Below are 72,089 nucleotides of genomic sequence, written 5' to 3' on the forward strand. Positions count from 1 at the left end.
TGTTATACCTTGGGCAGTGTCTTGGTTCATCTCTCATTATAAATCGACACAATCTAGACAACCAAAACCATCAAAATCCTCTGAAGTATCACTTGGTTTTCCAACAATGACAGTTATTGTGAATCCTCCCTCTCTTTTGCACCTTGTTTCTACCATCCTACTTCTCTCCAGTCTTACCCTTACTCTTGCTCAAACCACTGGCTTCAGTGTTGAATTGATTCCCCGCGACTCCCCAAAGTCTCCCTTCTACAATCTTATGGAAACCACCTCTGACCGTGTAACCAATGCCTTGCGTCGTTCGTTCAGTAGTGTTGGTCGCTTCAAATCATCTTTTGTCTTGACAGAGTGGGCACAATCCGATATTACTGTCGGTTCGGGTGAGTACCTGATGAATATATCCATCAGCACCCCAGCTTTTGATACTGTTCCTATAGTTGATACAGCAAGCGATCTCATTTGGACTCAATGCAAACCATGTTCACAGTGTTCCCAGCAAGTGGCTCCTCTTTTCGACCCTAATCAATCATCCACTTACCAATTGATTTCTTGCAATGCAAGTCAATGCAAGAATCTTTTTCAAACGACTTGTTCTAGCAATAACTCTTGTCAATATTCAATCAACTATCCAGACGACTCTTATTCGAACGGTGACCTTGCTTTTGACACAATCACTTTGGCTACAACAACCAGTCCCACAGTATCAGTTCTGGAAATAGTCATTGGATGCGGACACAACAATGGTGGACCATCCAAGGAAAGAAACTCAGGCGTCATAGGCCTTGGGGGTGGTGAATTGTCACTTATTTCTCAAATAGGATCTCCCATTGCAGGCAAATTCTCTTATTGCCTGTTGCCAACCTCCGAAAAAAACGAGTCGAGCAAACTGAACTTTGGGTCTAATGCTATAGTTTCAGGAGATGGAGTTGTTTCGACCCCATTGATTAAATTAAGTTCACCCACTTTCTACTTCCTCAACCTGGAAGCTATCAGTGTTGGAAACAAAAGAATAAATTATACAGATGTTTCTCTTGGCAAACCAGGTGAAGGTAACATCATCATTGATTTAGGGACAACACTGATTCTTTTCCCATCAGGTATTTACTGGGAACTGGAATCAGCAGTGGCTACCCAAATTAATGCAACAAGGGTTCAAGGTCCAGAGGGTTTGAGTTTATGCTACGATGCTAAAACTGAGTTTGTTATTCCCAACATTACAATGCATTTCACTGGTGCTAATGTCAAATTGCAGCGTTTGAACGTACTTTGCCTTTGGTTCTTTTCGACAACATTCAGTCTATGGTAACTTGGCACAGATTAATATCTTGATAGGCTATGATATAGAGAAAAAGACGGTCTCGTTTAAGCCAACTGACTTCTCTAAGAATTAGTTTACGTCACTTTATTTACTGCTATTTTTCAGTAGGATTGTATGTTATGTTAAATTTTAATTACTACAGCAACAATTAATATCCTCAAAGTATATCAACTCAATGTTTCAGTAAGATGCTATAATGGGCTGAAATTTTATTTGAATTCTTCAGCTTGTTTTCATTTTTTTACTGCTGTTTTTATGTTGGATTGATATTTTTGGTGAAGTTGGCAAAGAAGGAAGTTTAATAGGTTGGTTATGATTTGTACGCTATTGAGTAATAACTACTTGTAATTAGACCTTGACTTGAAAAATGAGAGGATTTGGATAAAAATATAGGTTTGAAAAATGGATTTGGGCAAAATAATAAGATCTCTTTCCTAAATGGTCCAAATCTCGAGTAAGATTTTTTTGGCCCGAGCTTGACCTAGTCCGAATTTGCTTGAATTTTTTTTTCTGTTGATGTTTATTGCTGTTTTGCTGCCATTGTGCTATTATATTGTTATTGCTTTCATGTTATTGTACAACTCTTGTTTTATTGTTAATTTTGTTATTATTTTAATTGCAACTATCTTAGTATTATTTAAGTATAAATACTTTATTTTTAATGTATTGTCAATTTTTTGAGAAACATTTATTGTAATATTTTTAGTGTATTTAATGTATTATATTTTTTAAATTTGTTTTTATTTAAAAATAATAATATAAGAAAATTTTAATATGGGCAGGCCGAGGTAGGTTTGGATTTAACATTTTTTATATAAGTCAAGCTTAGGCATAATTTTAGACTATTTTTTCGTCTCGAACCTAGAAAACAAGCTTAAAATTTTACACCAGTTTAGTCCAATTTCGATCCGACCCGACCCGACCTGACCTATAATCAAATCTATTTGTAATAATCACATCACCAAGTATTTCTTGATTAATATGGTAATTTGGTAAAAAAGTTTGACAAGAAAATTTGATCTCTTCTATTTTTTTTTACATGCTACCTCTTAAATGCGTGACTTTAAGAAATTATTAATAAATGAATAAACTAATTTTTTTATTTGCCAAGATATCAATTTTTTTATCCACGGCCAAAATATCTATAAATAAGAGTAAATATTTGATAAATTTTAGTAGGAGATATCATATTGGACTCAAATATCAACGGAAACTATGATTTAGCAAAGGAAATGTATCACCATTTTCTCGAGGAAGCCAACAAAAAATCTCTAAGAGATTAAATACTATATACTGTACCAACTGGTACCATATATTTTTGAAAGGGCTAATTATGTCGTGGTTGATGATTCAACCTACATCACGCGCAACTTCATCGGTTAATTATCTGCACGTTCTTCAGGTATGAACTCTATCCACCAAATGAGGTGCTCCTACTCTGTGAACCCTCAAGGCTTTCCGCAGAGTCGGGACACAAAACCTGGGCCTTGGGACAATACCTACTATTGTTGGGAGCCGTATCGACTATCCGATAGGCAACACTTCGAAGACTTCTCTCAAAAGAGTCGATTCCCCTCAATAATAAAAAATCTAGCCAATTGGCACCATGTCTCCTTGAAAAGGCTCGTTATGCCTTGGTTGGTGGTTCAATCCACATCGCTCGCAACTTCTTCGATTAATTATCTACGCGTCCTTCAGGTACATACTCTCTCCACCAACCAAGGCACTCCCACTTCGAGAATCCTCGGGTTCTTTGCAAAATCGAAAGACAAAACCTATGTCCCAGGACAATACTTACGATTGTTGAGGATCGTATTGACTGCTCAGTGGAAGACACTTCGGAGACTTCTCTCGAAGGAGTCGATCCCCCTCAACAATAAAAAATCTAGCCAAGTGGTACCATGTCTCCTTGAAAAGGCTAGTGGTTTGATCCACATCACACACAACTTCATCGATTAATTACCTACGCATCCTTCAGGTACGTACTCATACCACCAATTAAGGCGCTCCCACTCTGTACACCCTCGGGTCTCTTTACAAAGTAGGCAAACAAAACTCGAGTCTTAGGACAATACCTACTATTGTTGGGGGCCGTATTCGGAGACTTCTCCCAAAAGAGTGGATCCCCCTTAATAATTATTATGAAAAATTTAAAACTTAAATACCCCTAATTATATTATATTTTTGTAATTTTAATTTATTTTATATGACATGCAATTGTATATGAAATTCTTGGGTAAAAGTACCACAAAACCCTTTGTATTGTACATTGGATTGCATTTTAGCCCTTCTATTAAAAATGGACAAATTAGCCCTCGTATGTTAGATGATTGAGCAAAATAGCCCCCTATTAAAATTTGGAGTTTATATATGAAAGAATAAATTTAACACTCAACTTTCACACATTTATTCAATTTGACCCGTACATTTTATTTTGGAAGTAAATTAGAAAATTTTAAAACTAATAAAGCTAAAAGGTAAAAAAAAACTTAGGTAACAAAGTTAAAAAAATAAAGCCCTTTTGAAATTTAAAATTATTTAAAAATCATAAAAAATTTATAAAAAAGTTACACAAACTTTAAATTTTAAGATCAAGATATGTTATGAATGAAATATATGTAAGATTTCAATAAGATGTTCACCTTATTCTTTCAATGTATCCACAACATTTCTATCTTTTTCTATATGCTTTTATAGAAATGGATTTATGTTTTGCATTATTTGCTGTAACATATATTGCATTGATGAATGTTGGTGAGATCTTTATGTTTCACTAGAGTTGTCCATGGGTCAGGTCAGCCCGACCGAAAAATGGAAGGATTTGAGAAAAAATATAGGCTTAAATATGAGCTTGGGAAAAAAATAAGGCCTGTTTAGAAATTGGGTCGGGCCTCGGGTAAGGTTTTTTGGCGTGGCTCATTAAATCATAATAAAAACCCTTTTTGTTTTGTTGCTGGTTTTTGATATTTTGTTGTAGTTGTCCCACTTTTTAACATTGTTTTGCTATCATTTTACTATTATGTTTCTACCATTTACCATATATATATATATATATCAGACTCAACCTTAGGTACATGACACTTATCAAAACATAAGAAGACAATACAAATTTTGCTGAGTCGAGTGTCGCGGTTTGGATGCTGGATCACTTGAGTCTTCATATCTACAATTACTTGTGCACAGAATAAACAAACTATAAGCTAAGCGATAAAGCTCGACGGTACTTCCATGATTCAAGTGAATAACATTACCATTAATAAAAACTAGCACAATTCAATTCATGATTTAGTTATGACCATTTCATTACACTTTCTCATGCATCATACATACCACATACATATACTATCTCATTTGACATTCAATATAAACATGTCTTATTCAAATGCATTTCATAACATGCCATTCATTCATTTTGTAATATATCACTTATTTTGTTATCTCAATTCTTTCTCGAATCTTTTAATTTGTTCCATGTCGGCCCTTCGGGCTGGTATAACCCGGTTCGCATGATCTTTCACATGCTATTGATTTTCCAAAATTCACATATGTATGAAATATACCAAACTCAATCACATTATAATCAATTCATGTTTTATCAAGCCTATTAACTCGACATAAACTTAAGATGGATACATAGATCTATTACTCCGACATTCCAGGTTGTCTGGCAACGATGACTATTGGAATATGTACATACTACCACCCCGAGTTGCCTGACAACGATGACTTTCACTATCTGTTTACTTTGTCATCCTTGGTTGCCTGGAAACAATGACTACTAGAATATGTGCATTTTAGCACATTGAGTTACTCGATGACGATGATTTCTAATATTATACCTGACCCTATGATATGTCAATTATATCCAACTCTTCCCGAACAACTAATAGGGTAACCAATGTTTCAATCTCATATTATAAATCGATTCACATGTTATTTCATTAGCAATTCATATCTATATCACATGTCATTTAGTAATTCATATTGTACTAATTTCTATTATGCTCAAACCAATTTACAATCTCGGCATTCAATACTGTCCAATAATTCAATTCAAGACAAGTAATAGTTCTACCTTAATAGCTAATATGAAACAAACATATGTATGTATGTATGTATGTATGTATGTATGTATGTATGTATGTATGTATGTATATAAATGGAATGATCTTGAATCATAATAGTACAAACCAAAGCTTTCATCACTCATCTATGATTCTTGTCTTTCCCTTCTCTTGCGACGACTCGACGTCATTTTTAGCTATGTTTGATAATTCAATAATAGTAACAACATCAGTTTACATCTAATTAACATTCAAATACTTAGCTAGGCATATTTTGTATTTTATTCAATTTAGTCCCTATATTTGGGATACTCGTATTTTTTAATATCTAACGTCGAATCAAGATTCGATTTCACATTCTTTCATTAGGGGCCTTATACTTCCTATTTATGACATGTTTTCATGATAACTTTCAGTTTTTTCAATTTAGTCTCTAATGTTACAAAGTTATCTAGCAAGCGTAATTAGCTTTACAATCTAGTCCTTATCATGATCTAAGCTTATTAACTATCAAATTCAAGCCAAATCATCAATTTTTCTATAATGGTAACTTGCTAAAAACTTAATAATTAAAAAATTGATATATGAACTAGCTAAATCAAGTTCCCATGATCATAAATCTATAAAAATTAAAGAAAAATAACTTAATTACCTTAGTAAAATTGATAGTCTAATGTATTGAACAAAGCTTAAGTTTTTCTTTATTTTTCCTTTAATGGATACAATTTTTGGGAGGGAAGTGACCTAACGTCAAATGTAGTAGTGTAATAGCTCGAATTTGGGCCTAGTCGAAACAGTGGTTTCGGGACCACAAATGTAATATTTTGAAAATTTCTACAGTAATATATTATCCTTGGTATAGTAAAATAAGGAAATAAAGTAACAAAAAGGGAAATTTTGAGTTATGTCAACATTGAGAAGTACATTATGACATATTAATGCAAGGAAGGATTAAATCGTAAAAGTTAGAAAAGTATTGTTGCCCAAGAGTAAATACTCAAAATTTGAGGGGTTAAAGTGTAAATATGAAAAAGTTGAAGGACCAAATGTGTAAATATTTTAAGGGTGGAATAATCTAGAAACTAAGAAAAATGGATGGATTGGGACCAATTTGAAAAAGGTGAAGAAGTTTGAGGGACTAAATCACAATTTTACCAAATTAAGTGATGACTCAAGGATGGAATATTAAAAGATCATGAAGGGCAAAATGGTCAATTAGAAAGAGATAAATCTAGAAGATAATGATGATGTTGGAGATATTTTAGATTAATAAATAAATAAATATTAGTTTATTAATATTTTAATTTGATTTTTTTTAAATGATATTATTTTATTATTATTAATTTATTTAGTATATATATGTGGAAAGAAGGATGAAAAGCATCCATCCCCACCATTTTTGCATGCATTAACGTGAGAAGAAGAGGAGGAGAAAGAAAGCTTTGTTTTCTTTACAATTTGGTCCTTTCACCAAAAATCCACCATTTTCACTTAGAAATCAAAGAAATTTCCATAGCCACCAAGAGAGAAAATTGACAAGGAGACTATGGGGAGCTAGAATATCAAGTTAGATTCAAGAAATAGAGGCTGGAGGAGAGAGAAAATCAAGTTAAAGATTAAAGTCAATTGAGCAAGGTAAGAACATCATGATTTCAATATATTTTTGAGTTTGATATTATTAAAAAAATATGAGATTGATGTTAATGTAGAGTTTTATTATATAAGGTTATATGTTCTTGATATGTTAGTGAAGAGAAAATAAGAGAAAGTGTTGAGAAATAGTGTAGAGAAGGAAAATAAGAGTGTTATAGACTTAATAATCAACATTTTACACTAAAATAGTTTTGAAACAGCAGCAGTAGTCTGACTTTGAAAATCTACCAAAAATTGTATAAATTGAATTAGAGGATGAAAAATATGAAATTAAATATTATTGAGTCTAGTTTCTCATAGAAGAAACGGTGTAAGAAATGGAATTGAAAATTATGAGATATTATAGGTTTTGTGAGATAAGGGCAGAATGATTTCAGGTTCCCTGTTCTGACTTTGGAAAATCATCAAAATTGAAGAAAAATAATTATGAGTTATAATTTATATTAATAGAATCCTTAATGAATCTATTTTCAAATTAAATAAACGGAAACATCATACAAATTCTGTACAATTAGATAATTCATTTTAGTGAAGAATGGTCGGAACTGTTAGACAGAAAAATAGGGAAAATTTAAAGAATAAACTGTACTATTTGGCTGAACCAAAAATTCTTAAAATTTTATGGAAAGAATATATTTGAGTCTAGTTTCAGGAAAATTAACGGATCTTAATTTGGATTTCTTTAGCTCAAGATATAAATGATTTAGTGACTATGACTCAAATGGATAGCTTTGAATAAATTTACAAGAAAATAGTGAAATTATAGATAATGTTACTTATATGCATGTTATGTAAATTAAGGATGTGGAATGGAGAGGAGGAGGAGGAAAATAAATTTATGAATATTATGCTAGCATGGATTTGCATTTCAAATGGTTAATTTGCATGATTTGGGCTCGAGGACTAAATTGAATAAAAGTAAAACTTTAGGGGCAATTTTGGAAAAATGTTAAAAATGACCAAATTGCATGAAATGAATTGTTTTATTATTTAAATTACTAAATTGAATGCAATATTAATTTAGATCAAGATTGGGTGGAAATTCGAGAAAAATAGAAAATTTTCAAAATGTCCTTGAAATTTTGGTATTTCTGCAATTTAGCCTGGTAAGTTCGTATGAACTATATTTTGTATAATTTTATTTGAATTGAATGCTATTTGGTAATGAATATTATATATATGCGTGTTTGGAATTGAATTATTATTGGATGTTTTGAAATGATTATCGGAAGCTCGATTGGGTTGGAAGCTTGTTAGAGATATATCACATTATCCATTGGTTCTATCGGAAATTTTGGATGATTTGATTCTGGTTATTGTATAAGTTAAATTGGTTAATGTTAGCTCATAAATGTTTTGATTTTGATTGGTTATAAATATGAATGCTTGATGAAATGAAATGTCTGAAAATTAATTTGTAAACTCCGGTAATGCTCTATAACCCTATTCTGGGGAAGGATACGGGTTAGGGGTGTTACAAGTAGTCATTTTGATATATTTTCTCATTTAAGGAGCTTGTTTCTGAGCACTTTTATTATTAATTATTACATTTTTAGTAGTTAGTAGTTAGGAAGTAAAATTTAATAAAATAAGTGTTTTTAACACATTTTGTGAGTGTTAGTGACCTATTAGGCCGACAAGGGTCTTAGATAGTTCTAATTTGTTAATTTGAGTGTGCAGGATGCTGAATTTAGGGCCCAATGGACGTAGGAATTTGGGACGAGTGTTGCATAAGCTTTTCGAGCTACTAAAGTACATCACAAACTCAAGGACCCATAATTTTAGAAGAAATAATTAAGGATGAGGTTTATTTGGGTATTATGAAAAATAATTAAGAAAAAAATAAGTTTAGAAGAGAATCGTGCTGATGGCATATTATGAAATATATAACAAAGAGATTAAATAACACAAGAGAAGAGAACATATTTTGTTGATCAAGAGATTTTTTATAATACTTCTCCAAAGTTTATATTATAGGCATAAGAAATATACATGATATAAAACTCTACTTCTAATAAACACTAAAGTTCTAAGTACATCAAACTTATCTTAATCTTAATGGACATCCACTTAATGATAAGATATTCATAACACAAACATGTTTTAAAGTTTTTAATTCATGTTTTAATTAATAATTTTTTATTTAGATAGACAAAATAATACATATGTAAGTAATGAAAACATACTTTTATATATATATATAGTTGTCTTAAATATATTTTATCTTTTAAAAACATCAATTAATTATATATATTTACTAAAAATAATGATATATGAACTAATTAATTGATGTTATATATGGATGACAAAATTTAGTATTATATATTTTTGTATGTATTTGAAATAATTAGTTGAAATAAAAATAATGATTTTGAAATAATAGTTTTATAATAATATAAGTTACCATACTCACAATGCAGGTAAAGATATAATGATATTTGAAGTAACTATTTGAAATATTTCACATATAAAAATAATGATATTTTTAAATAATTATTTGATTTTATGATATTAGAATCTACCATACCCACAATGTAGGTGAAAAATAATGATATTTGAAATGATTATTTGATTTTTCAATATTAGAAGTCACCATACCCAAATATATGTAAAAAAACATTTGACATATAAAATTATATATACATAAGTATATCAAAAATTAGTTAATTGCTTGTTCTCAATGAAAAATTAGTTAATTTTTGTATGTGATAAGAACTAGAAGATTCTTTAATTTAAAAATTCTCATTTGTTACTTGGTCTCAATGAAAATTGCTTATTAGAAACTCACTAGCTAAAGTTGATATTTAATGTCTTGCATTCCTAAAATGAATATGGGTCCATTCATCCACCATATAGATGGTTTTGATATTATATGATTTTGGTATATGCATCTACAAAATACTCTCATATGTGTTATCAATTTGCAACATGTCGTTTGCAAGATTGCTTGTTTAAATAATTAAATTCAAACTATGCAATTAAGACAATTTATCTTGTTAAAGTTGATGAGTTTATATCTCAGTCTTTTATTGATTGAGTTTGAAAAACTTTCGTAAAAGCTTGTCATTTATGCGCATAGTGGTTTAGAGAAATTATTAATTGAACGCCTCTAATTAATATCTAAACCATTACTTATGAGAACTAAACTTACTATTTCAACATGAGATTATGTTAATTTACGTATTGTACGCATCAAGCTAATAAGTTATAAATACTCCACATTACAATTGATTTTTGGTCAAAAGCTAAATATTTCTCATCTTTGAATTTTTTTTTATGTACGTATATGTTCCAGTTGCTCCACCGCAACAAAAGATGAGTGAATACTCAAAGAAAGCTGGGAATATATATTAATTGCGAGTCTCCTTGTATTATTATATGTTTTAAATGTTTTGGAGATTCAATTATGATATGATTTGTGATTACTATTTTGACTTGATAGTTTTCCCGACATTAGGAAGAGAGAAATAATAACTTGTAATGAGTTGGGAGAAAGGTAATTTGAATAAAAAGTTCAACAAGGATAACTCATTACAAGTTCCAAATATGAAAATTCTCAAAAAAGAAGATAATTCTTCTAGGTGGTTATGTAGTGGAAGCGAGAGCTCCAGAAGAGACCCAAAACATAACTAATAAGTAAAACTCAAGAAGAGATTCTGGTACCTAAAACTGAATATTAAAGCAAGGAAAATAAGAAATCTCGATAAGTTATGTCAATTCGAGAAAATGTGGAACCGAATAATAAAAATGGTCGACAATAATTTTGCATGCAATATTATTAATGAAATAAAAGAAGAATCTTGAATAAATCTATTAAGAAATATAAATATGAAATAAATTGGTCAAAATAGAAAGACGCAACTCAAGTACAATTAAATTTGTGAAGTTTTTGGACCAGCAGTCCAAGTATCTAAAGGTATAAAGCTAATGAGGATACAAATGAAGTAGTTTTGCAAAATGAAATAAAAATATGAAGCATTTTGCTATGTCTTGCTTTTTACTACCTGTTTCTTTTTATGCCAAATAATAGGGTGTCATTAGTTGATTTTGGTGGAAGCATCACGATGGTCGGGGTGTTATTCATTGGTGTGCTTGGGTTGAGTTATGTAAGACGAAAGATTCTGGTGGTTTGGGTTTTCGGAACTTGGCAAAATTCATTGTCGCTCTGCTGGCGAAACAAGGCTAGCGTTTGATTAATTATCCTAAATCTTTATTTGTGCGTGTTGTTAAAGAAAAATATTACACGCAGTGGGATTTTCTGCATGCTAATTTAGGGACTTACCATTCTTACCCATGGAAGAGCATTTGGGCTGCGAAGGGCTTGCTTCACTCGGGGGTGAGTTGGCTTGTGGGTATGGGCTATTGTGTTTGAGTGTGGGACGATGTTTGGATTCCAGGCCTGCCAAAGTGCCATTTGCAACACCAAGGGGTTAATCAAACTATTATGCATTTGTTCGAGTGTGAGACGATGTTTGGATTCCAGGCCTGCTTACCGATGTACTAGTGTCACGGGGCTAGACCTTTCGTTTCGCAAACCGTGCGGCCTTAGGCGATCCGTTTGCTCCCAACTCGCCTAAGTCAGCCTTAACTCGAATGAGGATTCCTTAAGAACTCCTCCAAGGCACCAATTGAAGAGCGGAAGCGATTTATGCCAAAAGAAGCTAAGCCAAAGAACAACAGAAAGCCACAGAAAAGAATGCACACAAGGTGTTTGAGTAAATGCTCTCAGAACTCTATTACTCTTAAGAATTCAGAATACAATGTACTGAGTACAAATGAGGGGGAGGCTCTCTATTTATAGTTGAGCTCCCCCAAAACCGACGGTCAAGATATATTTACATCGACGGACGAGATTAACCATATCCCTTAATTTTAGGGATTTACAAGATATGCCATATCAAATCTAATTTAATCTTTACAAGATATGATTCCTTCTTCTAAGATTAGTTACCATATTAGCCTAAGTTGCCATGTCTTCATCATTGGGCCAACTAGGCTTCAATCTGATAGGCTTCTCCAATATTTCTCTGAATCGGGCCAGCTCTCGTGGGCTAAATGTTCCCCATCTTATCGATAGACCTCCATGGGGCGCATCTTGTGCCATGGTCACGGGCTTTGCACTTTGGCCCGTGATATTCTCCCCCACCCATTCTCGCAACGCCCTCGTTGCGACTTCCGAATGGCACTGACTTGATTCAACTTTGAACCTCTCGTTGCCTTGGCTTCTTCCCGACTTGTCTTCCAATCAGGTTGTCCCTTCCTGTGAAACCTTTGCCTTGGCTTCCGTCGCATCTTTACTTGAACCGTTGCACTCGTTGGTACATCTCGTTGGCAAGAAGTCTCCGCACTAACTTGCCCAAATTTTGACTTGCTTCCTTTTGAATCATCTCGATTCTCACACCTTGGCTTCGTATTGCCCACAGTCCTTTGCCCTCCTTGCTCATGAACTTTGAAAGGGCCCCTACGACCTTGCCAAGCCAATAAGTCAGAATTTAAAACACTATCAACGTGTTCGCAATGTACCTTACTCGCAGCATTTACTCGTCCCGACTGTTTTTGCATCGCTCCCTTTTTCTGAATGCCCGATGCACAACCCACCTTTCCCAAAGGTGTCAGCTTTACAGTCGAATCTGCAGGCTTCATATCGAACTCTTGCGCCACTAACACTTCCGAAGGAGCTTTCGTAACTTTCCATTCTATCGAGTCAATGTTCCCCCCATACGAAACATCTTCGACTAGTTGGATTGACGACAACACCTTTGCCCCCACCTTCATATCTCGATGCACCGGCACAACAATTTTTGTTAACGGACCAGCGCAAATATGAATTTGATCGGCGCATGGATACAGAACTATTTTAATCCTATCAAAGAAGTTTAAGCCAAGTACATAATCGTAATCATCTAATTTGATTACCTCAAAGTCTTTCTTGCCCTTCCATTCACCGATTTGTAGTTCCACATTCTGAACTACTCCCAAAGTTGGGGCCTCCTCAGAATTTACTATCTTGATATTCCTATTCGATTTCCTAATCGATAGACCAAGCTTCTTTGCAGCCTTCTCCGATATGAACGAGTCTGATGCTCCCGTATCAATAAGAGCACTCCGCTTCTGACCCGCAATGTTGATGTCTACAAACATCAACCCTTCTTTTCCATTCCTTTCCTTAGGAATGAGCAGCATCGAATTGACCCTCGATGGCTTTCCCTCAATAAGCTTCGCCTCTTCCGGCTCATCATTTCTCTTGATAGCCGAAACTGAAGATACCTTTGGGCAGTCCCTCTTCATGTGCGGTCCCTTGCAAAAGTAGCATCATAACTTTCCCCTCTTTTCTTTCGGGCTATTAGGTCTCCACTTTCCATTTCGTGGTTTCCTATCATCACCATCGCTACTGCTACCGTTACCATCATAGCTTTGTCCCTCTTCATCCTCCTCATGGTACCCACCATTGCCCCTCCTGTTGGGCTTGGAAGATTCAAACCTGTCCCTTCTCGGAGCAAGTTCCACTATAGACTCCGCTACCATCATGGCATTGGTGAGTTCTTTAACTCCTCGACGTTGCAATTCTTGCCTCGCCCATGGTTTCAGCCCATCCGTAAAGGAGAAAAATGCTTCTTTCTCGCTCAAATCAGAGATCTAAAGCATGAGTTCACTGAACTCCCACACATACTCCCTAACCATGCCTCGTTGCGTTAGCCGTCGCAACTTTGCTCGAGCTTCATCCTCGGCATACTCGGGGTAAAACTGTGCTTTAAATTCATCTTGTAACTCCTTCCAAGTCCCAATCTCAGTACCACCACGTCTCACATCAGTGGACCTACGTCTCCACCATAACAAAGCAACGTCAGTGAAATACATAGCAGCAGTGTTTACCTTTGTAACATCATCCTCGATGTTCATCGTACGGAAGTATTGCTCCATGGCCCAAAGAAAGTTGTCCACCTCACTTGCAGACCTTGCCCCTTTGAACGCCTTCGGCTTGGGCACATCCATCGCTTGTGGCTTCGTCTTTGAAGCCAACATTCCATTCCCTATGGCAGCCTTGAAAATCTTGAGCTCCCCCTTAAGCTCGTTGATTTCCTCCTTCAAAGCTATCACCATAGCCTTGAGAGCATCGTTCTTTTCAGCTAGCTTATTCTTTTAGGAACCGATAGTATTCCACACAAATTCCCTGAGCTGTCCTTGCAATGTTCGCAACCCATCATTGTGTCTATCATCGACATCGTCGATCCTCTCCTTGACGTCCCCCATGGACTCTTTGAGAGTGACGACTCGCTCCTCCTAAGCTGAAATTAAGTCCCTTGATCGACTCGCTTTTCTGGCCCTTCCTCGGGTCTCCATTGGCTCATTCTGACCAACAACTTCTTTCGACATCCCAATAGTGCCTTTGAACCAACAACTCTGATATTACTTGGTTCAAACCTTACTCTGATACCACTTGTCACGGGGCTAGACCTTTCGTCTCGCAAACCGTGCGGCCTTAGGCGATCCATTTGCTCCAAACTCGCCTAAGTCAGCCTTTACGCCCAAAAGTGAGGGTTCCTTAGAACTCCTCTAAGGCACCAATTTGTATAGCGGAAGCGATTGTGCCAAAAGAAGCTACAAGAGAACAACAGAAAGAGCGCTCGTAAAGTGTTTGAGTAAATGCTCTCAATTCTTATTCACAAAGAATAATGAAACAATTCAGGAGTGAGTACAAATGAGGGGGAGTCTCTCTATTTATAGTTGAGCTCCCCCAAAACCGACGGTTAAGATACAAATACATCGACGGACGAGATTAACCATATCCCTTTATTTTAGGGATTTACAAGATATGTCATATCAAATCTAATCTAATCTTTACAAGATATGATTCCCTCTATCTTCTAAGATTAGTTACCATATTAGCCTAAGTTGCCATCTCCTCGTTATCGGGCCAACCAGGCTTCAATCTGACAGGCTTCAATCTGACAGGCTTATCAAGTAACTCTTTGAATCGGGCCAGTTCTTGTGGGCCAAATGATCCCCATCTAAGCAACAGACCTCCATTGGATGCATTTGGTGTGCTGGTCACGGGCTTTGAACTGCGGCTTATGACATTCTCCCCCACCCATTCTCGCAACGTCCTCGTTGCGACTTCCGAATGGCACTGACGTGATTCGCCTCAATCTTGTCTCAACGCCTTAGCCTTCCCCTTCCTTCGGGACTTTTACCTCGGCTTACGTCGCTTCTTCACTCGAACCGTCCTACTCGTTTGTACATCTTCACTCGAACCGTCCTACTCGTTTGTACATCTCGATGACAAGAAGCTATGTCGCTCTCTTGCCCACATTCTAACTTTGCTCGAACAGAATCCTCTTGATTCACCACACTTGGCTTCGCTTTGCCCACAGTTTCTCGGCCTCTTTGTTCAAGAACTTCGAAAGGGCCCCTACGTTCTCGCCAAGTCAACAAGTTAGAATGCGAAACACTATTATAGTGTTCGGAATGTACCTTCACATTTACTCTGGTCAACTGTCCCTCATGCATCACTTCTTTTCCTTTGAAGTCTGATGCAACACCCACCTCTCCCATAGGTGGAAGCCTTGTCGATGACTCGGCCAACTCTGACGCTTCACTCAACTTGAGCCTCATTGGTCCCAGCTTCACTGTTTTCATCGCAACTTTTTCCACTAAGTTCGATGACAAACTCACCTCTTCATTGGGTGGAAGCCCCCCGCCGACTCACCAAGCTCAGACGTTGCCTTTCTTTTGACTCCGGCTTGCTTTGGACAGTTCCGCAACTCATGCGGACCACGGCACAAAAAGCACTTTACTCGCTTCTTCTTGCTCCTCCTTGCCCTCTTGGCTTCAGCTTTTCCCTTGCTCGAACCAAGCTTCTTGAGATCCTTGTCTGCTCCATCGTTCCCCTCGATGACAGACTTTCTCGGACACTTCCGCAACCTATGCGGACCATGACACAAGAAGCACTCCACTGGCTTCTTCTCGCTTTTGGCCTCCTTGGCTTCGACCCCCTTGCGCTCGAACCAAGTACCAAGGCCTTACCCACCGACTTCTCTTTAAGCGCGGATTTCCTCGGACATTTCTTCAACATGTGTGGACCGTCGCAGAGAAAGCATTTCAGCTTGTCCCTTTTCCTCTTGGGTTTCTTCTTCCCAACTCGTGGTTTCCCATTACCACTATTGTCGCCGTTGCCATTGCCATTAACTCTATCTTCTTTGTGATCCATTTCACCTACGCCCTTTCCTCGGACTTGGAAGACCCAAGCTTGTCTTTCCCTAGACCAAGCTTGACCACGGCCTCAACTACCGTCATGGCTTCCGACAGCTTTTGGACACCTTTTTGTTCCACCTCCTGTCTGACCCACGACTTCAATCCCTTTTGAAAAGCAAGCAATGCTTCTTCATCGGTCACATCTGAAATTTGGAGTATGAGTTCCTTAAACTCTCGAACATACTCCCCCACTGTGCCCCGTTGCGTTATCCCTTGCAACTTTGCCCGAGCTTCTTCCTCGACAAACTCTGGGTAAAACTGTCCCTTCAATTCGCATTGGAACTCTTGCCACGTCCCAATCTCACCATGCCTTTTATCTGTGGTCCTACCTCGCTATCATAAAAGCGCAATGTCAGTAAGAAACATTAAAGCAGTGTTTACCTTAACCGCATCCTCCATGATGCCTTTGGCACGGAAGTAGTTTTCCATCCTCCACAAGAAATTGTCCACATCACATGCAGACCTTGTCCCCACAAACTCTTTCAGCTTTGGGACATCCTCGTTACTGAGTGCTGCATTTGCCACTCCTTTCCCCATGGCTGCTTGACACAAGGCCAGCTCTCCCTCGAGCTCTTCTATTCTTGTGCTCAAAGCCCTCGTCGTGGCCATTGTTTCCTCCTTCAAAGCCATCATCATGGCCTCGAGAGCATCATTCCTGTCTGACAGCTTATCCCTGTGTGAATTAAACAACTCGTTTACCTTATCCATGGTGGAACCAAGAGACATCTTTACATAGTCTCTGGACTGCTCCTTCCAGTTTGCTATGCGATCCTCGACCTCATCGAGTGCCTCTTTTACATCCTCTATGGATCCCTCGAGTTTTCCCACACGTTCCTCTACTGCCGATAATGTCTCCCTCAAAGACTTCCTCGCCCACCTTTATTCGAACTCTTTTTTTGACATCCCAACGGTGCCTTTGAACCAACAACTCGAATATTACTTGGTTCAAACCTTGGCTCTGATACCACTTGTCACGGGGCTAGACCTTTCGTCTCGCAAACCGTGCGGCCTTAGGTGATCCGTTTGCTCCCAACTCGCCTAAGTCAGCCTTAACTCAAATGAGGATTCCTTAAGAACTCCTCCAAGGCACCAATTGAAGAGCGGAAGCGATTTATGCCAAAAGAAGCTAAGCCAAAGAACAACAGAAAGCCACAGAAAAGAATGCACACAAGGTGTTTGAGTAAATGCTCTCAGAACTCTATTACTCTTAAGAATTCAGAATACAATGGAATGAGTACAAATGATGGGGAGGCTCTCTATTTATAGTTGAGCTCCCCCAAAATCGACGGTCAAGATATATGTACATCGATGGACGAGATTAACCATATCCCTTAATTTTAGGGATTTACAAGATATGCCATATCAAATCTAATCTAATCTTTACAAGATATGATTCTCTCTATCTTCTAAGATTAGTTACCATATTAGCCTAAGTTGCCATGTCTTCATCATTGGGCCAACTAGGCTTCAATTTGATAGGCTTCTCCAATATTTCTCTGAATCGGGCCAGCTCTCGTGGGCTAAATGTTCCCCATCTTATCGATAGACCTCCATGGGGCGCATCTTGTGCCATGGTCACGGGCTTTGCACTTTGGCCCGTGACACTAGGATCCATTGTTGCGAATATGGTTCTCTGCATTCCCCTGGCCTGGGAAGCTCATGATGATTTGTTGGTGTGGGGGGAGGAAGGCTCGGGGGTGTACTCGGTAAGGAGTGGATACCGTCTTCTTCAGGCTTCGGACTCTACTATTACAACCGACTCTTATAGGCTTGTTTACAACAAGTTATGGAAACTACAACTACTAGGAAAAATAAAAAGTGCAGCCTGGTGTATTTTCGATTATTACATCCTTAATTACTACAATTTATACAACCAACATTTACAACCTTTTGTTTTATGTCCCAGATGCCTCGTTTTGCTTGAAACAACAGAGCACATCTTCCGTGATTGCCCTTCAGTTGCTGGGGTTTGGGACGACCTGCAAATCACATGGCCAATTGATTTCGTTGGAATATCATTCCAACACTGGTTTTTTTTCTTTTGGTTGTTTCTAAGCCTACTGTTTTTAGGCAAATTATGTGTGCACTTTGGTATATTTGGCATGCTCGAAATCAGCATGTACATCCAATGCTATTGTTCAAGTGCAGGATATTGTTTTGGTTGTCTCTAAGCCTACTGTTTTTAGGCAAATTGTGTGTGCACTTTGGTATATTTGGCATGCTCGAAATCAGCATGTACATCCAAATGCTATTGTTCAAGTGCAGGATATTGTTCGCAAGGTCATATGCTATCTTAGGAAACTGGATGTGGTGCAAGAGAGGTTACCTGGTCGCCTTATTGGGGTTGAGCGTTGGCGGCCCCTGGAAGGCACTATGCTAAAAGTGATTTTTGATGCTGCCTTCAGTACGAATTCCATGTTGTCATGCACAGGAATAGTTATTAGGGACAAATTGGGCAGAGTTCTCGGATCCCATTTAGTGCTTACCGCGTATGTTCCTGTGGCTTTTGCTACGGAGGCTTTGACATGTTCTCATGTCGTTCGTTTAGCTGTAGATCTCAGCCTGCATAAGGTGACTTTTGAGGGGGATTCACTTAGTGTTATTCGCAAGGCCTGCTTTCCTCTACACAACGTCTCAGCCATCGAGGCTTCCATTTGGGATGTGAAAGCGATGGTTTCTTCCTTTCACCATTGTTTGTTTGCTCATATTCCTCGCGAGGGTAATACCATAGTTCATTTGCTGGCTATGACAAGGCTGGTGGTTCTTCTTTTCTGAGCGGTGTCATCCCTAGTTTTGCTTCTCTCGCGGTGGAATGGGATCGACGGATATCGATTTGAACGAGAATGACGACTAAGGCGGTTTGTACATATCTTGTTCTTTAGATGGGTCTTTGGCAAGGGGATGCTAATGGGGTTCACTGTTTCGGTTGGCTTCCGGGGGATCTGTCGATCTAGGCATCGTGGGGGTTGTCCGTGATTAGCCGTTGTTGACGTTGGTCACCTCTTGTTCTCTACTCTAGCTATTTGGCGAGCTTGGCGCCGTTTCACATGGCTTTGGTTGCTAAGGGCCATAGCTTGTTTTGTTGACAACTCCTTCGGGATTTGGAATGCCTTTCTTTTTTTGGCTGGGAGCTGCTCAAACTGGGTTTTTCTGTTTTGTTTTCTTTGTTTTGGGCTTGGCCCGTGTGTTTTGTTTGGGTTTGTTGTTTCGACTTTGTTTGCTTTGTTTGTTGATAAAAGGCCTAGTTTGAATTAAAAAAAAGTTATTAAAGAAAAACGTGTTTAGTATAAAATGCGATTAAAAATATTGAATTGTTAAAGAAAAACACATTTGATGTAAAGTGTTTATGACATACTTTTAATGGCCTATTAAAAAAATCGCATTTTCCACTAATTTTGCCTTTTCCATATATATATATGTTTATATACATATAATCTTCTTAATTTCAAGTAAAATTTCCGACTTAAATTTGTTGCCAGAAATGATTCTGTGTTCAATGGTCAATCGTAGAGACGGAGGACATTCATAGGTAGAGGACAGCCTCCCCATATATTACAATGGTTAAATTCTTCTATTGGTACCTATACATTGTGTAGGTTTTAGATTTAGTCCCTGCATTTTAATTTGGTCATCTTTAGTTCTTGTACTTCTCAAATTTTAAAATTTCAATCCTCATCAAACAATAACTATTAAATTCATTCAGTTAAGTTATACTATTTCCAAATTTTGATGTGACAAATATATTATTATGTGCAACGTCATGTCAGCTTATTATTTCCACATATTACTTACTAAAAGTTCCGTTAATGGATTAACAATTATTATTTGGGTTAAGATTGAAATTTTAAAATTTAAAAGTATAAAATCCAATTAAAAATCTAGACTAAATTTATAATTATACACATAGTACATAACTAGTAATTAAACTTAACCAAATCGATTTAACACAAACTAGTAATTAAACCGAACCAAATCGATTTAACTATATGTTTTGGATCAGGACTAAAATTTCAAAATTTTAAAAATATAAAAACTAAAATTGATCAATTTTTTAAAAAATCACAAAAGCTAAAATTGATAAAATTAAAGAACAAAAATTAAATCTACAATTTTTACAAAATACAAGTAGTAATAATAACATGATGTAACCATTGTAATATATATTCATTTTGTTTCAAGCATCAAATGGACTCTCATTATCTTCCTCTGGCGGTTTCAATAACCATCGGTTGAGACGTTCAGATGCTTTTCTTACCTGCCACAACAACTCTATTTCCTTTAACATTAACCCAACATTTTATTTTAAAAATAAAATCAAACAATGGGGTGTTTTTTCTTTATTATTATTATTATTTAACTGTACCTGCTCATCCCAATCTGTTTTCCATACAAACCAACCAAGAATAAGCGATTGCATTACCACCCCACTCATTAATCCAATCCACAGTCCCTACATCAAATTACCAAATTAAATATGACCAAAATAAAACAAAATTTTTATTTGAAGCCCAAACCAGTTTTAGTTTGGATAACTCAATCCATATCAACAGATCACACCCTATGTGGGATTTACTTCTATTACCTTAACTTGAAGGTCTGCTATATATCCAACCAAAATTCCCATTGGTATTCCTATTATATAATAGCATCCCAAGTTCACATATGCTACTATGCTTTGCAAACCAGCCCCTGTGGCGATACCTGTATACAGTATATACCTTAATATTTAAACATTCATGTACAATTAATTTACATAAAATGAATATAAGCATATACCTGAGAGTACAGGCTGAACACTGTTGAGTAAAATTGCGAAAGCAAAAAAAATTGAGAGACTTGACACTGTTTCTGCAACTTCTTCATCACTGGAAAACAAGTATGATATTTGATTTCTGAATACCATACATAATATCCACAGCACAATGCCTATACTTGTTGACGTTCCAAGAATTGTTTTTATTGCAAATTTCACTGCCTTTGCATTTCCTCTCCCCAGTTCATTCGACACTCGAACACTAGCCGGAAAAAAATCGAATTTAATTTAATTGGTTCATAGAATCACCTTTTAAGAGATTGCTTTAGAAAAAAAAAATGAGATTATGATTTGTATACAATACCATGCTGCAACTAGGAAGCCTAGGCAGACCATAAATTCCCATGCATTGATATTCAGGCTGCGGTAGATGTAAAGCAAGTAATTTTAGTAAATTGGTGTACACAAATAGAGCAAAGATTGTGAATTAATTGCTTTAAAAAAGGGAAATTGAGCTGATCTTAATTACCAGATGGAGAAAGCAGCAATGGCGACGGTGGCATTTTTCATGTATCCAGCCATTAAGACGAGGATGGAATAATACCATAGTTCCAAGCTATTCCAAGTGGATTTAAATGAATTACAATAATGATGCATGTAAATTTATTAATTATAATAGCTATGGAAATTAATGTAGAGTCTAAAATAGATAAAAAGCAAGCAATTTAGGAATCTATTACCAAATCATGACACCAGAGGATATGGAGAGCTTCACAACAGGCAATAGATCAAAGAAAGCAGCTTTAGAGAATCCTCTCCATGTATTAGGACACCATCCACCAAACACATAGACCAGTTGCCCCATAACCATTATCCAACCTGACATATTCATGGCTGCCATTGCGCCATTCACGCCCCACTTGAACTTGTTCACGAATATCCACGACAAAGACACATGAACCACGAATGCTGCCATCGATAGCCATCCCACGATCAAATTCTTGAGCTGTGCTTGTAAGAACATTGAGATAGTCATGGAGACCACGAAGCTATAGATCATTGGAATGAACCATAGAGAGATTGGCCCCGCTGCAACCGCGAGCTCCTCCTCCTGGCCGAGAAGCCGAAGGATTGGTGTTGCGAAAATGAAGACAGGTGCCAATATTGTTGCTGTAATGCCGTCAACGATCCATGACCGTTGCAGGTAAATCCCCATCATGTGGTGATGCCCTGCCCCGAACGCTTGTCCACATAGAGTTTCGGTTGCACTCGACATGCCAATCTTCCATTCATGGATAATAATTATAATCATAAATGCTAGGTTTGGTGGAAATATTATTATTTTAGTAATAAACTAATTTTATTTGGTAATCTTTAGTAAGATAGAAAGAATTTTAAAGAATTTTTTTTTTACATTCCACGTATCCTTTTAACAACGTGATCTCTCAAGGTTCGAACTTACGTTCACTCTTTTTACCATTCTACCCAACACTTATAGGTGTAGATATATTATTTTTACTAAAATTATCATCTTTCAAATTTCAAGTATAAATTTATATTATTCTTTTATGTTATGAAAAATATTTTAATAATTATGTAATAATTAAACTTTTATTTGTATTTATATACTAGATAACCAAACAAAACAAAAGAGAATAAATAAAGAGGATTAATATTGATCTTGGTGAATATTTATAATTTGTTTACATAAATTGATTTCAATTAATTCTAGAGTTTAGTGTCCAAATATGTTATTTAATTTGACCATACTTATGTTATTTGAACTCGGGTGAGTGTCATATTTAATATAAATATAGTCATTTAAAAAAAAGCATATATTTAGAGGATCATATGTCACAACATATCCCTATTTAAACATCATGCCTATGAAAATTTTAAAGAAAAACTATAATTTATTTTTGTAAGCAAATACTTTATCCATGTTCAATTTAATGAAAGTTAATGGTCCTAGTTCTTACTTAATATTAGGAAACACAAGCTAAACATAAAATGAAGAAATAAAAGGAAATGTTACCAGTATCCCATACATGAACCTGACAAGAATGCTTTGTATGAGTGCATATGTGGCAAGCTCAACCTCACCAATGTGACCAAGAAATGACTGTGTGACCACCACCATTCCAAATGAAGTTACCCTTGACAATATTGATGGGAATGCGATTCTCCATATCGTCTTTGATTCAACCCAAACTCTTGTTTTCAAATCATCATCTTTTTTTGCGACAAACCTCTCCTCCACCTCCTTGTCATCCATAAATATCTATGCCTTTCTGCAAAATGACAACAAAACCAATTCAGCACTTTGGTTAAAGGTTGTCTATGAAAATGAGAAACATTCATCGTAAATTATAATGGAGTAATTTGATAAACAGGTAATATCAACATGTATATATGTAGCTGTGACCAAAAAAGCAAGCAAGAGACAGATTGAATTATGTCTTCCTAAAACACAATACATATTCAGTCTTATTACCCTCAAAATATGCAAGCTATACGAGTAAATACATGAACTAAAATAGAGGGAGGGAAGCTTTCTTTTAGCCAAGGCAGCAGTTGAATTGTAGAAGCTGTTAGCCTAGAGTTGCAGAGTTGATAAATGGAAAGGAAGGGAGTTCATTGGGGATAGCAGTAGCAGTATAAGATTTTGAGACCATATAAAATTGGAGCAAGGAGCTACATTCTCTAGTAGGTAGAGGGTGACCAAATTTTAATATGAGAAACAAGATAGTGTAGGTAGAGGGAATCCATCCGGGACCAGTGAAGGAAAGGAATACAAGAATAAGGTAATATGTCCAAATATTTGCAACACCTTCATTTGTATAATTAATGCATGTACGAAATGTTAAACAAAGTAATTGTTTTATTTTCTCTTTCATTGTTGGGTTGTAATATATATTAATGATTTGTACGATCTGTAACTAATTAGAATATTCCAAATACCAGCAGGGGACCAACTTGGGTTCTTCATCAAGTACTGTCAACTCCACCATGTAGTCTGCTGTAAAGTTTCACTCACGGTTAGTATGTGTTATCTAAATCTGTCATTGCTGTTGCATTAATCCACCCATGTTTCTTACCAAAGACATATTGCTGTAAGAATTCATGTATTAGATATTGGTATATATTATTTAATTATTTAATAATTTATTTAAAGTTAAATCCAATTGATTAATTTTTTTGAATTGTGAATAATTAAGACTCTTCAAAAAGATATATTATGAAAAAGTATGTTGATGAAAAAAAAACACTTATCAAACTCTCTATCGCATTACAAAATCTCAGTAAAACAGGTTTTTAGCGGCGTTTGGACAAAAAACGCAGCTAAAAATCGAGCATTAGCGGCGCTTTATGGAAAACACCGCTAAAGATCTAGCATTTGCGGCGATTTTTAGAACACGCCGCTGAAAATAAGCATTAGCGCCGTTTTTCTAAAAAAATTACCGCAAAAGACCTAAGCTAGTCGTTACCTTTTGGGGCTTTAGCAGCGTTTTTAGAAAAGCGCCTCTAATACTCGGGGATTTAGCGGCGTTTTTGAAAAGCCACCGCTAATGCTTTAGCGGCGTTTTTGAAAAAGCGCCGCAAAAAATATTTTATCTGTCTATTTATTATTTAATTGGTTTATTTATATTATTTAAAATTCAATTTATTTTTAATTGAATATTTAAAATCTTCGAAAAAATAATGACATGTAGAAATAATTTGAAATAAAAATATAGAAAATATTTGTTAAAAATGAAAAATTAAAATACTATTATTTAAAATAATTTTAAAGTTTTTGGGTACATTCTTGATTGTTTTTAATTTATATATTAAATAATTTATTATATAATCGTAAAAGAGATAGTATTAATTTTAAAATATTGAATTAATTATCATTATAGTTTAAGATTTAAGGTTTAGGAGTTCTTATCTTAAGGTTTATGGATTATGAGTTTAGGGATTATGGTTTATGGTTTAAGAGATAATATTAATTTTATTATATTAACATTATGATTATAGTTTAAATTATTTAAGAGATAATAGATAAACTTTATATATATTAAATGGTTTAGGATTTAAGGTTTACTTGAGATTTGTTAAATGATGAAATTTTATACAATCAATTAATGCTTTTATATTTAAAAATATTTAATCTAAACCATTTGATATATTTAAATATTAGATTATAAAAAATATTGATAAATAAATAAAAAAAATAATGATTGATATGGATAAGTAACTATCTATTTTGGATAGGACCAAATTATAACAAATAAAAATGAAATACAAAAACTAAAAATTATAATTTTATCTATTTCTTTTAAATATTACTTAAAATTTAAAAAATTATTTATTTAAAATTTATATGAAAGATACAATAATTTAATATAAAAATTGTAAAAAAGTACAGCGTTAGCGGCGTTTATGAAAAAACGCAGCAAAAGGTAAGAAATAACGGCGTTTTTGTTCCAAACGCCACTAATATTTTTGCAAAATGACGTCGTTTTGTGTTTATATTTTTTTTATCCCAAAATTTCAAATGAAATATTCTTTTTTTTCCCCCTTCTTTTTCCCAAAATCGATTCCCCCTATCCCCAGAAATCTCTTCTTCTTTTTTCCCCATTTTATTTATCCCAAACCATTTCTCCCCTACCTCGATTCCCTTTATTTTTCCCCCAAATTTCCCCAAATCGGCAGCCCTCTGCATCTCCTCAAAAGGTACAGATTCATGGAGACCTTACGGATATCCCACGCCACCACAATCTGCATCCCCTCAAAAGGTACAAATTCATTTTCGATTATCTTTGCAAATATTTTTTGTTTGAACGAATAATCTTCAGAAAATGGATTTTAACGCGGCGGAGGAAGAGAAATTTGGATTCTCAAGAAACTATTTCTTAGCAAAAGAAATGGGCAGTGCTGAGAAGAAATCTGCTCGTAAACTCAGTGATATCAACGTCATTAACGAACAGGTATTTTGCCTCATTGAATCCCCATCTCGAAAAAAGCTTTTGTTTTTTATCCTTTTAAATTTTGTTGTTTTAAAATTGCAGAACTTAGAGAAACTTCACTAATATTGAACCAAAGCATCAAAGACGTTGCGCTTTTAATAAATAGTTACAAAGTTTATACCCAAAATGGGTTTTGATCTCGGTAATTTAAAACTCTTATTTACTTAATGGCGTAATTTTGAATTTCATTGGAAACTTTAATTTGTTTGGTTTTGGTGAATATATGAACTTGAATTGTTAATTTGTGCTAATTTGTTGCATTTAAAATGTTATAAAATTGACATGTTGGTCCGGTTTTTGGTAAATACATTATACATGAACTTGAACTGTTAATTTTTGCTATTTTTTTGCATGTAAATTGTTGAAATGATGATTTTTTATATCTCCTTACATATTAAATATTGAAATGTTCTACTAATGTTACCCAAAATGGGGTTTTGATCTGAGGTTGTTTAGAACTCTCATTTACTTAATGGTCTAATTCTGAATTTCATTGGAAACTTTAATTTGTTAGAATTTGAACTCTTACTTTACGAAAGTTAAAAAATTGGTCCGGTTTTTGGTGAATACATGCACCTGAACAGTTGATTTTTGCTAATTTGTTGCATATAATTTGTTGCAAATGAAAAGTGCGGGAAGTTGGTCTCTTGCTTTAATTTGTTAGAATTTGATCCTTCTACTTTATAAAATTTGAAAATTTGGTCTGGCTGTTAGTGAATGCATGAACTTGAACTGTTGATTTTTTCTAATTTGTTGCACATAAGTTGTTATAAAAATTGAAAATTTAGTCTGGTTATTGGTAAATGCATGAACTTGAACCATTTATTTTTGCTAATTTGTTGCATATAAGTTGTTATAAATATTGAAAAATTAGTCTGATTTTTCATAAATACATGAACTTGAACCATTGATTTTTGCTAATTTGTTGCATATAAATCATTATAGAAATTGAAGATTTAGCCCTATTGCCGGTAAATATATGAACTATGAATAGTTGATTTTTGCTAATTTGTTTCACATAAACTGTTGTAAGATTGATTTTGTTAATTTCTTGCATATAAATTATTGAAATGTTGATTTTGATAATTCCTTACATATTAAATATTGAAGTGTTGATATTCAAGCTAGTAATTTAACGATGAGGTTTACTAATGTTATCCAATTGGTCTAACTTATCAGGTTTTGTAAATTAAGGGGAAAAATTCATAATTAGACCTTTACTTATTTATTTTTATTCCAAAGAGTTACCTTGAAAGTTAGTATTGGCTTAATTTTCCAGTACTTATTGTGTGTATGTTTTGCTTTTATTTATTTGCAGATGTGGTTTTGGTATTCTAATGTATGGATTTGGATCAAAGAAATCATTGATTGAAGATTTTGCTTCAATCGCTTTGCCAGAGCATTCTGTTGTTGTAATTAATGGTTACCTTCAATAAATCAATATAAAATAGGTGTTGTTTTCATCACATAACATTTAAGGGACCAAGTTAGTTCCTATCGTATTAAAAAGAATCAAAATATGGCCAAATTGGAAAATGGACTATTTGATTCTTTTTATAGGATAGGGACTGAATTGATCTATTTAATTGGATGCATCATTGCTTTCACATGGTGGACCAATAATATCCAAATCTCATGATTTGCCTGGCCATTGTGAAACATTAGCGTGTGTTATTAAAAAGAATCAAAATATGGCCAAATTGGAAAATGGACTATTTGATTCTTTTTATAGGATAGGGACTGAATTGATCTATTTAATTGGATGCATCATTGCTTTCACATGGTGGACCAATAATATCCAAATCTCATGATTTGCCTGGCCATTGTGAAACATTAGCGTGTGTTCCGCAGACGCCCTCATGGTCTTCTTCCAAGATTTTCTTAGCCTCAACAACGTCCACACATATTAATAGTACTTGATCATTCCTTCTTTTGTATAGGATCTTCCCCTCCAAGACATAGTCACTGGCCAGTCTTCTCAACGTCCTCTTATCATTCTCAGTTGCTTGGTCTGGATATTCGCGATTTCTCACATATCGTAATATATCGTGATACCAAGGGTGATAATCTTTTTCCTCATCTTTTTTGATGTTGTAAAAATGGGCTGGAGCCTCATAAATGCTAATTTGGATAGGCTTCACATCCTCTTGTTTATTTACTCTGATCATAGAAGCTAATGTAGCCAAGGCGTCGACCATCTGGTTCTCATCTCGCGGGAGGTAACAAAAGGTGATGTCATCAAACTCCTTAATTAATTCCAGAACTAGTTTTCGGTAATTGATCAATTTGGGATCTCTTGTCTCCCATTTTCCTTTGAGCTGATAAATTACTAATGCAAAATCCCCATATACCTCTAGCACTTTGATTTTGCGTTCAATGGCTGCACGGATACCCATGATGCATGCTTCGTACTCCACCATGTTATTTGTGCAGTCAAAATCTAATTTACTAGTGAATCGATAATGATCTCCTTTTGGGGATACTAGGACTGCCCCGGTTCTATTGCCCACAGTGTTTAAGGCTCCATCGAAGTTTAGTTTCCAAGGATGACCTTCTCGAGAGTCTCATTCAGTGGTTGCCACATACATTAGATCTTCATTTAAGAAATCAAAGTTCAGTGGCTCATAATCTTCTAGAGCTCTACTGGCAAAAAAATCTACTATTGCACTCCCTTTTACCGCCTTCTGGCTTACTAGACTATACCAAACTCAGAAAGTAGAATTTGTCATCGGGCTATTCTTCTATTCAAAACAGTCAATTCTGTCATGTACTTTAGAGGGTCCAATTTCGAGATGAGCCAAGTTGTGTGGTACAACTGTATTACCTCAATCTTCGAGTAGTCCATATTAAGGTACAACACAGCTTTTCAATCGGCGAATATCTTGTCTCGCATTCAGTAAACTTCTTACTGCGGTAATATATCGCTCTTTCTTTTCTTATTGACTCATCATGTTGGCCAAGCACACATCCCATGGAATTTTCAAATACTCCCAAGTACAATATTAGTGGCTTGTCTGGGCAAGGTGGCATCAGTACTGGGGCATTGGACAAGTAATGCTTAATCTTGTCAAAAGTTTTCTGGCACTCCTCATCCCATACACTTGGATTGTGTTTTTTAAGGAGACAAAAAATAGGGTCACATTTCTCAGTTAGATGTGAAATGAACCAGGCAATGTAATTTAGTCTCCTTAGAAAACCTTGAACGTATTTTTGAGTACGTGGCAGAGGTAATTCTTGTATCGTATTGACTTTGTTCGGGTCAATATCAATCCCCCTTTTCACTGACTATGAATCCTAGCAGCTTTCTTGACCTTGCCCCGAAGGTGCATTTTGCTAGATTGAGCTTTAGCTGGAACTTTCTTAACCTCAAGAACAATTTTCTCAGGACTTGCACATGCTCTTTTTCTGTTCTGGACTTTGCAATCATGTCGTCGACATAAACTTCAATTTCTTTATGCATCATATCATGGACAGGGTTACCATGGCTCTCTGATACATTGCTTCCGTATTTTTTAATCTAAATGGCATCACTTTATAAAAAAATGTCCCCCAAACGGTTACGAATGTGGTCTTCTCTATATCTTCATGATGCATCTTAATTTGGTTATATCTCGAGAAGCCATCCATGAAGGAGAAAAGTGAGTAACCTGCCATGTTATCTACTAAGGTATCAATATGAGGCAACGGGAAGTTATCTTTTGGGCTGGCTTTATTCAAATCCCTGTAGTCCATGCACATTCGTACTTTCCCATCTTTCTTAGGGACGGGGACTATACTGGCTACCCATTCTGAGTATTTGACCACTTGTAAGAAATTGGCATCGAACTGCTTTCTGACCACCTCTTTTATTTTCAACAAAACGTTGGGCCTCATTCTTCGGAGCTTCTGTTGAACTGATTTACATTCTTCTTTTATGGGAAGTCGATGTAGCACGATATCAGTACTTAACCCAGGATTGTCTTGATAGGACTACCTGAAGACATTCTTGAATTCTTGGAGAAACTCAATGAGGTCTCTCTTCGTCTCTACGGCAATGCAAGCTCTAAATTTCACCTCTTTTCTCTCTCCTAAGCTCACAACTTCCACTGACTCTTTATAAGGTAGGATCTGTTTCTCCTATTGTTCCACCATCCTTAACAAATCATGAGATAAGCTACAGTTTTGATCATCTACAAAATCCTGAGAATCTTCCATATTCATGTCTTGCTCAAAAGGAGACTTCGAGTCAGTAGCAACGTCGCTCATATGATTAATATCTGGAGACCTGTTATTTTGGTGAAGGAAGATCCAAAGAAAAAAAATCTAAGAATAATTATATGCATAGTATGACTATGAATGGAATAGAAAGAATAAAAGAATATTTGCTCAAAATGAGACAGAAAGATGTATTTTTATTGAAATGAAATATTGGACATATATGCCTTTTTACAAAAGATTCTTATTGCTCCTAGGCTTAGAGCAACAAGTGTATTTTGAACATTACTCTGAATTGGCTCTAAAAGTTACAGGAATCTCTTCCCTAGTCTAATTGTTCAGAACACTTCCAGGCTCTTAAGGGAAAATGCCTGATAAATTTTCTTCTCTAATTCCTTCTTCAGATATGGCGTTGATGCTAAGACTACCTAACATCTCTTCTGCAGTTTCTTTTCTTGACATCTTCCATTTAGGGTGAATAGTTCTCCCTGACACGAATGTTCTAGATATGTGGGGGAAGGTCATGGGTTCCCATTTGGTTTCCTCTCCGCTCAAACGTGCTCTCCTCCTTTTCTATTTCTTCTCTAACTCATTCCTCCTTTGCTTCACATCTAGCTTATATCCCAAGCCAGAGTGGTCTCGTTTATCCATTAACATGGGTACCTCAACCCTCCCTTAGAGGTATCTTCCGAGTCCTTTTCCAGGCAAGGCTCCTTTCTCAACTGTCATCTGTAGGCCCATCCTTGTAGTTTTAGATATTTTGGGCATCGGGATCTTATTCCCTCTGAAAATGAAGGTTGCATTTACAAATTCCAAAAATTGAAATGAACATTCGATCGCTTCATCGTCTGCCCCTAAATATGGTGCGTCACTGGTTACAAATGCAATGATGTCTTCTTCTACGTTTATCGTTACCAGTCGACCCTCCGTTACCAATTTCAACTTTTGGTACAGTGATGAAGGTACTGCCCCCGCTGAATGAATCCAAGGCCTCCCCAACAAGTAATTGTAAGAAGGCTTAATGTCCATCACCAGAAAGTCTACCTCGTACCTGTTTGGGCCAATCAAAAGGGGAATTTCAATACTTCCCATTACCCTCCTTTCGGTACCATCGAATGCCCTCACTATGTTTTGGCATGTTTTCATGTACGAGCTATCCACGAGTAGCCTATTCAGTATGGATAGGGGTAAGACATTCAGAGTCGATCCATTATCAATTAACACCCTTGGCAATGTGTATCCTTTACAGTGAGTGGTAATGTGCAGGGCTTTTGTAGATCCCATGCCTCCTGGCAGTATTTCATTATCATTAAAGAAGATGAAGTTGTCAGCACTTATACCGTTAACTAGGTAGTCCAGCTTGTTTAAAAAGGTATCGTTAGTGACGTAAGTTTTGTTTAGTACTTTCATCAACGCATTACGATGTGTCTCCAAACTTAAGAGTAAAGCCAACACTGAGATGTGAGCCAGTTGCTTATGTAGCTATTCTACAACGCTGTACTCACTGTGCTTTAAGAATTTCAGGAATTCCCTAGCCTCATTCTCAGTTACCGACTCGTTGATAGGTGATTCAAGTCTAGCTGCATTTTCTTTCTTTTGTTCAACTTCCAGGGCTTTTCCTTTCACGGGTTCCGCTCTTGAATTCGCTGGATTGTAGTATTTCCCACTACGCATATAGAAGCCTCTGTTGATCCCTCATCTGAGGCATAAACCTCATCTTTTTTCTGGTCCTTTGATTTGAGTATTTTGTTAAGTGATTTTAGAAAGATTTTTGAATTAGGTTAAGTGGTTCTGAAAACGTGGTCTCCAGCGAGGATTCTGGTTCCTCCGGTAGGGTATCTTGTTATCGGAGTTGGGACGATGAGCTACCTTGATAGAATAGTGAATGTAGAGGTGTTTGCATCACCAACAGTGACAGTGTTTGAAACCCATACGGTGGTAGGGATTGGTAAAAAGAATAGCTCCCCGACGGCCCCTCTTGCGATCCATCGTACCCCGCTGGCCTATACATCAGCAGTCCACTCGGCGTTACAGAAAATGGAGCTGAACCGGGCCATTGGCTCCAACCTTCCATAGGACTTGGAAAAGGAAACATATAAGGGTTAGGATACATAAAAGGAAAGATTTTTGAATTAGCTCATCGTTCGAGACCACGTTTTCAGAACCACTTAACCTAATAAATTCTTTTAAAACTCAAATCACTAATTCAAAAATCTTTCTAAAATCACACTTAACTCGTAAATAATAAATAATAAAATTTTTGAACTCACTCATCGAATTTAGTGGTCTCGAACCACTATTTCTGACACCACTAAAAATTGAGCTGTTACATTTTCTCAATTTAATTATTCAACCTATTATTAATATATTTTTATACTAACTTTATAAATCCTTCCATTCATGATCTCACTGACTTGATTTACAGAATTGAATTTTGAAATCACATTTTCTAACGCCGCCTAAAATCGAGTCATTACAAAAATACTCATAGCATATTATCTAAAAATATTTATAAATATATATACGATTTCTTATTTTACTTTGTTTATATATGTTTTAAATTATCTAAAGTTAACTAAATTATCAAATTTGAAAATAAATTTTATTTATCTTTTATATATATTATCAAAGTTTAAAATAAAATAAAACAATACAATTTTTAATTATATCACATAAAAATGTTGGGTTGTGTTATAAAAATTAAATACAAAAAAAATCCTACATAGCGCAACTTATAAATTGTCATTTGTCATGATAATAATCTATCACATATAACTATTGACTATATTAAAAATAATAATTAAAGAGAATTCCTTATAAAAATATAGGGACAAGTTCAGAATAAAATTTTTCATATGCTGTGTTAATATTTCTAGTATCTTCATTGTATAATAAAAGTATTAGACTATATTTATATAAAATTGATTATGAGATTAGTTTTTTTCCAAATTAAAATTAAAATTCATTTTTGCTAAATATAAAATCTAAAATAGAAATTATATAATTTTAATAATTATAATAGTATGAGATAACAGAATATTAACCATACATGTTACTTACTTTAAAAAATACATGTGCTTATATTTAATTCATTAGTTAATTTTAAAAAAACATTTATATTTACTTTTACAATATTGATGCATTTATAATTATTTTATTTTCAATATATTATTATATGTTATATTTTTGTTGAATAAAATCAATAATTTTTATATGAACTATATATAAATGTAATTTATTTTTACATCAATATTTTCGTGTGATATTTGACTTAAATAATATGTTCTCTAAATGTTGGTATATCAAAATGATAGCAAGATAAATTCGTATTTTAATGGATTTATTTTTGGCTAATTATCAGATAAAATGCTATTAAATTTGGATATTTCTTATCAAGAATGAAGTTGATGTGATGAATTCAAACTCTTACAAAAACGGGCTAAATTGGAACAAAAAGCAAAGAGGAGGGCTTGATTGAAAGGTTGAAGATACAAAGATGACTGGATAAAGATTGAAGGGTTTTTGATATTGTTACAACTCTGTAATTAGTTTAAATTTAATCTCTAGTTTAAATTTGATTTTTAAGTTTTGAATTATTTAGTGATAATATTTAGAATTATTTAAGAAAAATCTAGCTAAATTTTAGCACTAAAAATATATATAAATATCTAGTGGCTACAACCAATTGAACACACTTTTACCTTTAGCATTTAATAAAATTCTTTATTTTTTTCTCTTTCCTGCGTCATACTCAATCTTGTTTCATTCTTTTTTTTTCCTTTGTTTTCAGTTTAATTACCTTCTAAGCCTTTTGCCTTTCCACTTTCCAAAATTCCATTTAAACCATTTATTTTCAAGTATGATTCTTTCCATGATTAACTAAACCATTTTTAGCTTTAGCCCGAAAATTACTCCAAAAAAACAATGGTGAGATACGAACCCGCTCAAAAATACCTCTCAATTCGGTATTTGCTATCTCTTCGGTATGTGGGATAGTACAAATTCGTCCCTCAAAGTTGATTCAATTTCAATTCAAAAAGCGCGCGTTGGGTTGGAATCGTTTAGCGTACAATTGGGATGTTGAGTCGGCGGTGCTATATTCAAAATCCCGTGAAAAAATTAACGTGTTCAATTGGAAAGAGCTAGTTGGATTCCGTCAAGGGAGATAGTGATCGGATTTAAACGACTCATACGGTTGAAGCCGTTAATTCGAGTTGGGTTTTTCAGATCATAAGGCTGTCGAAGTCCAAAATTACGGGTACGTGCCACATGGTTGGAAATTCGGCAAGGGTCAATTTGCAGGTGATACTGGGATCGACTACGAGAGGAAGAGTTGGCAGTTTAAGGGATACTCGATTGCTATAACCAGCTTATTGCTTGGAAGGGAAAATTTGTTTCAAGAATCGATTCAAGATTGGAGTACACCGAGGCTAAGGTTAAGCTTAAAAAATATTTTATTTTCTTAAATTTATTTTTGCATTTTCAAATATATTTTTATTTTATTTTATTTTTTTATTTCCTTATTTTATTATCTTAATTAATTTAAAACTCTCATTTTTATTTTCCAGCATTACAACGCACTGGTCGTGGGCACGACTATTACCGCAACAGCGATTCTAGTCACGAGAAAAGGCGAAATTAGACAACCAGTCCCTGTGGACTCGACCCTACTACTCAATATTTCAATTTACTGTTATTTTGTTGTAGGAAATTATATTTGGTGGTTTTGACACCCATCAAATTTTGGCGTCGTTGTTGGGGATTGGTAAAAGTTTCTAATTTTTTTTTTGTTTTCTTTATGACTGGGTCAAAATTAGGGACTCTAGCATTTGAACTAGAAAAAGAAATAGAAAAGTTGGCTCGAACACTTCGAAGAGAAGCTATTCAGCATAGTAAACAACCAAAACTCGACTTTAAATAAGGATCTTACATCGAAGATATTTACTCATCTGAAGATTCAGACGACATGACAGATCAAACTATACGCCAATTTGCAGCTGCACCAGATGAATAACAACTGCTATGCATAACTTATCCAACGGGCAAAACATAGTTCGAGTTAAAGTAGGTATTAATACATGTATTGCCTACTTTCCGCGGTTTGAAAAATGAGAACCCCCATACTCATCTGAAAAAGTTCCACATGGTTTGTCTGAGCGTGAAACCAGAAGAAGTAACTGAGGATCAAACATAACTACTAGCTTTTCATTTTTCATTAGCTGACTCTGTTAGAGAATGGTTGTTTTATTTACCTTCGGGATCTGTTAATACTTGGACTGATATGTCTCAATTTGTAACACCCCTAACCCATATCCGTCGTTGAAACAAAGTTACAGAGCATTAACGAATTTTACAGATCAAATACAAATATTTCATATCATTTAACATTCATATCAGAAGTTGGTCATATTCAATCATATTGTCCCTTATATGGGCCCTCGAGGCCCAAAATATTAGTTGGAAACAAGTCGGGACTAAACCGAGTACTTAGAGAATTTTTCGCAAAACTTTCAAATTTTTCTTAGGTGCAGGGGACACACGCCCGAGTGGCTAGGCTGCGTGGCTCACACGGTCAAGAGACACGCCCGTGTCTCAAGCCGTGTAGTCATTCGAAATAGGGACACACAACCGTGTTCAGCCCGTGCCTATACTGTGTAACTCTCTGACTTGGGTCACACGGCCAAGCCACACGCTCGTGTGCTAAGCTGTGTGAGCTTACTAAATTGCATTGAATAGGTGCAGGGGTCTCACGGCCAAGTCACACGCCCGTGTGAAAAATTATGAGTATTCTGTTTTGAAATTTTAAAGATACAAGGGACACACGACCAACCACATGCCCATGTGCTGCATCCAACCATAACGAGTTTTAGATAGAATTATCATATTTTATTGCTCATAGATATATCTTTCACAATCAAATATTTTGCTTCCAACCACTTAATGGGGATGATGAGAAAAGAAGATCACAAATATTATAAAATAAATATAAATTAATTACCCAATCCTCTCTTTTCATCCATTCAAAATAAATATTTATAAAATAGTGATTCATAAGAAATCAATATAAGATCCATTATAAATATATTTTAAAATCAATGGATTAACCATCAAAAGTTCTTAATATATTAGCTCTTCTAGAGCTTTCGACTAATTTTGTACTATCAAATATTGGAATAATATTTGTTTGTTTTAGTACCAAATACGATAAATACTTTCTATCTATAATGATAGAATTTATTACTACATTCTCATATCCTTCTTCAAGGAATATTAATGAAACAAAATATTTAGGCATATGTCACATATGTGGGCAATAATCTTTTATATCTTTACCCTTTGAAGAGTTATCTTGAGAACTCTCATTATTCTCTTATTTATTACTATGTTCCCACTTTTAGTGGTCAATGATTATAAATTTTATTTTGTATATGTTTGCATTCACTTGAGGAATGCAATAAATCTAGTAGGATAGACTTTTAAATGTCTCCATTGATTCTTTATTTCATAATCACCATCGCAAAATATGTGTGGATTTCAAATCAAAATCTATCTATTCATGTTGTTATGATTAGTCTCCAATCACATCCTTAATTACAATAACAATCATGATCTCTATATTTTTATTTTCATAATTGTTATGTACGCTACATTCACTTAAGGAAATGAAGCAAAACTAGTGGGAATAATTTCATAGTCTTTCATTAGTAATTTATTATTTTCTTAGCCACTAGAAGGTATGAGATCATTCAAAATACTATTAATGTCATTTTCACAATATTGCTACTGCAGGAGCACATTAGATATTTCAATCATATAGTGTAATGTATTCCTTCGGGAATATATAGAATACAAATACATAAGTATCTCATATTATTTATATATATGGTTTTAATGTAAAACACATGAAGGTTTTATTCAACATATATCTTCTTGATCTAAAAAAATATATTTTATAAAATTTTACATCACAATGAGCTAAAATATAAGCTCTTAAAGAGCTTTTTACGCTTTGATGCAATATTAGCTCTTCAAGAGCATATAATCATTTTATTGTATAACCTTAATGAATGCTTAATTTATGTTAAATAAAATTTTATTTATTCATATAAAATAAAATGAATAGGTATAAATAAAACATATATTAAACATAACAAATAATAAATTCATTCACTAATAAATCATTGTGGTTAGATAATATATATTTTATATATCATAACACAACAAAATACAAAATATTATAATGTCAAATTAAAATAACTTTACACTATAAAAGTTTAAACATAAACATTTTCTAACCTCCACCTCTTATGACATAATTTCATCTCAAATTTTACAATGACATGAAATTATCACGAGACAAAGTGAATATCCCAAAGTTCATGACAAGTAAGTATTTTTACTCACATTCCGTAATAATCATATATCTTAATCAAAATCAAAATTAAACCAATCAGTTCTATTAAAATGAAAAAATATTTATCTCCACATAAAATTTCTAATAACTAAATGCGTAAAGGGTTTTATAAATTCATAGAGATATAAATAGTGAATTATATAAATTGAACTTTTAATAGAAATCAAATCAAATTTCAAAAAAGTTGATTGGATTGACTTACATTACCATGGATGAGAAGTAGTGATTATAAACATCCTTTGTAATAAAGAAAAAGAGATCATCCCCAAGCAAATATCAAAAAGCAAACTTGGAGAGTGAATCTTACTTCTCGATTTCATATAGATAACGGAAGGATAAATTTGATCGTCGATAAAAGGAACTATCACTTTGAGCAAGATCGTGCTGATAACGTATTATAAAATAAAGAGAGATGGAGAGAATAAAGAACAAAGAAAATATGAAAGCAATAGAGAATGTACTTTATTGATAAAATGGATAATTACAATGCTTCATTAGAGTATCTATTTATAGACATAAGAAGTATAAAAGAAGTATAAAAGAAGTAGAAATCTCATTCTAATAACTATAAATTTTAAAGTATCAAAATTTTATCTTGATCATGATTGATATCTACCTAATAAGATATTCATAAAAAATATATTTTTAAGTAAAAACATATTTTAATAACATTTACTAAAGTAAATTTATATTTTTTAAAAATATCATTAATTAATTTAAATAAAAATATAAAAATTTATAATATTAATACATAAAATCAAACTAATTATATTATATGTGTGTGAGAGTGAGATGAGATTAAGACTTAGAAATACTTTTTTTTAATTTAATATTTATTTTGTTAAACAACATACAATATAATTATATTCAATATTTATATTATTAATTTATTAAATGATTTTTAAATATAAAATCAGAAATTTGTGTCTAGGGAGATTTTGTAAACCTGTTTTCTACGTGAATCCAACTCCCAAACCAGAATATGCTTGAGCTTCATGAAAACTACAACAAAGTTTAGCACTTTACATGAAGCTACAAATCAATTTCTTTACTCTTCACTCTCTAAATCCTTATCATCAGCATCAACCACTAAACAACTTCACAGAATCCACTCGATAATTATTACTCTAGGACTTGAAAAATCGTCCTTCTTCTCTGGTAAACTCATAAGCAAATATGCACAGTTCAAGGACCCAAAATCTTCATTCTCAGTTTTCCACCAAGTTTCACCTACAGCTAATGTTTACCAATGGAATTCAATCATTAGAGCTCTTACCCACAATGGGTTATTCACTAAAGCACTAGGGTTTTATGGCAAAATGCGAAAATTGGATGTTTTACCTGATAAATGTACTTTTCCTTCAGTTATCAACTCGTGTGCGGCTTTGGTTGATATTGAGATGGGACAAGTTGTTCATGAGAATGTTTTGAAGATGGGTTTAGGCTCAGATTTGTATATCGGGAATGCTTTGGTTGATATGTACGCGAGATTTGGTTGTATGGACGAAGCTTTAAAGATGTTTGATGGAATGCCTGAAAGGGATGTTGTGTCTTGGAATAGTTTGATTTCGGGGTATAGTGCTAATGGGTATTGGGTAGAAGCATTGGAATTTTATAATATGTCAAGAATGGAGGGAATTATGCCGGACTCTTTTACCGTTTCGAGTGTTTTGCCTGCATGTGGAGGTTTGGTTAATGTTAAAGAAGGTGAGCTACTTCATTGTTTGGTTGAGAAGATTGGGCTTCACGGCGACGTTGTGGTAAGTAATGGACTTCTTTCTATGTACTTCAAGTTTAATAGGCTCGTGGAGGCACGAAGGATTTTTGATGAGATGGTAATTAGAGATACCGTTAGTTGGAACACGCTGATATGCGGGTATTCTCAGATGGAGTTATTTAAGGAGTCGATCGAGTTGTTTATGCTTATGGTGAATAGGTTTAAACCTGATTTACTGACCATTACTTCTGTTCTTCGTGCTTGTGGTCATTTACGTGACTTGGAATTTGGAAAATTCGTTCATGAGTACATGAAGAAAGGTGGGTTTCAAAGTGATGTTACTGCTGATAATATTCTTATTGATATGTATGCGAAATGCGATGACTTGCTAGCTTCGCGTGAAGTATTTGACAGAATGATGTGCAAGGATTCTGTCTCATGGAACTCGATGATTAATTGTTATATTCAGCATCTTAATTATGATGAAGTGTTGAAACTTGCTATGATTATGAAGGTTGATATGAAAGTTGATTCTGTCACTTGTGTGATGCTCCTCTCTGTTTCTACTCAGTTAGCAGACAAGGAGCTGGGGAAAGAAATTCACTGTGATATAATTAAATTGGGATTTGATTCAGATGTTATTGTCAATAATTCTATGGTTGATATGTACGCTAAATGTGGACTAATAAAAGACTCGCTGAAAGTATTTGAAAACATGAAAACTCATGATAGGGTAACATGGAACACAATTGTAGCAGCATGTGTTCAATCTGGGGATTTCACTTTAGGTTTGAGAATGATTAATCAAATGAGGACTGAAGGAGTGATGCCTGATGCGGCCACTGTCTTAGGCATCTTGCCTATGTGCTCTTTTTTTGCTTCCAAACGGCGAGGGAAAGAGATCCATGGTTGTATTTTCAGATTTGGATTTGAAACAGATGTTCCAACTGGGAATGCAGTAATTGAAATGTACTCTAAATGTGGTAGTTTGAAAAATTCTATTCAGGTATTTGACCGTATGAAAGTGAGAGATGTGGTGACATGGACCGCAATGATATCTGCCTATGGGATGTATGGAGAAGGCGGCAAAGCATTGAGAGCTTTTGAAGATATGAAAGCAACGGGTGTTGTTCCTGACCATGTTACCTTTGTTGCCATCATCTATGCTTGTAGCCATTCAGGTTTGGTTGAAGAGGGTTTGGCTTGTTTCGACCAGATGCAGAAAGATTACAACTTGGAGCCTAGAAATGAACATTATGCTTGTGTGGTCGATCTTCTTTCTCGTTCTGGATTGATAACTAAAGCAGAGGACTTTATAAACTCAATGCCACTGAAACCAGATGCAAGTATTTGGGGATCGCTACTTAGTGCTTGCCGATCAAGTGGGAACATATTGGTTGCAGAACGCGTTGCTGAGCGAATCCTTGAACAGAAGTCGAATGATACTGGCTATTATGTTTTAGCATCAAATGTATATGCCATTTTAGGGAAGTGGGATCAAGTGAGAATGATACGAAAATCCATAAGAGCTAGAGGGCTCAAAAAGGATCCTGGATGTAGCTGGATAGAAATTAAAAGAAGATTGTACGTGTTTGGAACTGGGGATAAGTTCTTTGAGCAGTTTGAAGAGGTTAATAAGTTACTAGGGATAATTTCTGGTTTAATGGCTAAGGAAGGTTATGTTGCTGATCTGAGATATGTTTTGCATGATGTTGAAGAGGATGAAAAAAGAGACATGCTTTGTGGGCACAGTGAAAGGCTTGCCATAGCATTTGGATTATTGAACACAGAGCTCGGGACTCCATTGCAGATTATGAAAAACCTTCGGGTTTGTGGGGATTGTCACACTGTGACCAAGTATATATCAATGATTATGCAAAGAGAAATATTAGTGAGAGATGCTAATCGCTTTCATCTTTTCAAGGATGGAACCTGTAGTTGTGGAGATCATTGGTGATGATGGGTCTCGTGATCATATTTTTTAACAAGAGAACAAACCCTCTTCGTCAAAAAGAAAATGAAAAAGAACAGAGACTCCTGCTAATGTGGTGGGCAAATATCTGCTTACATGTTGACACGTTAGAATTTGAGTACATTATTTCTCCCTGGATGATCTCATTATTTTCCAAATAATTTTATACCATGAAGAACCAATCATTATACTTTTCTGATTTTTGTCTTATCATTGTTCTGAAAAAATTCTGCTCTTCGGTAGTTAAATTATTCTCCTCTCAATTTCCAAGATCAGAGAATCTGATTATTTGATTATTTGACAGCATTGAACAGCTAATCTTTAGAGATTATAGTTGATTTTTAGAGATTTTAAATTAGAGATATTCTTTTATTATATGGTTCAATTCTTCATGTATATATATTTGTACATATTTTTAAGAAATATATAGTTTTGAACAAGTTTTTTTTAATATATTAGAATATTTATCTCTAATTTCATCATGGTATCAAATTTTTTATCTGATTTTTTGGGATAAATTTTTTTGTTCAAAGTTTGTTCCAAAAACCCTATAAATACAAAACTGCTACTTTCCACCCTAGTCTTATTTTTTTCTCTCACTGCTCCTACTATTGAAGTTAGCATCCACTCGCCGGCGAAACCCTAGAATTCGATGACTAGAAGACCCACATGTGGGCCCCACGAGCCGTCACAAGCTCCTACATCTTTGTTTCACATGCCGCGCGTGGCCTTCACCTACTGTCGTCGTGTTTTTCTAACGTTGTTGCAGTGCTCTCTGCTCCCTTCCGGTCATTCTCCTCTAATTGGTGGTGTACTATGGCTAAATTTTTTGTGGGATCTCTTTTGTGTTGTTTTTTATTTTAATTTTCCAAGTAGATTGTTTTAAGGGTATTAGTTGTTTTTTTCAACATTATGTCAATGGATGACAAGTTCGTGATTCCGATCGATAATTCATCGTTGCAATTAGTCCTATAAAGCTTGATAGACATAATTACCTTGCTTGGTCAAGGTCTTGCTTGTTGTTTATCAAGGCTCATGGCTTGCAGGGATACATCACCAGTACCATGTCAAAACCTAAACTCACTGATTCAACATTTAGTCAGTGGGATTCAACAAACTCTCTTGTTATGCCATGGTTTATCAACTCTATGCAATCCCATATTTTCAAAACTTATTTGTTACTTGATACTGCAGAAAAGATTTGGAATGTTGCTGCTATCACCTACTCCCGTGTCGGGAATGATACGAAAATTTTTGAGATTCGTAATAAGGTCCATGATATAAAACAAGAAGAGCTAATGATTTCTTAATATTTTGCCAAGTTAAGTGGCTTGTGGCAGAAACTTATTTATTATCAAGATATTCAAACAACTTGTACCAGTGATGCTGAAAAATTTCAGAAGATGGTGAAAAAGGAACACGATTTTGATTTCTTGGATCAATGATAGCTTTTCTCCAATCCTCGCGAAGCCCATATGTAGACAGTATTACAAATCTTGTTCTATTTGAAGTCTACACTGGCTAAAGGTATTCTCTTCTCCAAAAATAGTCCTGTCAAGATAGAAATATTTACAGATACAGATTGAGCTAGCTCTCTTGATGACAGAAGGTCTACAACGAATTATTGTACTCTTGTGGGAGAAAACTCAGTCATTTTGGAGAGGCAAGAAACAAAGTGTTGTGGCTCGATCAAATGCAGAGGTTGAATATAGGGCTATGACTCAAGGTGTTTGTGAGCTTTTATGGCTACAAAAGGTACTAGAAGAGCTAATGTTGTTGAGAGAAAATGGATCAACCTTGTACTGTGGCAACAAAGCGGCCATCAGCATAGCTCAAAATCCAGTGCAGCGCAATAGGACCAAGCACATCAAAATTGATCACTATTTTATCAAGGAAAAAGTAGCCAGTGGTGTTTTAAGTCTATCTTATCTAGCATCCGAAAAGCAGTTGGTTGATGTTTTCACTAAGGGGCTCAGCAGTAAGATTTATCATAATGTTCTTTGAAAGTTGGGCATATGAGACATCTATGTACTGACTTGAGGAGGAGTGTTGAGAGTCTTTGATTATTTGACAACATTGAATGGCTAACCTTTAGCGTTTATAGCTGATTTTTAGAGATTCTAAATTAGAGACCTTATTTCCTTATATGATTCAATAAATGCTTCGTGTATATATATATTTATATATTTCTAAAAAATATATAGTTTTGAGTGAATTTTTCCTCAACATATTAGAGTATTCATCCCTAATTTCATTATTATCTACTTCCATTGTGGTGAATTAGTATGAATGGATGTGGAAACTAGAAAGTGTGACTTTTTTTAACACTTTTTTTTTCTCATTTTCCTTTGAAGTTAATTTTTGCTGCTCAGTAGTTGGATTCTTTTAATACTTGCAGTTCTCAGCCCTGTGTTCCTGACTATACATTTTGAAGCCAAGGATTTTGATAAGAAAGATAAATCAGTCCTGCATGTAAATATTCACCTTATTGCTGTCTTGGACCTGCTTCGCTTAATGAAAATTTCAGTGTGCTTATGAAGGCATAATAATTAAGCTTTATCATGTTACTATTATTTTCCACTTACAATCCTTTTGATTAAGCAGTTTCTTTGCATTAGCTAGCTACCATTGGATAAGAAGTGAAAAAAAACCAGCAACAACTGATAAAATTCACGAGGCAATCTGGTTCAACAATTACAACTTCAGTTTCTTGACAGATTACAAAGGAAAATCCCTCATTTATGGTAAATAAGCTCCAAGGCCTTGTCCACACACATAGTTTTGAACTTATTGCAGCAATATGATGCCTAAACTTTTAATGTAAACTATCAATGGAAAAACCTCAGGAACAGGTCATTCTGCAGGATGGTATTTGTCATAAAGTGCTTGGTACTTGATGATCATCTTGTCACGAGGAGGCCAGGTATCTTTAATCACAGGGAGTTCTGAAAATTCTTGCATCCAGGCCGATAACAATGGATATCCCTCACCAACTATGTTGAAGCCAGTTACCGCTTCAAAAATAGAGATCAAGTTAGCAAGCCAACCGAAAACAAGATCTACCAGGCCTATCTTCTCTCCACTGAAGAATTTCTTTCCTTTCAGCTCTTCTTCTACGAATTTCAGGTTCTCCATCGTTGCAGCCATAGCTTCCTCTCGGTCTTTCCCTTCTTTGGTGAAAGCACCCCATACTGATGGTAGTAGCTGCGCCAACAACAAGAACAGAGATACGCTTATGTTTTCTCAAAGGGATACAGAAACAGAAGATACTTACCTTTTCATCATTAAATTTGGCCCAGAACCGTTCCCTGGCTCTGTGTAGAGGATCTTGGGGCAATATGGGATTTTGCTTCCATGTCTCATCAATATATTCAAGAATCACAAGGGATTCAGAGATGGGGTTCCCATTGTGAACAAGAACTGGGATTTTCTTGTGGACAGGGTTATACTGAAGAAGCAAAGCGCTCTTGTTGGACAGATCTTCATCTATTGCTTCATATGGTATACCTTTGAGCTTCAACGCCCAAACAACCCTTAATCCAAAAGCGCTTGACCAGGTCTTCAAAAGCTTCACTTCTTCTGCCATCTTATTTTGCTTTCCTCATTCTTCATAGTTTAACAGCATATATACTACTTTAATTTTCAGTGGCTCTATTTTAACTATATTTTTGGTAAAAAAAACCTCTCCAATCCCTCTCAGTTTTAAAATTGAGCAAATTAGTCCTTTTCGAAAAAATTAGAGCAATTTAATCCTCGGTAATTCTGGAAGCGAACAAGTAAGGACAATTAAGCATAATATTAATGTCTTCCGTCAAATGTACATAATTTTGATTGGTATAGTAACAAATTTAGCCTTTGATGTTTATATATTTTGTTATTTTGACTTTAATTCTAATAAGTTCAACAAATTCAACCTCAACATTTACACATTTATTCAAATGTTATGGGATAAATTTATTAAATTAGAACTTAATCAATAGAATGTGTAAAGTATAAGGGCTAATTTAATTATTATACCAATTAAAATTATGCTTTAATTGAGAAAGAATAAAGTGATTTTTAAAAATATATTTTCTTTCTTATCGGGAGAATCATATTAAAACCAATTATTAAGCGGCAAACACTAGGCTGTAGGTCTTTGAGTACTCACACCCTTGTAATATGTGTTTTGTTTGTATTTATATTTATTAATTCTTTTTACACTTCAATTGTAGGTGAATAAATATATTATTTTATAAATAAATAATTATTATATTTAATGTAAATAATATTTAAAATAACTATGAAACAAAATACTTTTATGAAATGTAGAAGTTTTTAACAATGGTATAAAAAGTAAATGATAATTCAAGTTTATTGTAAACATTAATAACTCTATCGAAAGATTTTTCGTATCTTTGAATTAATGCATAACATTATTAAAAGAATATAGAAATTTAGAACTACATTAAAAAGTAAATTGTAATAAGAAATAAATGAAATAACATGTATACTCATTATAAGTATAAAAGATATTTATATTAAATTGATTTAATATGAAAAATATTTACATTAAATTAATAAAAACATTTAATAATGATTATAAAATAATTTTAGAATTTTTGTTTACCTTTTAATTTTCTTGACTTTATTTTATTACATATGAAAGTGTTACTAAATAATTATACAACTCATACACTTTGCAAAATAATCTTTGTATGAAAAAAAGAAAGGCTATTACAACCCCATTTTTCTATATGTATAAAAACAGAAGAAAAAACCAAAAAGGAGAAGTAAATATGAAGTTTTTCTTTGGAAAAGTTTGGACACATTGCGCTAATCTGTCACATGGGCGGCTCTTAGGATTTCATAACCAACAAAAAATCAAATAAGTTTGGGCAAATATGGAAACAAAATTGAAATATATTAGTTTTTATTCCAATTATATTGTTAAATTAATATTAAAAATAGTCTATTGAGTCTTAGTTCAATTGGCATCAGAATTGTTGTCAAAGTAGGAGGACATAAATTCGAGTATGCTGAAACACATTATCCTCCTATTTATGATTTGGAGAGAGACTATAGGTAGTTCTAGAGATTTTATAAAAAAGAACAGATACGATCAGAACTTATAATGAGATTATTAAAAAAATTAATATTTAAAAATAATAAAATGATATTAATTATACAAAATATAATCTATGAATATTGAAATAAATTGCGTATTTATATTGAAATAGATGTATTAGGATCAAACAACTTTTTATAAAAGAAATTTATTTATTTATTTGATATGTTGAGATTTTATTATTTGATTTTGACGCTTTTATTATTTGATATTTAATATTACTTTACACAATTATTAATAAATTTAATTTTTTAAATATTAGGTTTATTAACTAATAATTATTTATATTAATGCAAATTAAGTGGATAATTTCTTTTAGATAACATAAGTGGAGAATATTAAGATTAAAAGAATACACTATTAAAGTAATAAATCTGTGAGGAAATATTGAATCGATGAGAATGACTTACGAAGAGATGGAAGAACATGTTAATCAATGATAGTAATATTATCATATTAATATTTTATATTTAATACTAATTCTTTTTATATTTTAATTATTTTGAAATAAAATATATTATTAAATAAATAATATGAAATTTATAATTAATTAAATCTGTAAATACACACGCAATACATCACATAATAAACTAGGGATGGTATAATCCATATATATGCAAGTCTTTTAAATATTTAAATTTATTAAAATTAATTTGTATTAAATTTATGCCAGGAAAATATTTAGCATATTTTTTCTAAAATTATATTAGTATAAAATATATTATTTTATGGTTGTTAGCTTTGATGTACCATGTTTCGATATAACAACATTTAAAATAAATTTTTATTAATATTTCCAAAATCATTTGGTGAAAATAATTATTGAAAATTTTGTTAATCATTTTCAAAGCATTTCTAAAACTTATAAAAGTACTCAAAATATATTTTAAATGTATTTTAATTTATCTAAATATTTTTGAGCCAATCCAAAATGATTTTGGTGTTTTAAACTCATTTTATACAAGTATGGGAAGTTATATAACATATTTTAAATGTATTTTAATTTATCTAAATATTTTTGAGTCAATCTAAAATGTTTTTAAGTGTTTTAAACTCGTTTTATACAAGTTTGGGATGTTGTATCGATATTTGGAGGAAGTTCTACCGATAAAAGTAAGTCAAAGAGCACTTCAAGCATACTTAGAGGGACTTCTATCGATACAAGAAAGTCAGTAAGCAATTTTTGAATTCCCTTGCACCTTCTACCGATACAATTATCTGTAACACCTCATACCCAACCCGATTGTCGGGTCCGAATTACAAGGTGTCACATTTGTTGCCGAAGCAACTACGATCAATTCACAATTCAATTTATAACATAAAACATCCTGATATAAGTTAAACAGGTATATAAAACATTTCGTGTTCATTTCTGGGTCTTATACGAGCTTACGAAAGCTCTATTGCTAGCCTGAGGTTGAATTAGAACCAAATTGTAAGAATTTCAAAACATCGGTTTGACATCACGATGTCAGGGGTTCCTCATCGTGACACAATATATTGTGTAGGTCTCGTCAATACCTTGAATACACCTTGTCACAAAGTTGAGGATATGTCATCGCGATGTGACATACTGTTTCCATAAAAATCAACATGGTACAAGTTTGCATTCAAGATAAAATATCCCAAAATGATACTTCAGAACAACATCAAGCGACCAAGTTTTAAATTCAACTATTTTCGATACAAAACTGACTTAAACCCTAGGTACATGTCATATACTAATCAAAATAGAACTTTACAAACTTTGCTAAGTCGGGGATCGCTTGCAGGACACTGGATCAATTGCTCGAACTATCTGGAATCTACTATACTTGCACATAGAGAAAGCAAATCGTATGCTGAGCAATTATGCTCAGTGGTAATTTCCATATTTCAAGTTACAAAAAAAGCATGACCAATATAAGAATTCAATTCAAATATACTATAATTCAACTAAAACAAGAATTCTATTCTCCTACAACATTCCACTTGATAATCAAACGAACCTTTTTATCATCCATTCTATTAACAAAGATGTAACAAATCTAATTCAATTACTTACATATACATTTATGTACCAATATGATGTTTAATCTCATTTTCATTCATACTTTATATGACTTAATCAATTCACATTATCGTCTATAGGAACATCTTCTTATTCATTTACTATGATCAACATTTCATATCACATTTCTATCATTTCTGAGCTTATAAGCTCTTTTAACACAATCGGTCCTCAGGACACGTTTTTAGCCATTTCGTATGATCTTTCACACGCTATCGAATATCAAATTTCATTTCAATCAACCATATAGCCAAATCATATTTATATTGTAACACCCCTTACCCGGTCCGGTCGTCGGACCCGAGCTACGGAGAGCTACAGTCAAAGCTAGAACAAAACACATTCAATGCAGATCGATTTTTTCAAATAACCATAGAAATACTTCATAAATACACAAATAACATTCAAATTACACATGGATCATACAATCAGAATCAATTCAATGCATAACCACCAAACACGATTTTGGTTGGACCTTATACGAGCTTAAGTATGCTCTAGTATCAACCTAGAATTTAACCAGTACTAATTTGCAACATTTCCAAAATTATAGATCAATTACATCATAAATAAATTCTTCAAATAATCAATGATATCATAAACATTCAAAATTATAATATAAAATTAAATTTGAGTCTTGATCGTGCTTACGAAAGCTCTCAAACCAATCCGAGAACAAATAGGGACTTAATTGAAAACTTAACAAAAAGTATGAAAATTTTAGCAAAAAAGGGTCACATGGTCGTGTAACTAACTAAAGCTGTGCGGACTTGGATGTAAAATTTCAACTTAAAGTCACGTGGTCGTGTACCAGGACCGTGTGAAAAATTTAATGACCATATGAACAATTCCATATGGGCATGTGGCCAGCCCGTGTGACATTATGTAACCATGTGGTCTACATGCTATCTAAATTATAAGGAGCACATAACTATATGTCAAATCGTGTATAGTAACTTTCAAACATTATAAGGGGACTCAAAATAAACATTTTCCACCAATCTAAACATGTTCAAAACCTACACATTTCATACCAATTCATCACTTAATAAATCTTCCTAATTACCTAACAAATATGCCACAATTGACACCACATGTCAATAGAGTTAATTCAAAATATTTACTTTCACTAACCTAACATCAATACCTATACATTCACCACATCATCATCAATTCAAAATGCCAAAAACTCATCATATAAGATATATAACATTAACCAAGTCACATATGTAACTCATGTTGCAAACCAACCAAAACAACATTTGTAACACCCCTAACCCGTCTCCATTATCGGATTAAGGTTACAAAGTCTTAAAACACATAAGGAATCAAATAACAACACTAAACCTGTAACAGCCCGTTTTCAATAAAATCGAAACAGTGGTTTCAGGACCACAAATCCAAAGTTGAAAAAAAATATTTTATTATTATTTTATGGTCTATCACATGATAGTATTATCGTATAAAAATTTCGTTAAGAAATTTTACCGTTTACATGTTCAATTTTATAAAAAAGTACTAAATCGCGTAAGGTGCAAAAGTTGAATTCTAATAGCTAAAGGTATTAAATAGCCATAGAACTTTAAAGTGGAGGTTATTATATGGTAATTATTCCATAAATGAGTTAGTGGAAGATATTGGCTTGAAAATTTTGAAATTTGGTTTAATTTTAAAGGTTAATTATGTAATTAAGAAATTAAAGTCATAATAAATAAAACCAAACAAATTGTCATCTTCTTCCATTATTTTTCAACCGAATATCAAAGAAAGAAAAGCCATTTTTGGAAGCTATGGGTTGGCAACTTTGAATGCTCAATTGGTAAGTGATTTTTGTCCTGTTTTTAATGATTTCTATGTTTCTGGGATCGTTGTAGCTTAATCTAGCTAGCCCGCGGACTAATTTGTGAAATTGTTAAATTGTTAGGGTTTTACCATTGATGAACATACTTGAGTTTTGAAGTTTTATGTTAGAAAATGAATGGTTGTTGTTAGTAAACAACTTTTGTAAATAAATTTTTGATGAAATTATCAATTAGAGGTTAAATTGAAAAATAGAAATTTTACATGGTATAATTTGTGAATTTATCAAATATATGGGCTACTATAAGTATGTATAATAATCGGCTAGGCTTGGGTAAGGATAAAATTGCATGAATTTTATTTTTCGAGCCTAGGGACTAAATTATAAAGAATTAAAAGTATAGGGGAAATGGTAATTTTTCCAAAAATGTGTTGGACTAAGTTGAATATGAAATATATTGAATTGGGTTAATTTTATCCGTGTAGATTCAGTCAGACCTCGTACGAAGTTAGATCGAGGCAAAGAGAAAATCTGAGATTAATCACCTCAGTATCTACGTATACTTGTTGAGGTAAGTTCGTGTAATTAAATTTTATATTTATATGTTTTAATGGAATTATGTGTATGTGAATTGTATAATTTCCATGTATAAATACCGATCACGTATCCGATGACGTTCGATAATTAACGAGTCCTGTTTGAACCTTAGGAATTCGTAGGATACAAATGACATGTCATTAGGGATTATTGATTTCAGCTCGTGAGAGTGTACCTATTCTTAGCTCGTATGAGCTTACTGGTTTATAGCTCGTATGAGCATACATGTATAGGAATTGACAGATTACAGTTTAACACACTATGTGTGAGCTATCCTGAGTATCCAACGATATTCTAAATGGTTCAATGGACAATATTTTGTTATGAGATAATATGAGTTCGTTACGAACTATTACAAATATTTACATGAAGTACATGAAAATGATTTTACATGATATATAGATGCATGATATGGATGTTACATGCATATAGAAACTTGATTAATTGTTGAGCTCATCAATAATTATTGATTCATATATGAATTTACATGACTAATGTGGTTGGTGTATATGTGCTTAGGCTTATGGCCAAGTTGTGTTGGATTATGCTTTGTTACTTACCTATTATTTGATTAAATGGTAAGTTAAATTCTATGTTATACAAACTTACTAAGCTTAAATGCTTACTCTGTGTTATTTTCTGTGTTTTATAGTGAATCGAAAACTCGTTCAGGTTGGAAGCTTGCCGAAGCTATATCACACTATCCATCGGCTCTTTTGGTATTTTTGGATGTTTGATTTTGGTTATAATGGCATGTATAGGTTATTTTGGCTAATGTTGGCCTATATGTGTTGTTGTGATTGTGGCCACATGATTTGGCTTGTATCTTGGTATATTTTGGTATGTATATAGGTAGCTTTATCATGTTGATGTGTGGCTTGTTATGGTAGAATGATGGAAGGTAAAATAGTGGTTTGAATATGCATTTTGTTTAAGCTTTGAATCTTGATAGAATTTTTGTGAATTGGTACTTGTTTGAATGGATTATTTGGTGTTTTTAGTGTACAAGTTATATGTAAATTATATGACCATTTGATGCTAGCGATTAAGTGGTATAATTGGTACCAAATGGTATGTTTTGATAATTGATCTACATGGTAAGTTTTGGTACAAATATGCATATATGTTAGTTGATCAATTGGTTATATTGAACATATGGTTGGTTATGTTTATAAATTTTCATTTGAGGTGCCTAAGGACATATTGGTTGTATGTGATCATACCATTTGTATATGGCTAGAAAATGCATGGTTTTGGTACCTTATTATGGCTTGTTTATATGCATAATGATGGGTGTAGGTTTATGCAAATTGGTTGGGAAATATGACTTGTAAAATGACCTATTTTCATCCACACGAGTAGAGACAGGCGTGTGTCTCAGTCGTGTGTAACACATGGCCATATGACACGGCCGTGTGTCCCCTGTAGCTTTCAAAGGGTTACAAGTTAGGCTGTTACGTGGCCTAGAACATGGCCTGGAACACGGTGTGTGAGGTTACTTCGAAGGGTACACGACCTAGCATACGGGCATGTGGCTTGGCTGTATGGCCCAAGTTAGTGAGTTACACGGGTTGGGACACGGTCGTGTGTCCTTATTTTGAACACCTACACAGCCTGAGACACAGGCGTGTCTCTTGACCGTGTGAGTCACACGGCCTGGCCACATAGCCATGTGACCTCTGCAGCTTTAAAAATTTTCAATGTTTTCTGAAACATTCTATGAGTTTCTAATTTAGTCTCGACTTGTTTCTAACGCGTATTTAGGGCCTCGATGGATCGTATAAGGGACAATATGTATGATTTTGATTGGTTTTATTATGAAAATTGATATGTTATGAAATATTTTAAAATTTCTGTCTATTTGATTCATAATCTCTGGTAATGCTTCGTAACCCTGTTCCGATGACAGATTCGGGTTAGAGGTGTTACAAAATCATCCAATTATTAATTTAAATATCAAATATTCATAACCAATCCTATGTATACAGTTACGGGCCTTATATCTAGCTTATGAAACCTAAAAATCAGTTAAAAAATCAGGGACTTTTTTGAAACAAAATAGAAAAATGTAAGAAAATAAAAAAATAAGGGTCATACGGCAATGTCACAGATCGTGTGCCAAACCGTGTGTGATTTGAAATAGGGTCACATAGCCGTGTCACAGATCGTGTGACAAACTGTGTGCAATTCGAAATCGGGTCACAAGGCCATGTAACAACCTGTGACTATGTGAGACAACCTGTACAAAAAATTTAATAGGTCACATGGCCGTGTGCTATGGCCGTGTATGGCACACGACCGTATGACAGCTCGTCTCCTAGGCTGTCTGCACGTAAAATCACTTTTACTTGCTCACTTATTTATTAGGTAACAAGCCACCCATATCCAATCACTTTTACTTGTTCAAAACACATTAAAACATGCTCAAATCATACAAAATTTGTAACAACCTATTTTTCAGTGGTATCGAAAATATTATTTTCGGGACCACAATTTCAATATTTCAATCCATAAATATTAATATAATTAATATTTACGAGGTCATTAATATTGTATTAAAATGTGATGAAGAAAATTTGATGTTTAGATTGTTGATTAAGTAAATAGAACTAAATAGTAAAAGTTGAAAAAGTTAGTATTACTAGTTAATTGTAGTAAATAGTTAGGAAATGTGAGTGGATGGAGTTGAATGGTAATTAAACCATATAATATGTTAATGGACAAATATGGTCTCAATTTGGTTAGTTGTTAAGTTAATATAACAAGGGTAAATTAGTAATTAAAAATTAAAAATAACATAAAGTAAAAACAAAACAAAGTTTATCATCTTTCTTTTTTCTATGTCGAAAGTTGAAGAAGAGAAAAGCTATGGTTTAAGCTTGAGTATTTGGCACTTAATATCTTTGCAGTAAGTCCATTTCCACCCGTTTTTCATGAATTTTGTGTTTCTGGGATCATTTTAGCTTAACCTAGCTAGCCTGGGGTTTAATTTGTAAAATTGTTAAGTTTGTATAGTTCAATTTGTATAAAATTAAATGTTATATTATTTGAGAAGTGACTTTGTTGAATATCTTGAAGTTAATGAATTGGAGTAAGTAAATATGATTTGAGAAATTAGTTGATTTGAGTGTTGTTACTCCTAAATTAATTGAGTCGATGAACATATGATAGGATACAATTAGCATGCCAATAGGTTGTTTCACGCGCTATACGGGATTTATTAGTGTTGGGATGATGATTTCTGATTTATTCTTGTTTACTAAATATACCGAAGTTCAACATTTGTTGCGGACTATCGTGTTCTATAAAAGTTATTCAGGTGTGTTTCCGGGGCGAATGTAAAGCCTTTGGGCTTGGCACTCAGTGCCGAGGTGTGTTTCAGAGGGATGTTAGCCTACGGCCTTGACACTTAGTACCCAGGTGTGTTTTCAGATGGATAGTTCGTTTGATCATTTTGGTGTGTTCTAGATGGTTAAACCTGTATCCAATTTCGTTTATATCGTTTATCGGGTAGGTTTCTAAAGATTATTGTCTTGTTATTAAGTATTATAAATGTTTACTTGATATTTTGAAAGTATGAAGTGAGTTTATATTGAATGATTTGGTATGATTGATCAAGTTATATAATATGTGAATAAACTTATGGACTCACATGTTAAGTAATTGTGGATTACAAGATTATCGTATATTAACCATTATTATAATGAACTTTTTTATATAGTAAGTTTATTGCTTTAACCGTTGTACTTACTAACCTCTAGTGAAGCTTACTTTTGTTCTTTCTTGTTCCTTGTAGATTACATTTTGTGGAGTCCGACGATTGGATCAACTTTAAGATCACACTATCAAGACACATTTTGGTAATTTTTTATACGTTTATTTTGGGTTATATGGCATATAATAGGTGTGTTTGTATATGTTTAGATACTTAATACAAATTTTATGTTTTAAGCTTGGGGTAAGGATGTTTTAGTTGGTTGTATATATATGTGTGTATGGTTTTGGTATGTATATATTTTTGGAATTGTTTGTTATATTTGGTATAATTCTTATGAAAGTGTTTGAATGTGGCAATTTGAATTATGGATTGAAAGAAATGGTGCTTTTGGTATTAGCTATTTAAGGTGTTTGAGAACTTTGAATGCATTTACTTTGGTTTGAGATGTGATTTTGGTTTGGTAATTGAATTGTGGTGTCAATGAGAACACATTGGTTAGGCACTTAGGATAATTGTTTTGGCATTTTTTAGGCTTGTTAAATGTATTTTTAAGATATGGAATTAGTTGGTTTTGATTTTGGATTGGTACTTAAGTTTTGGATGTAAATGTTCTTTGTTTTGCAAACTTTTTAAGGTACACACGGACTGTCACATGGTCGTGTGACTTATTTGTTTTCAATGTAGGTCGCTCCACTGGAAACATGCAAATATACACACTTTTTCATACATTTTTAACTCAAATTCATGCAGTTTCAGTGAATTTTTTAAAAAAAATATATAATAATTATAAAATAATTAAATTGCACTTAAATTTTTAACATGTTAAATTTTAATTTAATTTATATTAAATTTTGATTTATTTTCGACAAATTTGCACAAAGGGCGAAAAATGGCTTGACAGACACTGCTAGAAGCGCAAAACCGAGAAGTAATTTTGAAGCATTGAGGCGAATTAATTTTTCAACCTAAGACAATCCAAATTATGGATATTAATTCATAATGTAATTAATTTTAATTTTAATCCAAATTATTTTGGGTTAAATAATTATTATTAATTAATTATGAAAAGAGGCCCAGTTGAGCTGAACCGAGAAAACCGATCCAACCGAGCATTGGGCTACCCAAAACCATTCCACATGCTAACCCAATCAGCTTGTTTGGTTCATTATTTGGCTTGCAAAACAGCCCTTGAAGACTCATTGAATTTGCATTCAAACCCCTCCACTTATCATGACTTTCTAGATTTGCCCTTACCTTAAAATAACAAGTTTGAAACCTTTAAACTTGTCACATGTGTGGCCGGCCATCGGGGTGTCTATGGCTTCTGATTTTTTCTATTTTTAGTAGCAATCTAAACTTATAAATACCCCATTGGCTTCTCATTTCAAACACACCTCAAAACCTCTCATCCTTTCACTTCTCTCTCACTTTCTCTCTTCAAAACCCTTGCTTTGTTCTTTATTTTCCTTCCCATTCCCTTGCCGATTTCACCTCTTGGAAAAGAGTCCTTCAACTACCATTTGAAGCAACATTCAAGTTTCCATGGAAGCCTCGGTTCAACAAGAACAAGCAGAAAAGGAGAAGCAGAGCTAGTCAAACCTAGGAGAAACACTGGATTTGATTTTTGTTCTTTATCCTTTTAAATTTTATTGTTGTTGTTATGAACATGTCTATGAATACTTGTGATTTTGATATGTTTAATTTAATTAATATGACTTCAATTTAATTCGTGTTAGGTTGATTACATTTCGTCCACTTGAGTTACTAAAATTATGTTTGTGTTGTTATATGTCTTGGTAAAATGTTTGATTAAGTAAAACCATGACTAAGCTATTATTACATTATAATTGTAAGGCGACTAATGAATTAATTATTTAAACGTGTTGAAATTGTAATTAATTGACACAATATGTAATCAGTGCATGTTTAATCTTCTAAGGTAGCTAAGGGTTAAATTAGTGACGGTATTGGACAATACATTAGCCTTGCATAACTTGCAAGATTATTGTGATTAAACTATTTCAAGATAAGAATACATTGTTACCTCACTTAATCTTCTATGTGCTTATGAAGATTGATTTATTGTTTGAATTGGCATTGGCAAATGTTCAAGAGATTAGTTAATTTAATAAGTATGCATGAGCAATAGTTAGCAAATTACGAATTTGCCATGAATTTATTCGTAACAACATGAACATGAGTTTAATAATTCTAAGTTAAGAAATGTATTTAATCTAACACAATTATGTCATCTTGATTAAAATCATCATTTGAAATTGTGCATTGGAACTTTTATTTATTTTTTATTTTACTTTTTAAAATTTTTGTTTTTAATCACTTCTTCAAAATCAAAATATTTTTCTTTACCAAAGTGTTTTTAATTGCATTTATAAATAATTCTTTTCACAATCCTTCTGGGTACAATAACTCGACATTTACTTGTCACTTTATTACTTGTTGCGATTGTGTACACTTTCACATTTTTGTCGTTCCAAGTTTTTGGCGCCATTGCCGGGGACTGTTCTAAAAGTCATTATTTGTGAATTTGTAATTTTACATCTGGTTTATTTTTCTGTTCAATCTTAACTTAGTTAATTTTTCTCTTTTTTTTTTCAGGTGTTTATGAGTATTGATCGAATTATTGATTTACTCCCTGTAGACCCTGAGATTGAAAGAACTTTTCGACAACGAAGGAGACAAGCATTTCAAAGAAGGACCAAAGAGATGAACTACGAAAATCTGAATCAAGGAAACGAAGCAAACCATGCTCAAAATCCTATCCTTATTGCTAATGATAGGGATAGAGCTCCAATACAGTATGTTGTGCCAGTGTTTCATGATCTTAATTCGGGTATGAGGAGAACAAAATCGTGGCACAACAATTTGAGCTGAAGCGAGTCATGTTTCAGATGCTTCAGATAGTGGGTCAATTCAGTGGAATACCTACCGAAGATCCTCACATTCACTTAAGACTATTTATGGAGGTGAGCGATTCTTTCAAGTTAGCCAGAGTACCCGGAGATGCACTATGATTAAAGCTATTCCTATATCCGCTAAGGGAAAAAGCTCGAGCTTGGTTGAACTCATTGCCACCAAATTTCATTACCACATGGTAAGAGTTAGCAGAAAGATTCCTCATTAAGTATTTCCTGCCTAGCAAGAAGTTGAGGAAAGCTTTCAAACAAATGGATGATGAGTCCTTGTATGAGGCATGAGAAAGGTACAAAGAATTATTATGAAAGTGCCCTCATCATGGAATTCCTCATTGCATCCAACTTGAGATGTTTTATAATGGTTTCAATGCTCACATAAGGATGGTAGTAGATGCTTCTGCTAACAGTGCTTTTCTTTCTAAATCTTATAACGAGGCTTATGAAATCATTGAGAGGATTGCTAGCAACAATTATTAATGGCCAACCAATCGAGCAACATCAAGAAGTTGAGTTTCTGGAGTACATGAAGTGGATGCTCTCACTTCACTTGCATCTTAAGTATCTTCAATTTTCTTAATGCTTAAAAAATTTACCACTAATGGGTTTAATAGTTTGGCAGTTCAGCCACCCAATTAATTTGAAAATATATCCTATGTTTATTGTGGGGAAGGACATTTGTTCGAAGAATGTCCATCAAACCCAGAATCCATGTATTACATGGGTAACCAGAACTAAAACCTAGGAAGGCAAGGACTGCAATCCAATTTCTAAAACCCATCGTGGCGAAACCACCTGAATTTTTCCTGGAGTAACCAAGAGGCTGGACCCAGGAACACATACGCCCAACCTAGACTGACCTAGCCACCTATTTTTTTCTCAACAAGTTCAGAAGCAACCTCAAGTTGAATCTTCCAATGGCTTAGAGAACTTGTTAAAGGCATACATCGCAAAAAATGATGCCTTAATCCAAAGCCAAGCAGCCACATTAAAAAACCTGGAAAACCAAGTGGGCCAGCTTGCCACTGAACTCAGAAACCATCCACAAGGTGCTTTGCCTAGTGATACAGAAAAATCTGAGAAATCTGGGGAAGGAGCATTGTAAAGCATTTACATTGAAGAGTAGAAAGACATTAGAGCCCAATGCTGTCGAAGTTGAAGAAGAGCCAGCTGATGCTCTAGATTCAGTGGAAGTTCAACCGTGTGTTGAAATTCCAGTTTCACCAGAACTAGAATCTACAAAATCTGATAAGGTAACTACTGAACTAGTGAATTCTGATAAACTAACAACTTCGTTAGATGCAGAATTACCACAGAAGATGAATCAACTAGTTCTAGTAAATGATCCTCTACCACCTTACCCTCAAAGACTTCAAAAGTAGAAACATGAAGTTCAGTTCAAGAAGTTTCTAGACGTACTCAAGCAACTTCATATCAACATTTCGTTGGTAGAAACACTTAAACAAATGTCGAATTGAGTCAAATTCATGGAAGAGATCCTATCCAAGAAACAGAGACTTGGAGAATTTGAGATGGTAGCCTTAACGAAGGGATGCAGTCCATATCTTCAAGACAAACTACCCCCAAAGTTGAAGGATCTTGGATGTTTTACTATACTTTGCAACATTGGAGCAACGTATTGTGGTAAGGCACTATGTGATTTCGGTGCAAGCATTAACTTGATACCCATGTCAATATTTAGAAAATTAGGGATAGGTGAAGTTAGACCTACTACAGTTACACTTCAATTAGCAGATCGATCTTTAGTACATCTAGAAGGAAAAGTAAAAGATGTATTGATACATGTAGATAAATTTATTTTTCCTATTGACTTTATTATTCTAGACTTTGAAGCAGATAAAGAGGTGCCAATCATCTTAGGAAAGCCTTTCCTAACAACTGGAAGTATCTTTATCGATGTGCAAAAGGGCGAGCTTATTATGAATGTTCAGGACGATTAGGTAACATTTAATGTTTTCAAGTCTATGCGATATCTTGACACAATTGCTGATTATTCTGCATTATCTGATTTAAAGGAATTAGTCATGGAAAGGGAACTCAACTACGTTGAGGACCTGTTGGAGAAAATTTTGACATCAGACCCTCCAAGTGATGAAGTGAGAGAGGAATACTTAGCTTTGCTAGAAGCTAATCAAAGGGGATTTAATCTGCAATCCTGCTTTGAATCTTTGGAGTTAGAAATTAGAGATTACATCCAGCCGAAAGCGTCAATTGAGGAGCCACCTAAATTAGAATTGAAGGTACTTTCCTCACATTTAAAATATGTTTATTTAGGCAACAATTCTACTTTGCATGTGATTGTTTCAGCGAAAATGACCGAAAAGAAAGAAGAAAAACTCATCTTAGTGTTGAAATAATTCAAGAAGGCTATCGGTTGGACCATAGTCAATATTCATGGCATTATTTCATCTATATGCATCCATAAGATCATCCTAAAAGATGGCGAGAAAGGAGCGATTGATGGACAACGAAGACTGAACCCCATCATGAATGACGTGGTAAAGAAAGAAATCATTAAGTGGTTAGATGCGGGTATAATTTACCCCATCTCAGACAGTTCGTGGGTAAGTCTGATCCATTGTGTGCTAAAGAAATGAGGTATTATGGTATACTTTGCATCGATTATCGGAAGCTGAGCAAGGCGACTAGGAAAGATCACTTTCCTTTACCATTCTTGGACCAGATGCTGGATAGACTCACAGGGCGAGACTATTACTGTTTTCTCAATGGATACTCAAGGTATAATCAGATTACAGCAGCACTGGAGGATCAACACAAAATAACGTTCACCTGCCCGTATGGTACATTTGAATTTAGACACATGCCATTTGGTTTATGTAATGCACCTGCTACATTTCAAAGATATATGATGTCTAGTTTTACTGACATGGTTTAGAAGTATTGATAAGTCTTTATGGATGATTTTTATGTGTTTGGAGACACTTATGATGATTGCTTATCCAATCTAGCCAAGGTAGTAAGGCGATGAGAAGAAACAAACCTCGTATTCAATTGGGAAAAGTGCCATTTCATGGTATGAGAAGGTATTGTTCTAGGGCATTGGATAACGAGACATGAAATCACGGTAGATAAAGCAAAAGTAAATGTTATTGAGAAACTCCCACCTTCAACATTTTTAAAGGGTGTTAGAAGCTTTGTGGGCCACTTCGGTTTCTATTGAAGATTTATTAAGGACTTCTCCAAAATTGCTAAACCTTTATGTAAATTGTTGGAGAAGGACACAATGTTCAAATTTGATGAAGAGTGCTTAAGAGCTTTCAATGATTTGAAGAATCGGCTAATTTTGGCACCCATCATCGTCACACCGGACTGGGATTTTCCCTTTGAACTGATGTGTGACGCAAGTGACTTCGTAATATGAGTTGATGGGCCAGTGAAGGAACAAAGGTTTTTAGCCCATCTACTATGCAAGTCCGACTCTAAGAGGAGCTCAATTGTATTATACAATAACAGAGAAATATTTACTTGCTATTGTGTTTGCTTTTGACAAGTTTTGATCTTATCTTGTAGGTACCAAAGTGACTATCTATACGGACCATTCGACAATTAGGTATTTACTTACCAAGAAAGATGCTAAGATGAGATTGGTCTGATAGGTACTTTTACTCCAAGAGTTCGATCTAGAAATTCAAGATCGAAAAAGAGTAGAAAAACAAGTACTAGACCACTTGTCCAGATTAGAGTCGCAAGAAGGGAATTTTCCACTTATACCCATTCAAGAGACATTCCCAGATGAACACATACTGAAGGTAAATCATGTCCATAATACCCCTTGGTTTGCTGATATTGCTAACTATTTAGCTTATGGTTTGATGCCGATTGATAAGACGTATCATCAAAAAAAAAGTTTCTTCACGATGTGAAGTACTATTTCTGGGAAGAGCCATATTTGTTTAAAAAGTGTACAAATCAAATGATCAGGAGATGCGTGGCAGGATATGAACTTCATAAGATTCTATATCATTTTCGCATAGCTCCGAGTGGGGGACATTTCGGAGGTACACGTACTGCGACCAAAGTACTGCAAGCCAGATTCTTTTGGCCAACGCTATTCAAAGATGCGTATGCTTATGTAAAGAGTTGTGATCGATGCCAAAGGGTTGGAAACTTCACCAACAGAAATGAGATTCCCTGGAAAAACATCATTGAGGTAGAATTATTCGATGTTTGGGGTATTGACTTTCTCAGTCCTTTCCCTCCGTCTTTTGGTCACAAGTGCATATTGGTAGTAGTAGACTACGTGGCTACATAGGTTGAGGTTGAGGCATATTCGACGAACAATGCAAAGGTTGTGATGAAATTTTTGCAGAAGCAAGTGTTCACAAGGTTTGGAACCCTGAGAGCTATCATCAGTGATGAAGGGTCCTATTTTGTGAATAAATGGTTGAAATGGTTACTCGACAAACATGGAGTGAAGCAAGGTTGCCACAGCTTACCATCTGTAGACGAATGGGCAAGTTGAATTGGCAAACAAAGAAATAAAAGAATACTCGATAAGGTAGTTTGCCCGAACCGACGAGATTGGTCCAAAAGTCTGGATGATGCTTTATGGGCCTACAGAACAACATACAAGACACCTTTAGGGATGTCACCCCATAGGTTGGTCTTTGGGAAAGCCTGTTATCTGCCCTTGGAGTTAGAACACAGTGCTTACTGGGCTCTCTAATGACTCAACTTGGATATTAAGCTTGCTAAAGAGAAACGGATGCTTAAACTCAATGAGTTAGAAGAATTCCAAATGTTCTCATACGAGAATGCCAAACTATTCAAGGAAAGACTTAAAAGATGACATGGCGGCACATTCGAGTTCGCGAACTTGAAGCGCAAGTCTTGTTATTCAATTCCAGATTAAGGTTCTTTCTAGGTAAGTTGAAATCACATTGGTCCGATTCATTTACGATTCACCAAGTTTTCCCATATGGAGTTGTCGAGCTTCAAGGTAAGGGAGGTAATTTTCAAGTCAATGCTCAGCGCTTAAAACATTACTGGGGGGATAAGATTGAGTGGGATCAAATCTCGTTCATTTTATTAGATATTTAATTTCTCTTGTTTTTATTTTTAAATAAATGATTTAGGGTATAATTTCGGGATTAGTATGTTTAAATAAATTCTATTTAGGAGATTGAAACTTAAGCGAGACCGCTTGTGACTCCTCCAATCTTTCCTAGGAATTGATTTTAACATAATCTTTCGAGAAATTATTTCCTAAATGGAAAAATAAATTTTTAGTTTTTCAAATAAAATGGTCAATTTTTATCCAAGTTTTGATTGCAACTCAATTTTCAATTTTTCTTCAAGTCTAGGTACTTAATTAAACTCTTTTCAAAATTTGGTTGCTCTTTATGTAAATATTAAAAATTAGATGTCTCTTTTGTAAATATTTTCAAAGGCATCTAAAATAAACGTTTTTAATTTATTTTTAATAAATAAGATGATAATAACTATTATATAGTTATATTTATTATAATATATATTAATTATTATCAACATTGCATAGAATTAGGATTAATTTAAATTTGATCATATTTTATTTAATAGTTTTTATTTCAATAAATTAATAGCAAACAATATTTTAATATGCATTATATTAATTATTAATTGTTATTAACTTTGTGTAGAATTAGAACTTAGAATATTTTAACTATTAAATTGTTCTAAGAATTCTTATTAGACTCCTACCCTCTTCCCTATAAATTCCACCAACCTTCTCCATCAGTCATCACTTATCAAACCAACCTCTATTCACCTGTTCCACCATAGATCCTAGCATCCAAAAACCACCATGTGTCGCAGCTCCTAACCACTAGCAATAGCATCACCCAGCAGCCCTATTTGGCCAGCAGCTCACCCCGCATGCACTTCGCCCAATTGGCTAGCAGCTCACCTCGCACACACCTACCTCCATCGCGCAGTGCTGCTGCCTTGCACATCCTGCACTGCGTGCATCGTGCCATTCCCAACTCCAGCTCACGCGTGCCAACGCTACTACTCGCTCAACATTGCTACTTACTGCCTACGTAACTACTCACACCAAGCCCTACTGCTCCCTCACACATCTGCCCGCAAGCCTAGCAGCTTCCCAGCATCCACACGGCATACCAGGCTTGCTACTCGTACCAACACCCCACACTTAGCCGGTAACCCTTCCAACCATCCTGTAATTACAATCTTTTGCTTCTAATTTTATTTGAGTTCTTAATTTTTATATACTAGGTGGTAAGAAAGTTTTCTTCAAAATTTTAATTTGTTTTAATTATTTAACTCTTCAATTTATTTTGAATTGTTAATATATTATTTTTACTAATTAAATTTTTGAGAAAATATTTTTTGTATCTTATGCTCAGGTTAATCATGCCTCGTAAGAGAACTTATGCCTCTGTCCAAATTGACGAATTACAAAAAAAATTTCTCTGTGAAGAAGCCAAAGCGAGATACAAAAGTGTTTTCACGAATCAACAAATGCAGCCTGAAAAAGGCTTTACACTGAAAGAAAATAACTATATTGATTTCATGGTGCACATTCGACAAATTGCTGAAGCTCTCAATTGGGAGTTATTTTATGAGAAAAGACCGAGTGCAGATGAGGAATTAGTTTGTGAATTTTATGCAAATTTGACCTCAAACAAATTAACGAAAGTTTCTATTTGAGGAATCAAGATACCAATAACCTCAAACGCTATTAATGAATTCTTTGAATTACCTGATTTCAAATATAATGAATATTCTTCCTTGATGAGAAATATTGAGACTGAAAATCTGCAAGAAATTCTCGAGGAACTTACAGTTCCAGGTTCCAAGTGAACTGTGTCAAAGCAAGGAATTCACACTTGCCGCAAAGAATACTTAACACCACTAGCGAAGGTATGGTTCTATTTCATTTGATTCAGCTTTATGCCTATTTCACATGGGACTACAATTTCATTAGAGCAAATGGTCTTATTATACTTGATTTTAACTAGAAAGACCATTAATGTGGGAAACATTATTCTAAGAAAAATGCAGAATTGTGTCGCTAGACGTTCTGGCCTAGCTTACTTTCCCTTTAAGATAACAATTTCATGCTTGAAAGCTAAAATTCTTTCAAACATAAAGAAGACAGGTTATAGCCAGGGCACAATCACAGATTGAGACCTCTACCGAATAGTTGGAGACTCTGTTCTCCAATAACGAGTTGAAGAGAGTGAGGATTCTGAAAAAGAAGAAGAAGAAGATCCCACAGAGATCGAACCAATGCGATCAATTTGAAATCCACGATAAGGCGAAACCAATGGAACCGATGAATCAACGACATGAAAACCTCAATGTTCAGAACTCAATTGCGTTGCCTAGATCTTTAAGATGAGCTGTCAAAGTTGCTGGACATAATGCAACATATGCAGTGGTAGCAACAAGCTTACTGGAGATATTAAAAAAAATACGGGATGACTCAATGAGAAGTGCTTTTACAAAAATATACAATGACCCGTTTATTTTTGTGCCTAAGTTTCCAAATTTCATATTTGAACCATGGAGTCCACTATCAAAGAGGGAGAGAAGCGATTCATGCAAAAAAAAAGATGATGGAGCAAAAGATGAGTCAGATTCTAAAGGATCTGCAAATAAATAAAAAGGGGAGGACCTTTACCTTATGTTATTTTCTTTCTTAGGTTATTTTAGGATTAGGATCTATTAGGATTTTTATTTTCACATAATAAAACAAGAGGTAAAAATCATAACTAAAAATGAACAAGATTTAAAATAAGAAGTGTGACAATAGATATGTACATGTCTAGGGCTGGATCTAGAGAGAGCTTGGTACTTAAGCAGTCAAACTGACTCACCTCCTTTTTTCTAGAATCCTACCTGGTGTATAGTATCTATTCACTTTGAACAATGAGGACATTGTTCATCTTATGTAGGGGGACCGAAAAATTGAAATTATTTCCTCTTAGAATAAAATTTTCTTTTAATTATGATTAGGATATACACACTTTTTCATGCCCTTTTTAAATCAAATTCATGCAGTTTCAGTAAAATTCTTGTCGAAAAATATATAATAATTATAAAATAATTAAATTAAAATTAAAATTTTAACATGTTGAATTTTAATTAATTTTATATTAAATTTTGATTAATTTTGATTTATTTTCGACAGATTCTTACAAAGGGCAAAAAACGGCTCGGTGGACACTACTAGAAGCGCAAAACTGAGAAGCAATATTGAATCATTGAGGCGAATTAATTTTTCAGCCTAAGACGGTCCAAATTATGAATATTAATGCATAATGTAATTAATTTTAATTTTAATCCAAATTATTTTGGGTTAAATAATTATTATTAATTAATTATGAAAAGATGTCTAGTTGAGCCGAATCGAGAAAACCGATCCAACTAAGCACTAGGTTACCCAAAACCGTCCCACATGCTAACCCAATAAGCTTTTTTGACTGATTATTTGGCTTGAAAAACAGCCCTTGAAGACTCCTTGAATTTGCATTCAAACCCCTCCACTTATCATGCCTTCCTAGATTTGCCCCTACCTTAAAATAACAAGTTTGAAACCTTCAAATTTGCCACATGTGTGGCCGGCCATGGGGGGAGTCTATAGCTGCTGATTTTTTCTATTTTTAGCAGCCATATAAACCTATAAATACCCACTTGGCTGCTCATTTCAAACACACCTCAAAAGCTCTCATGTTTTCACTTCTCTCTCACATTCTCTCTTCAAAACCCTTCATTTGTTCTTTATTTTCCTTCCCATTCCCTTGTTGATTTCACCTCTTGTAAAAGAGTCCTTCAACCACCGTTTGAAGCAACATTCAAGTGTTCGTTGCAGCCTTGGTTCAACGAGAACAAGCGGAGAAGCAGGAGAGGAGCTAGTCAAGCCTCGGAGAAACACCATATTTGATTCTTGTTCCTTATGCTTTTAATTTTTTTTGTTGTTGTTATGAACATGTCTATGAATACTTGTGATTTTGATATGTTTAATTTAATTAATATGACTTAAATTTAATTCGTTTTAGGTTGATTGCATTTCGTTCACTTGAGTTATTAAAATCATGTTTGTGTTGTTATAGGCCTGGTTAAAATGTTTGATTAAGTAAAACCATGACTAAGTTATTCTTGCATTATAATTGTAAGGTGACTAATTAATTAATTAATTAAACGTTTTGAAATTGTAATTAGTTGACACAATACTTAATTAGTGCATGTTTAATCTTCTAAGGTAGCTGAGGGTTAAATTAGCGATGATATTAGACAATACATTAGCCTTGCATAACTTGCAAGATTATTGTGATTAAACTGTTTCAAGGTAGGAAGACATTGTTACTTCACTTAATCTTTTATGTTCTTATGAAGATTGATTAATTGTTTGAATTGACATTAGAAAATTTTCAAGAGATTAGTTAATTTAATAAGTATGTATGAGCAGTAGTTTGCAAATTACCGAGTTGCTGTGAATTTATTCGTAACAACATGAACATGAGTGTAATAATTCTAAGTTAAGAAATTTAATTAATCTAACAGAATTATGTCTCCTAGATTAAAACAATCTTTTGAAACCTTGCATTGAAACTTTTATTTTTTTATTTTACTTAGTTAAATTTTAGTTTTAATCACTTCCTCAAAATCAAAATATTTTCTTCACCAAAGTGTTTTTAATTGCATTCATAAATAATTCTTAAAAGCACTGTGAACTATCTGCTTCAAAAAGATAGTTGGTTGAATATAGTCCCTGTGAGTATGATAACTCGACATTTACTTGTCACTTTATTACTTGTTGCGATTGTGTACACTTGTACATTTCCGTTGTTCCATCCACACAGGCATAGAGAGTTGTTAACGAAAAAATATATAGGATTTTTCCTATGTAATTTATCACCTTTTTACTTAAATCCATTGTTAAAACTAAATAATTGTTTAATAAATTAATGAAATATGTCAAAATATGAAATTAGGACGTAGAAATTATTAAAATGTGATTTTATGCTTTATTATATAGTTTTCATGCAATAAATGGCTTATTTTATATTAATTTGAATATATTATATTTTTAAGACATAAAGTGGGCCATGCATGATTAAATTAAATAATAAAATATAAAATTATATTTAATAATTCATTTTAAAATATTTCATTAATAATTTGAGTTTTTAATTAATTAATTAAATTAATTAAATTTTATTCTTTGGCCCTCTAACTTGTTGATTTATTCTGGACAGGCCTGATAGCTTTGTTGGATTACAAAACCGTCCAAATTGGAGACCAAGTCAACCCCAAAATTTGGCTGCACATGGCTGTCCATAAACCACTCTTTGGTTTAATTGCACAAGGTCCTTGAAGAGTTGAAGAAGTTAGAGATTTACCTGAATATTTGCACTTGATCGAGTCTCATTCATGAGTTGTTGTGGCACTCAAATTGACCAAAAATCAAGGAAAAATTAGCTCAACTTGCTCAATTTATGGCCGGCCACCCATGGAAGATTCTTTAAAAGATGACAACTCCTATTTTTAGCAAACTATCCCCCTCTCCTCACCTATAAATAAGACCTTCTCATTCCTTCATTCATCATCCCTCAAGCATCATTCTCTCTTTTCTCCAAATTCTCTTACCCTTTTCCATTCCCACGCCTAGCATCATCTCTTCATAGAGATTTTAGCAATTAAGCCTCTTAAAGAACCCTTGGTCGGCCACCTTGGAGAGCCATCAGCAAATGAGCAAAGCAAAAGAACGAAGGAGCCTCGTCAATCAGAGTCTTGGGTGACAGCCACTCTGAATTGGGTTTAATCTTCCTTTTACTTAATTTAATATAAAGATGTTTGTTATGTGTTCTTTGTTCTTGTTTACAACAATGTTAGGTTAATTTTATTTAAGCTAGGATGATTGCTTTGATTAAATAATATTTTTTTGATTCATGCTTATAATGTTTGTATCTCAATCGATCATATTTTCAATTAAAATAAATTCATTATTTCGTTCATACGTGATTGAAGTGCACCTGAATTAGCTAAATGATCCTGACTAGACGATGGCTAATAGACACATAATTGAAATGTGCATGCTCAGTTTAGATCCTGACTCGATTAAATTAGAGGTTGAATAACAACTCTGACCAAGCTCTGTTATCTGCATAGTTTTTAGATTTGTATGATTAAATTGTTTCAAACTTGACACGTCCCTGTTACCTCACACAAATGCTAAGAAACCCTTAGTAAATAAGGATTAGTAAAATGCATATTTACTAAGTAAAGGATTTCAAAAGGACCTAATATGGTTTCCAAACTCATGAAAGATCGAGTTGCCATGGAATGTTTTTCCGAATGTTATTAAGCATGTTGATAATAAATTGAGTTTAATTAAAGTAGTTGTCCTAGTTTATTTATGTTATAATTGTTGCAAATTGTGTTTAATTTTACTAAAATCTATTTCATTCATATAGTTTGCATTAGGGATCATTGCATTTAGTTTAATATATTTTAATCACGACTTCTCAACTATATTGTGTTTTTATTTACCGAATTGTTAATATAATTTTACAAATTAAGTAACTTAGCACAAATACAATCCCTGTGGGGACGATAACTCGATTACTTGATAACGACTGTGTACACTTGCACAAACCTACGCGTTACAAGTTTTTGGCGCCGTTGCCAGGGATTGTTAACTGTTGCCATAGCCATTTGTTTTTCGTGAAATTATTTATTTTCAATTTGATTTATTTCTAACATTACTAACTTATTCTTTTTAATTTTTGTGATTTTCTTTTCAGGTGTTTATGGGCATAGATCGAATTATTGATTTACTCCTTGTAGACCCTGAAATTGAGTGAACTTTCAGAAAAAGAAGACGTGAATGAACAGCTCAAAGACAAGTCGAGATGAACCTTGGGAATCAGAATCAAGACCAAGGTAATGAAGCCGATCATGTACGAAATCCTATCTTCATTGCCGATGATAGGGATCGATGCATCAGACAATATGCTGTGCCACTTTTCAGTGAGTTCAACCTAGGAATTAGAAGGCCAGATATTGAGTCAACCCGGTTAGAATTGAAACCAGTGATGTTTCAAATGCTACAAACGGTGGGCCAATTTAGTGGTATGCCCACGGAAGATCCACATCTCCACCTTCGATTGTTTATAGAGGTGAGTGATTCATTGAAAATAGTCGGTGTGACTGAAGACGCAGTGAGGTTGAAGTTGTTTCCGTACTTATTGCGAGATTGAACACAAGCATGGCTCAATTCATTATCACCAAGTTCCATATCTACATGGCAAGAATTAGCAGAGATATTTTTGGTTAAGTATTTCCCACCTAGCAAAAACGCCAAGTTAAGGAACGAGATCACAACTTTCCAACAATTGGATGATGAGTCTTTTTATGAGGCTTGGAAGCGATTCAAGGAGTTACTTCGTAAGTGCCCTCATCATGGGATTCCTCATTATATCCAGTTGGAGACATTCTATAATGGTATCAATGCAAATACAAGATTGATGGTAGATGCTTCCGTGAATGGTGCAAATCTGTCTAAGTCTTATAATAAGGCTTATGAGATCATCGAGAGGATCGCGAGTAATAACTATCAATGGCCAACAAATTGAACAGCTTCAAGAAGACGTGTAGCTGGAGTTCATGAAGTTGATGCCCTCACTTCATTATCAGCTCAGGTATTGTCTATTTCCTCTACGATAAAACAGTTGACCGCTAATAGTAGTAATAATTCTGTAGCTCAGCCACCAAGTCTGTTTGAAGTAGTTTCCTTTGTGTACTATGGGGAAGGTCATTCTTTTAAGAATTGTCTGTCAAATCCCGAGTCTGTATACTATGTGGGAACACAGTATCAAAATAGGAGTGGACAATGACCCAGTCTAACTTCTACAATCCTTCATGGCGTAATCATCCTAACTTTTCTTGGAGCAACCAAGGAAATGGACTGAACAACAACTTCTTGTAGCAAAGACCCAACCAATCTCAAGGGTTTAATCAGCAAGCTCCAAAACCACCTCAAGCTGAGGCATCAAACAATTTGGAGAACTTGTTGAAAGCATACATGGAAAAGAATGACGCTTTGATCCAAAGCTAAACAACAACATGAAAATATTTGGAAAACCAAATGGGTCTGTTAGCTACAAAGCTACGTAATAGACCGCAAGGAACCTTGCCGAACGATACTGAGAATCCAAAATATTTGGGTATAGAACATATCAAGGCAGTGGCATTGCGAAGTGGTAAAATTCTAGAATCCTGATTGATTGATGTCGAAGATAAGCCTGTTGAGAAGAATCAACTAGTTGTTGAAGTTCCTACACCAAAGGAATCAGAATCTGCAAAGTCTAATAAGGTAAACCCTGACTTAGTGAATTCAAACATTTTAACATATTCTTTGGATGCAGATTTACCTACTCAGAAAAGTTGTCCGGTTCAACTGAAAGTTCCATCACCTCCATATCTGTAAAGATTGCAGCAAAATAAGCAGAAATAGGAGGTGCAATTCAAGAAGTTTTTGGATGTTCTGAAGCAGTTACACATCAATAATCCGTTGGTGGAGGCTTTAGAACAAATTCTGAATTATGTGAAGTTTATGAAGGATATACTGTCCAAGAAGAAAAGACAGAGTGAGTATGAGACTGTTGCCTTGACAAAGGAGTACAGTGCGTTCCTGCAGAACAAATTGCCACTGAAATTGAAAGACCCAGGAAGCTTTACTATACCCTATAACATTAGTGAATCTTACTGTGGTAAAGCTTTGTGTAACTTAAGAGCAAGTAACAAATTGATGCCTAAGTCTATTTTCAAGACGTTAGGGATAGGAAAAGTAAGACCTACAACTGTGATGCTTCAGCTAGTGGATCAATCTTTAGCATATCCTAAAAGAAAGATCGATGATGTTTTGGTAAGAGTCGATGAATTTATTTTTCCTACTGGTTTCATTGTATTAGATTTTCAAGCAGACAAGGAAGTGCCGGTCATCCTTGGGAGACCTTTCTTAGCCACGGGAAGAATGTTAATGGATGTGCAGAAAGGAGAACTCACCAGGCGAGTTCAAAACGATCAGGTAACCTTTAACATTCTTAAAGCGATGAAATTTCCCTATCCGGCAGAGGAGTGTTCAGTTATGGCAGAGATAGAAACCTTGGTTTCTATGGAATGCAATTTTGAAGAAGATCCATTGGAGCAAGCCTTAGATCTTGACCCTTTGGAGGATGAATAAGGTGAAGAAAACATGGCTTTGATGGAAGCTAATCCGGGAAATTTTATTCAGTCCACATGGTTTGAACCGTTGGAGTTGAAAGTCAGAGAATTTGTGCAACCCAAGTTGTCAATTGAAGAAACACCTAAACTTGAACTAAAGGTACTTCTTTCTCATTTGAAATACGCTTATTTAGGTGATTTTTCTACTTTTCCTATGATTATTTCAATGAAACTGATGAAAGATCAAGAGTAGCAACTAATTGCTGTTCTAAAGAAATTTAAGAAATCAATTGGTTGAACCATAGCTGATATTCGAGGTATAAGCC

General features: G+C 34.2%; 4 protein-coding genes, 1 long non-coding RNA gene, 2 other non-coding genes and 1 pseudogene across 8 annotated transcripts; 3 read left to right on the top strand and 5 right to left on the bottom strand.

The window, feature by feature from the left end:
- The first annotated feature begins 106 nt into the window (after positions 1-106).
- On the top strand, positions 107-1,388 carry LOC105801160 (aspartic proteinase CDR1-like; annotated as a pseudogene).
- Positions 1,389-20,300: 18,912 nt separating this feature from the next.
- Positions 20,301-23,795, bottom strand: LOC105804348 (protein DETOXIFICATION 24). Of its 2 annotated transcripts, XM_012636925.2 has the most exons (9): positions 23,532-23,795; positions 23,073-23,328; positions 21,778-22,319; positions 21,567-21,653; positions 21,402-21,458; positions 21,061-21,299; positions 20,867-20,985; positions 20,648-20,734; positions 20,301-20,539 (listed from the first exon to the last, which is right to left on the bottom strand). In XM_012636925.2, the coding sequence occupies exons 2-9, from the start codon at positions 23,310-23,312 to the stop codon at positions 20,459-20,461; spliced, it is 1,452 nt and encodes a 483-aa protein (XP_012492379.1). In that variant the 5' UTR covers positions 23,313-23,328; positions 23,532-23,795; the 3' UTR covers positions 20,301-20,458. The 2 variants fall into 2 exon arrangements, with proteins under 2 accessions (XP_012492379.1, XP_052480462.1); XM_052624502.1 differs by lacking the exon at positions 23,532-23,795 and having other exon boundaries at positions 23,086-23,232.
- A 1,806-nt stretch (positions 23,796-25,601) lies between these two features.
- On the top strand, positions 25,602-27,619 carry LOC105804346 (uncharacterized). The gene is made up of 3 exons (XR_001136918.2): positions 25,602-25,818; positions 25,903-26,010; positions 27,368-27,619. It is a non-coding gene; the product is annotated as an uncharacterized LOC105804346 (long non-coding RNA).
- A 235-nt stretch (positions 27,620-27,854) lies between these two features.
- LOC105801159 (uncharacterized) lies at positions 27,855-28,469 on the bottom strand. Its single transcript, XM_012632492.1, has one exon. It carries the CDS (start codon positions 28,467-28,469, stop codon positions 27,855-27,857), a length of 615 nt encoding a protein of 204 aa, XP_012487946.1.
- A 10,141-nt stretch (positions 28,470-38,610) lies between these two features.
- LOC105804344 (pentatricopeptide repeat-containing protein At3g03580) lies at positions 38,611-42,296 on the top strand. Its single transcript, XM_012636922.2, has one exon. It carries the CDS (start codon positions 38,653-38,655, stop codon positions 41,329-41,331), a length of 2,679 nt encoding a protein of 892 aa, XP_012492376.1. The 5' UTR covers positions 38,611-38,652; the 3' UTR covers positions 41,332-42,296.
- A 1,690-nt stretch (positions 42,297-43,986) lies between these two features.
- Positions 43,987-44,955, bottom strand: LOC105804345 (probable glutathione S-transferase). The gene is made up of 2 exons (XM_012636923.2): positions 44,621-44,955; positions 43,987-44,550 (listed from the first exon to the last, which is right to left on the bottom strand). Exons 1-2 carry the CDS (start codon positions 44,930-44,932, stop codon positions 44,200-44,202), a joined length of 663 nt encoding a protein of 220 aa, XP_012492377.1. The 5' UTR covers positions 44,933-44,955; the 3' UTR covers positions 43,987-44,199.
- A 12,819-nt stretch (positions 44,956-57,774) lies between these two features.
- Positions 57,775-57,878, bottom strand: LOC128035152 (small nucleolar RNA R71). The gene has a single exon (XR_008191553.1). It is a non-coding gene; the product is annotated as a small nucleolar RNA R71 (small nucleolar RNA).
- Positions 57,879-69,899: 12,021 nt separating this feature from the next.
- Positions 69,900-70,006, bottom strand: LOC128035213 (small nucleolar RNA R71). Its single transcript, XR_008191613.1, has one exon. It is a non-coding gene; the product is annotated as a small nucleolar RNA R71 (small nucleolar RNA).
- Between the last annotated feature and the right edge of the window lie 2,083 nt (positions 70,007-72,089).

This window comes from Gossypium raimondii, chromosome 11, assembly GCF_025698545.1.
Source record: "Gossypium raimondii isolate GPD5lz chromosome 11, ASM2569854v1, whole genome shotgun sequence".
NCBI classification, from domain to species: Eukaryota; Viridiplantae; Streptophyta; class Magnoliopsida; order Malvales; family Malvaceae; genus Gossypium; species Gossypium raimondii.

Coding starts and splice junctions, on each gene's coding strand:
- LOC105804348 (XM_012636925.2), bottom strand. CDS start 23,312: ATGGATGACAAGGAGGTGGAGGAGAGGTTTGTCGCAAAAAAAGATGAT. Junction 22,320..23,072: donor GGTTCATGTATGGGATACTG/GTAACATTTCCT, acceptor CATGAATGGAAG/ATTGGCATGTCGAGTGCAAC. Junction 20,986..21,060: donor TGTTCAGCCTGTACTCTCAG/GTATATGCTTAT, acceptor TACTGTATACAG/GTATCGCCACAGGGGCTGGT.
- LOC105801159 (XM_012632492.1), bottom strand. CDS start 28,469: ATGGTGGAGTACGAAGCATGCATCATGGGTATCCGTGCAGCCATTGAA.
- LOC105804344 (XM_012636922.2), top strand. CDS start 38,653: ATGAAAACTACAACAAAGTTTAGCACTTTACATGAAGCTACAAATCAA.
- LOC105804345 (XM_012636923.2), bottom strand. CDS start 44,932: ATGGCAGAAGAAGTGAAGCTTTTGAAGACCTGGTCAAGCGCTTTTGGA. Junction 44,551..44,620: donor CCAAATTTAATGATGAAAAG/GTAAGTATCTTC, acceptor TTGTTGGCGCAG/CTACTACCATCAGTATGGGG.